The sequence below is a fragment of the Anarhichas minor genome, unplaced genomic scaffold (genome assembly GCF_050575085.1).
Source record: "Anarhichas minor isolate MPS153535 unplaced genomic scaffold, ASM5057508v1 ptg000023l, whole genome shotgun sequence".
Lineage (NCBI taxonomy): Eukaryota > Metazoa > Chordata > Actinopteri > Perciformes > Anarhichadidae > Anarhichas > Anarhichas minor.
In genome coordinates this window covers 5880435-5952523 of record NW_027466469.1, presented here as the reverse complement: position 1 = coordinate 5952523, position 72089 = coordinate 5880435, and the positions used below count along the sequence as shown (strand labels likewise).

General features: G+C 42.6%; 2 protein-coding genes and 1 long non-coding RNA gene across 3 annotated transcripts; all 3 read left to right on the top strand.

The window, feature by feature from the left end:
* The first annotated feature begins 34418 nt into the window (after window positions 1-34418).
* On the top strand, window positions 34419-54653 carry aldh1l1 (aldehyde dehydrogenase 1 family, member L1). The gene is made up of 22 exons (XM_076097034.1): window positions 34419-34558; window positions 36240-36474; window positions 36550-36715; window positions 37470-37571; window positions 38215-38304; window positions 38868-39005; window positions 40543-40668; window positions 40742-40833; window positions 41067-41214; window positions 41305-41424; window positions 41732-41859; window positions 42619-42769; window positions 42916-42986; window positions 43369-43474; window positions 43797-43884; window positions 45444-45537; window positions 45625-45724; window positions 45809-45907; window positions 46293-46458; window positions 46611-46716; window positions 47384-47583; window positions 54192-54653. Exons 1-22 carry the CDS (start codon window positions 34432-34434, stop codon window positions 54245-54247), a joined length of 2709 nt encoding a protein of 902 aa, XP_075953149.1. The 5' UTR covers window positions 34419-34431; the 3' UTR covers window positions 54248-54653.
* An 8471-nt stretch (window positions 54654-63124) lies between these two features.
* Window positions 63125-67076, top strand: pdrg1 (p53 and DNA-damage regulated 1). The gene is made up of 5 exons (XM_076096968.1): window positions 63125-63240; window positions 64060-64135; window positions 64389-64463; window positions 64601-64681; window positions 65779-67076. Exons 1-5 carry the CDS (start codon window positions 63157-63159, stop codon window positions 65859-65861), a joined length of 399 nt encoding a protein of 132 aa, XP_075953083.1. The 5' UTR covers window positions 63125-63156; the 3' UTR covers window positions 65862-67076.
* A 1248-nt stretch (window positions 67077-68324) lies between these two features.
* LOC142955381 (uncharacterized) lies at window positions 68325-71348 on the top strand. The gene is made up of 2 exons (XR_012955845.1): window positions 68325-68568; window positions 70315-71348. It is a non-coding gene; the product is annotated as an uncharacterized LOC142955381 (long non-coding RNA).
* Window positions 71349-72089: the final 741 nt, after the last annotated feature.

The following is a 72089-nucleotide window of genomic DNA, read 5'->3' as shown; positions in this document are numbered from 1 at the left end:
ACACAGTTAGGTTTAGGCAACAAAACTACTTAGTTAGGTTTAGGTAACAAAACTACTTAGTTAGGTTTAGGCAACAAAACTACTTAGTTAGGTTTAGGCAACAAAACTATTTAGTTAGGTTTAGACAACAAAACTACTTAGTTTGGTTTAGACAACAAAACTACTTAGTTAGGTTTAGGCAACAAAATTATTTAGTTAGGTTTAGGCAACAAAACTACTTAGTTAGGTTTAGGCAACACAACTACTTAGTTAGGTTTAGGCAACAAAACTACTTAGTTGGGTTTAGACAACAAAACTACTTAGTTAGGTTTAGGCAACAAAACTATTTAGTTAGGTTTAGGCAACAAAACTACTTAGTTAGGTTTAGGCAACAAAACTACTTAGTTAGGTTTAGGCAACACAACTACTTAGTTAGGTTTAGACAACAAAACTACTTAGTTAGGTTTAGACAACAAAACTACTTAGTTAGGTTTAGGCAACAAAACTACTTAGTTAGGTTTAGACAACAAAACTACTTAGTTAGGTTTAGGCAACAAAACTACTTAGTTAGGTTTAGACAACAAAACTACTTAGTTAGGTTTAGGCAACAAAACTATTTAGTTAGGTTTAGGCAACAAAACTACTTAGTTAGGTTTAGGCAACAAAACTACTTAGTTCGGTTTAGACAACAAAACTACTTAGTTAGGTTTAGGCAACACAACTACTTAGTTAGGTTTAGGCAACAAAACTGCTTAGTTAGGTTTAGGCAACAAAACCACTGGGTTAGGTTTAAGCACGGATGTGTCGTTACTGAAGTACACAAGTAACGTGACAGAGACATCAACATTGACTTCTCGTTTCACATGGGAGCAAACATCAGTCTCCAGGCTGAAAGATTGTTGGACCCAAACACCTCCACTTCCGCCTGACCTGTGTGATTTAGCGGTCTTTATACTTCCTCGTTCAAGCTTACGTGGATAACGTACGATTAGGTTACTCAAAGACACCAGGTTATGCAGATTAACAGACACATTTACATGCACTGTAGTAACCTTACTGTAAACTGGTGTGAATGCGTCATTCACATGTGTTTGTTCAGAGGTGAACTCTGTGCTCTGAGTTTCAAGTGTGTGTGTGTGTGTGTGTGTGTGTGTGTGTGTGTGTGTGTGTGGATGACACAGAGAGCAATACCCAACAAGGCAGAACAATATGGGATAGTGTTTGACCTGGAAATACATGCACTCTTTTCTCCCACAGCACACCCTCAGGTAACTTTACCAGTCAGACACACAAAAGCAGCGTGAGGGCATTTGTTATCGTTGGCAAACACTGTAAGTGCTTGCTTGAAGTGGTCTTCACTCCAGCAGCTGGGGATATCAGATGTGGATAGAAAATAAAAGCCATGAAGTGGAAGTATCATGTCCATGGTGATGGACTGTATCAGATGTAAGAGGAATAACAGGAGGATGAATGTGCTCCTTTATTTTTTTTACTTTGAAAGCCAGACCCAACTTGAACTTCTCCGTCCTCCAGGTACGACGACTCGACAGAGTGGAAGGATTTTCAAGCATGGAACTTGACAAAGAACCAACTGACTTTTGCTTTTTTATTGTTTTTTTTCTAAATATGGCTAGTTGCCTGGTGCTATACGTTCATGTTTTACTGCAGATGAAGAACTAATTTTATATCAAATCTCTATTCTTCTGCAAAAGAAAAAAAGAAAAAGATAATAAATCCCATAAAGGATTAGCAGCTGAAAGTTGGCTGTTTTGGGGGTAAGTCTGGCTACAGTGTCAAAGAGAAATCAAGCATTGACTTTATTAATACTGGTTAGGAGCAATATCATTTTGCTGCTGTTGGCAGAGGACAGAGCACGCTTGTAATTTAATACACACCGGTGCCATGAGAGGTAGTTAAGTCCCATTAGCGTTCCAATCTTCTGCAGGCCTGCGGAGGAGCACATGTTTCATTATTATACTAGGTTGTAGACCTCTTTGACTCTCTAGTTTTAGCAGTAAGAGATGCAACTATTCTAGAAGTCTAGAAAGAGCTGTGTTCAAGTCCCTGGTACAGTTTTCCGGTTTACAGACCAATGTGGCGAGTGATGACTAGATCGGCGCCAACATCACATAGACGGCCGAGTGTTGCATCAGATATGCTGAGAAAGCGATCCAACATCGCAGATGGGACTATGGAGATGGTTGCGGCAGTAACATTTACTCTTCTTGATAGAAGAGTGAGTTCCTGTACAAGCTGAGCGAAGCCAAAAGTATTAAGAAATGCCAGAAAGGCTTTACATTTCCAGAGGATGGTCGGCCTTATGCGGGTAAATATTTAAATCACTGATAAGTTAAAGTGACTAAAAAGGTCTGAGATAAATTCTCTAAATTCTTCTAAAAATTGGGGGGGTGGAAAGGGGCCTGCCCTTGTCCTGGACAACTTTATTTGTAGGTGATGGGGATGGTTTTAATACAAGAACCTCAAATGAGTTGATTTGAATATCATGATTGGAGGTTGCATCAAAAACAGATTTGTAGATGAACACAGAGTTTGTGTTTTGTTCATCTCAAGGGTTTATTTTGGCCCCGTGAAGCACAGCAGTGTCCCTTTAGGGCAAAGACGTAAAAATCAAGACAGCTACAATATCGATAAAATGGTACAGCTGGAGCATCTTGGTTTATTACAAATGTTTGATTTAATACTGTTACATTGTGTGCTGAAAAAAAATGTTTGTATGGACTCGTGTGTTATACAACATGAGGAACTACACTTACACTACCATGATACTATTCTACATTTCTACAGAGAAATAAGAGTGAAAATAAAATACTTGAAATTACGCTTGTGTTAGATTTGTGTGCATTGCTCTGCTGGAACTGAGGCCGTAACAGACTACATAACATGCCCCTTCACAGCAAAAGGACTGTCTCCCACTGAATAAATCTCCCGGCCTCATAAGATCACGGTTCTTTTTGGAGTTGTGCTCTTAATATGCTTTTAGTGTAACACTTTTCGACTCACACTGAGTTTGCCTTGCTGCCTCTGTACATTAATATCTCTTAACTTCTTATGACTTATACCATATCTCACAAAAGCTAGTCACTAGACAGACTTATCGTGAGCATGGCTACCATGTAACTGAGCACAGGCCAACACTGTTGACATTTTAAAGATTTTACTGGCTGTAACTCTCTGTGATGAGGGGAATGGGAACATTATGGTGTGCGTTTAGTGAGGGGGTACATCCTTAAATTGACCTTTTTAAAACAATCGAAACCAGACAAGGTTTGATTTTTAATGAAAGACTAAATCTGTATTTTATAAAGAGTTTCATTACATAAACTAACAGGCTTTGCAATGAATTAAAGGAGAAATGTTTCTAATTTGGATGGTGAGTCAGGGACTTTCTACACTGCGGCTCCCTATTGTTTAAGCTTTGTTCATACTCGCAGTGAAGCCGGCGAGAGCGCCAGAAAATGATGTAAACAAGGCCGGCGTGTGGCCCTGCAATTGGTCGTGGTGCTTGGTCGTGCACCTCTGAAATTTTTGTAACTTGGGCCGCGCGATCACAACACTGTCACAAATAGTTCACTGATAAAAACACTATTTACATGTCTGGATTATACAAAGAAGGCCAATTCCTTTTGAGATGCTTTAGAAATAGGAGGTCTCAAAAATCTTCATTTGAGTAAATATCTTACAGTAGTCCATGAATATGAGGCATGAGTTTACAGATAATTATAATGAACCCTCCTCTGCATTGTGGAGGTTAGTTTATGGCTTTTTGGGCATGTCTCTGGGTTACACTTATTGTTCTTGTTGTTATATATAGTATAAACACCTTCGTTCATGCTCGGCGCCTGCGCACCGTCTGCGGAGGCTACAGCACCAAACGGCAGTATAAGCAAAGCTTCACTGCTGGCTTATTTGGCTCTATTTGGCTCCATCGATAGCAAAAAGTCAGATGTTAGCATTTAGGTCAAAGCAGCGCTGTGTACATAGTGTTCTTTCTCTTGCAATGAAAGTAGCTAGCGCTAGCATCAATAGCTTTAAAAAGTCGTCATATGTTTATTTGCATATTGGTGACATCATCGGCAATTTATTAGCTTAAAGCAATTTGCATAATATATATATTTCTCACTTTTTCCCTGATCTGGTCTGAATAAGGCACAAAATTTGTCGCTAGTCTCTTTATGGAAATAAAGTCACAAAGATCTAGATCCAGCGTGAAAGCCATGTTTGCATCACTGTAGACACAACCTCACAGAGCTGCTACTGTCACTGGATTCTGCAGGTGTGTCCAAACAGAAAGCTATTTTTAAAATCGACTTTGTGTGCAAATTTGGTTCCCCCTCTAAAATACGCTGAACAAAGAAAGACGTTTTTTATATGATGGATACATTTCAAAGCCGATACATGTATCTCCTTTCACTTCAGTGAAGTAAAAAGTGTCATTCTTTCTGTTTTGAAAATTACTAAACAAACAAATAAAGTATTCCCTGGTTGTGGAGCCACTTTTCTTCCATTTAACCAACCCAAACCTTGATACTGCCCAGCCGTTTGACTGTTTAGCACGTACAGATTGGAACAAAAGTCCTTTGTAAATATCCCTAACAGAGATTAAGAACAATGCAAACTGGCTAGGTTTAAAAAAAAAAAAGTTACTTACTGGTTTAAGTAACACTCCTTCATTTGAAATTGGACATTAATAAATATAGAGCAATAATCCTTAATCCCATCCTCTCCTTTCCTTTGAGATGGGTGGGTGCTGTGGCTGGAGCTCTATAACATCCCATAAATATATTGTCTCCAAACACACAGTCTGGAGGCCGATTATCTGTCCACAGTCATGCAGGATCTGTAAAAATGCTGCGGAAAGCACACGCCCACTTACACAATATGCCAGAAGCTACACGTCAACACTAAGCCTGCGGTTTAAGACAGTAAAGGTGCTCTGCGTGCAAATCCAGTCAAGGTCGAGGTTTAGTGGAGTTTTCAGTTGGTCATGTTTGAATTGATTTAGAGAATCAGAGTAACCTTTGATTACAGGAAGAGACAGACAGAAACTCTGACAGTGTCAAACACAACACCCAGGCTGCTGATGTACGGAGTCAGTGTAAACAACGTGCTTCAAGTCATTCATGACTAACGATAATGGTCCTTGTGTCCTCAAAAGCTATTTAGAAACATTCCTCACATAACTCCCAGCCCTCAATGACACACAGGCTCTTCCATGTCAGTTTTTTGACTTAAAAAAGTATTTTTCCTAAACAATGAAAACACAACATATAGTAAGTATCAAACAGCAGCATTGTTGTCCAAAAACTATATTAAATACACATCAATGAGCCACACTGTTACACTGGGTGACATGTTCCTTCAATACCATGTCGTTTTTTTTTTTCACTCAATCCCAAATACGCCGTCCTACTCACTAGAGCACCAAATGTTGATTAATCCACCGCTGAAAATAGTCCCCAACAAATGCACTATTCACTCTTGTTTGATTAAAATTTACATAAAACTACAGTACCCAATAAATGATTCAGCCTTTAAAAAAAGAGTTGTTTTCTTCAGTAGGAACACTTGGGCTTTGGGCTGAGTGCCACAGACAGAGTAGGGAAGTGTTGGTTTAGGTATGTTTGGTGGGATTTGTCAACGATGAGAAAAAATTGTGATAAGCATTGGAGTGAAATATCCCAGCGACTATTGCAGGGGTATTCAATTCAAATTCAACGAGGTCCATTTAGAGAGAATTTCCTCATGCAAAGGTCTGGAACATCACAATAATCTGTAACTTGTGCTATGATTTATTCCCATATATATTGAAGTAGCTAACAGTTATTATTAACATCTGTATATATTCAACAACTGACTGTGAAATCAAATAAAGAAAGTTCAATTGAATAATATCTCAACAATATTTATCGTCAGTTTTCAAATTTAACTGGATGAAATATAAATAATACATAATCTATTATACGCTATTGGTTGTAGGTCCAGGGTCCTGATACAATGGCGTCTGGGTCCGAATCTGGACCGCGGTCTTCCTATTAGTGATCCCTGGACTATTGGATGCATTGCCATGACACTTTGTCAGTTCTAAGCTGAACATCTTATTTTGTGCTAATTAGCAAACCTTAAATATGCTAAGATTGTGAACGTGATATACCTGCTAAACATAAACATGGTAGCATTGCCATTGAACTCTTTATTAGTCAAAGGTCTGACCAGTGAGACTAAGATGTGACCTTAAATGCTCAACTTTGAAGACAATAACGTATAAACACTGATTTCTAACCCTCACCAGAGACAAATACAATCTCTTTATAACCCTAACTCTGAGCTTAAACCAGTGTTTGCAGTGAGCAGGTTCCTTGAATGTTTTAACTTTGGTCGGTTACCTAATACATTTACCTCAGTTTGGACAGTTTGTCCTCATAGGTTTTGAAGGAACAGGAACGTACAAACCTGCATTTAAGAGCGACGATATCGGTGTATCCACATCGGTTCTAACTAAAACACTGTAGTCATAGTGAACATTCACAGCAGTGCAGCACAAAAACAAGGACACTGAGAGTTGTGGAAATAACAAGGTTATGTAACACACAGAAAAAGAGGTGCATGCTGACGGAGCATTGGGGGGAGGAGGGATGCCCTGAGACGAGAACAAGGTTATAACACTTACCCGACAGGGGCTGAGGGTTGTTAAGTTCGGAGTCAGGGTCGGAGGTTGACAGCTGCTCTACTGAGGCCTTGGAGTATAAATAGTCTCCCTGGTCACAACTCACGCTGCAACCTCTCAGCCACTTCTGTCTTATTTGTGTTCCATTAAATCAGTCATATATACATACATATACAGCACCGCCCAAGTTCTATCAGTGGACATGTTGCTACAGTGGCTAACAATGGCTAACAATGGATAATAATGGCTAACTATGGATAATAATGGATAGTAATGGCTAACAATGGATAATAATGGCTAACTATGGCTAATAATGGATAGTAATGGCTAACAATGGATAATAATGGCTAACTATGGATAATAATGGATAGTAATGGCTAACAATGGCCAACAAAGGCTAACCTGGCTGCGAACCACGTTACGTTTTCCGACTTGTTGTCCTGGAACGCAGTCAATTCGAGTGTGACGTCATTACCCGCTCTGACCTTCGATTGCCGAGGTACCGAGCAATAGCTGCCAAGTATTTCAGCCACACTGCCCTTTTCATACCGAAAGAGGTTCTTGAGGGAATTGCACGTCTGAACTTTGCACTGAAACTAAATAAACATACGTAAAAGTAATTTAGTCCACCTAGACAGGTGTCTTCACTTGGTGCTTAATTAGACCTCTCCTCACAACTGTGTGGGTGTGTACAGACCACGCGTAATTGGCACACAGTAATCATTGTTAACAGTATATAGAGTTTGGGGAATTCTCGTGACTGAAAGCACCTGTGTAGGTCTTTAAAGTAGCTTCAGTCTATGGCTGATACCCTTGTTTTAAGCCCTTAACGGGCTCTTAAAGCACAAACTCATGCACAAACTCATGCCACAATCGCAATATTATCAAAAAAATGTATCTAATTGAGCTTTGACATTTGTTGTTTATGACCAATGTTTGTTTACCTTATAAGATACTGCAGGGTTAAGCTCCCCCACCCCTTACACTATTTATTCTAATCATCGACTAATCATCAAAGAGGGGAGACTGTTGTCAAACATTGCTTGACAAACCTTTCTCGAACTTCTTTTTCAGTTAAACAAAAGTGGAATGATATCCCTACCGATATTAGAGAGTATTAGTTTAAGTCAGATTAAAACTAAAAAAGGATAATTTTGTCTCAGCAACTATCTCTCTGCCCCATCAGAGGCTGCTCTTTCCCTCGTCTCTTCAATCTCTTCCCTCGACCATAATCCAAGATGGCTTTTCTTTTATACAGTTCTATGGGTCAGATGCATACTGGAGATTTAAAACCACAAACGTAAGCAAACGGTGACCATGCAGTAACATTGATTTATGAAAAAAATTCAATAAAATAAAATTACGACAATATGATAGAAAAACGGAACCAAAGTTCTTTTAAAAAGCCCAACTGTGCTCCACCACAAACAAGCCAAAGAAAAAAATGATGAATGAAGAAATTATGAACTAAAGAACACTAGTTCTTAAGTAGATCTAATACAACTGTCATATTCTAATGCTGCAGACTATGCCAATCTAGAAAGATACAGACAGCATATAAGGTTGCAACAACCCTTTAAAATTCTTGTAGAACTGCAAAATATAATATAAGATACTGTGTGTTATATCACAGCTGTTTATATCCATACACAATACTGGTATGCAGACATGTACTGTAGAACCTGCTTGTGCATAAGTCCCAGTGTTGGACAGTATGTTTTATGTAAATAGGCGCCGTAGCCAGTGAACTGCAGTGTGCGTGACAGATTATTTGGGTCAAAGGTATCATCTCTGAGACATGTAAGATAATACAGCAATATGATGATTTTGTGCAAAATTAAACGTGACCTTTCACTCACTTACGAGAATATTTAAATATTTACTCTAAAGTCAAAGATTCATGCTTCATCTGTGTCTGTGGACCTAACTCATGAGCCAAATATGCTAATTCATCCTCACCACATTCTAGAGGTCAACAACTTCTTCCCTCGACAGCACTCAGAGAGCGCATACCACAGTGAAGGCCACACAACTCTTTGATTTTGATCATAGAAAAATGGAAAGTATTTTAATCCGTATCAAAAATGAGAGATGTTTTCAGGCCGACACTCAAACTATCTATTAGGCTAAAAAATAGCTATTGGACTGGAAACAGAACCTCTTTCGATGTAATGAAATCACCATCGCTCACTGAGCCGTCACCACGTTCCCTCCATCGCGAGGTCCATGAGGACATCAGTATATCCTAAGGTGCAAAGCTTTCCTTTTCCCAGGTTGCCGGGCGCTGCGTCTAAATGTCCCTGCAGATTAATCAGTCACCGAGAAGAAAGGAGCTCTCTTTCCCTCAAAGTTCACTCCAGGACTTGGGACCATCATGTTAATGATGTTTGTGTTTTTCGCTCTCGGCCCCAGCATGGCTCTCTGGAGGAAGCCACAGGTCAAGGGAGGGAGAAATGCACCGGCGAGTGTGCGTGGACAGTCTCTTCATCACACTTCAGCTTTAACGGGAAGCAAATCGCATGGACGGGTGGAATGAGTGGGAAATGCCACACAAGACTGAAATGTGTGGTTTAGGGCCTCATAAGTGGTGCGGCAGGAATGTGACTGATTTGTGAGAGTGATTTCTATTTGTGTGTGTGTGTGTTCTTTCTGCAGAGATGTCCAGTCTTTCTGTGTGTATAAACAAAACAATTTGTAGGATCAGAATCTGGTCCACACATTAATCAACCCCGTCACCACAATAAAATGTTCGGCATTGTACGTTTTGCAAACCTAAGATACGTTTGATGTCCAGACACGTGCCTCTTCAATGCCTTTGCTGTTTTGAAACTGCAATCTCAATTACTTTTAGGTCCAGGCAACAAAACTAGTTGGTTAAGTTGAGCAAACGCTCTAAAAAAAAACACTGGACAGGTGGGAGGAAAGGTGGATGGGTCAAACATACACTGGTCTTTCACCCACAAGATGAGAATTGAACTTTGATCTATTTGTCACATAACGTACTTAAGTATCACCACTTCCATACTTTCATCTTTTCCTAAACCTATAACTAAGTAGTTTTGCTGCCTAACCCTAAATAAGTACGTTGCCTGGTTCCATGGTTGCCCAATGCACGTGTTGTTCTGCATGTTTTCATAAAATGCTTGTTGTCACCATAGACTGGATAAGAAGTGGACATAATTGTCTTAAGGTCACCAATAGGTTTGTGGACTACAGTTTTGAAGACTCAAGTTGGCAGTCGTCAGTTTGCCCATTGCCAGCTTTGCCTTTTTGCAACCAGTGAAGGGAAGTGATCATATTTGGACTGCAGAGGAGTGACGTAGAGATGCCGTATAAGGCTCTGGTAATGCTAGCAACCTGTCAATCACAAGGTAGCCCCGCCTTAAAACATACTTTGGTCTATTTGACTCTAAATGGACCATAATTTACTAAATGAACATCATGCTGTATTGAAAAAGACCTGAAACTAGAGATTGAGACCATAAACTCATGTTTACAATGTTTACTGAGGTAATAAATCAAGAGAGAAGTAGAGTCATTTTCTCATAGACTTCTATACAATCAGACTTGCAACAGAATGCAAGTGCTTGTTATGCCAGTAATGGGTGTGTTGGAAATGTTTGGATATGTTTTGCTGTCTTTTTTAACTTTTGATTTGACTTATTTCAGCCCCTACCCCCCTTCCCTCAAAAGGCTTTGACTTTTGCCATGTCGCCATGTTAAATAACAATTTGTCACTAATGATTTGCCCTGTTTAAAAAAATAATTTACAAAAATGCATCCATCCACTCTGACCTCCTCCATATGCAAACTTTAATTACATATAATTGTGATACATCAAAAACAAATGTAATCCTGTAGAAAATACATCCCCTCAAAATGTAATTGACAATGCAGTTTCGTTGTATGGCAACATACGTTTTAGGAGACCAGGCTTCCTTAATACATGACACGCTACATGCATCTGTAGGAATTGAGAGGAAACCTCCGCTTCGTTCCTCTGTATCTCAGCCACTGTGAGAACGCTCAGGGAAGAATTTACTTTTCCCCAGAGGGAGGTTTTTGCTCAGCTTGTTATTTGTAGCGGGGAATTAAAACTGGGCCTGTGAGGTTTTCTCATCTCCCATTAGACATTAAACGGACACGTGTTGCGGTTTCAAGGCCATAAAAACAGAGGCAGCGAGAGAGAATAACGCAAACATCCAGCATGTTTTATGCAAAGCTTTTTCCTTCCCGTGATTGTCATGATTACCCATTTGTGCTGCTCTCATGGAAAGAAAATGTGACTAAATGTGACTCACATCAACACACACACACACACAAACACACCACAAATGTATATTTCGAAAGGGTAACATGGAAGTATCACAGTAAACAGACACAAGTGTCACAGTTCAGTGAGCAATTCTGTATTTTGTGTGTGTGAGCAGCTATGGGTGTTTCAAGAGCAAACAGGAAGCTGTGTTCACGTCCAAAGTTTGACAAATGAGGTCATAAATTTGGGTGCGATATAAATAAATGAAGTACGGTGTTTCTGCAGCCTAGATTTGTGCATGCTGAGTGGACAGTTCATGTCCTGCATCATTCATAGCCACTCAAATCTGTGAATGATGCAGGTGTATATTATTATTTTAAGATTATTATAACATTGTTGTGTTTTTTCCACAACCCACTGTAAGCTGGCTTTATGTTTCAGTCTTAAAGTGGAATTCTGGTTTATTAGATGTTTCTTTCTAAACGAGGACTTTTTCTTGGTTACATTGTATGATCTTGCACCAGGGGAGAGTGTACAGGGGGATCCCTTGATTGACACTTCAGAGCCACTGAAAGCGTCAATAGCAAAAGTTCAAGGTGGTCTCTAAAATCATAAGAATATTATTTGGCACTTGGAGTGACAATTTTCATCATTTAACCTGCAAAACATTTATTCACAGATATGAATAGTGAGCCAACAGGTTGCGCGAAGAGAACCTGTGCTTGTGTGTGTGTGGACCTAACCCCCACCGTAATGGGGAGACGGCACCCCCTAGATTGCTGTGAAGTCCGGACAATGTCCAGAGAATTTGGGCTGGACATACTCTGTGATTGTAATTCTGCGTTTTTTAAGCGAAGGAATGAGAAAACGGCTTTTATCTTTTCAAGAAAAATCACAGAAAGTCCTCTCTCTCTCCCATTGGTACTTGCTTCACAGCGGAGCGTTCAGGCCAGGCCAAGTGAAGCCAATGCAGAAGTGTCTTAAACCTTCCATTCTCTCTACTGACCAGCAGGGGGCAACTTCTCTGGTTGCAAAAAGAAGTCCAATTGTATAGAAGTCTATGAGAAAATGACTACTTCTCACTTGATTTATTACCTCAGTAAACATTGTAAACATGAGTTTATGGTCTCAATCTCTAGTTTCAAGTCTTCTTCAATACAGCATGATGTTCATTTAGTAAATTATGGTCCATTTAGAGTCAAATAGACCATAAAGCAGAGTATGCTTTAGGGCGGGGCTACTGTGATTGACAGGTCGCTGCTGCTACCAGAGCCGAATATGGCATCTCTACGTCACTCCTCTGCATTCCAGTTATGGTAACTTCCGTTCATTGGTTGTGAAAAAAACAACATGGCGATGGCCGTAATCCAAGACGGCAACATCGGAAACTCAAGGCTTCAAAACGGCCGTCCACAAACCAATGAGTGACGTCACGAAGACTACAACCACTTCTTACAGTCTACGGTTCAGGCCCAGTGAAAACAATATTATGGTCAAAAGAGCTGGAGAACTACATAAGATAGGCTACTGCATTCTGAATGTCTGCTTGTGCAGCTTTGACATTCACCTTGACAAACTTTGAAATACACCCATAATACCCTCTCAACATTTTATCTGTCATGTACTGCTGACAGTAGCCGACAGTACACATTGAAAAATCTATACGTCAATATGTAGTGCAATATAAACTAAGCTTTATAGTAAAAGAGCAGCTATATATGTGATGATTTAAGGCTCTACATTGCAGGAAGTAGCACTTTCAGGTGTTAATTAAACAAATACCTCTGTCTGTCACTAATCTGGCACCCCAACTTTTAGCTACAACTGGGCGCCATGACAGGAGATGTGGGTAATATGCCTTGCTGGCAGTGGACTTGGATCAAAGGATGAAGCCGCATGTGTTTGCATCAAATTTCCATCTTGTGATGGATGAGGTGAGTCAGCCCCGCTCTGCGCAACAGAAAAACTTTGTTCTTCAAAAAAATGCCTGCCTTACTCAAATGAAAGGCTGACTGTATAAAGAAAACCATAATATCCACTCGCATAGAGAGAGTATTAGTCTCGCTTCTCTCTTATGTAATGTTGGCTGGACTTGGGATGTAATAAGTGATGTATTGTGAGATCACCGTCCTGTTTTTAGAGTCCATAGTGTGCGATGGAAATTCATACTCAGGTCAAATCTGCAGGAAAGAGACAAAACAATGATTTAAACATTGATAAAGAGACGAGGTTAAAGATCAGCTCGCTGGATTAGTCCGGACAGTTTCGACTGCAGAGTCCTGACCGAAGTAAGCCAAGAGAACTTGAAAACAAGAAGCCAGACCTTTGGCTTAATGATAGTTCTGGTTAGTTCTCTCTTTTATGCCTCATTGATAATTGCAAGGCTGCCTCGCCAGCAGATTAACCACAGATGAAAATCAAGTCTTATTTTTCCTTTTCTGTGGGTTTGGTTGGAAGAAACGCAGGAATCGGATTAAAGATAAATCTCAGCTTGATACAGAGCAAAACATTTGCTTGACTGTTTTTAAAGGTTTCTGCTTTGCTGAATGGGTTACAGGGACTGACATGCATAACATTTCCCATTCCTGGAGTTGTTTTGTACGTATAATGAACGGTACTTACTTCAGCCAGTGGCAGCACATCAGCTTGGCTCTAAAGTGTTAACTCCAGACAGAAAGTTCAATCATTAAAGAACTGCAGTACACTGCTGATGAAAGATAAAACAGACAACCACACTGGATTACTTTTTCACAGGTAAGTGTACTATTTTACCAGCGACGCTGGTATTGCTTTCACTGTGTGAATCTGTGTGTGTGTGTGTGTGTGTGTGTGTGTGTGTGTGTGTGTGTGTGTGTCATCGCTGGCAAAATGTGGTCCCGGAGACATTTACTGAAGCAAAACTACCACAGAAGAGATTTGGAGTCTTTCTGTCTGTGGACAGATTTTGTCAACGCAAAAGCATCACAACTTTGCAAGATGCAGTCATAAAACTTTAGTGTAGTTGAGATCAAAATGAAGGCTGGGTTCAAAGAAAGCGAGCGGGGCAGAAGTAGGGGGGTAGGCAGTGGGGAAGGGGCCATTGGTCCCCCCCAACTTCACGCCACCGGCCCGATTTTGAGTCTAGGCCTGTGTTATTCCTTCCCAAGATGGTCTCTAGTTCCAACTGTTTCTAATGGGTTCATTTGGTAATGTTCCCTGGCTGGGCACCTCACTTTTTATCCACTTGTTTGCCTGATGTTTCATGTAAAGCAAAGTGAACACTCCAAGTTGAAAAATGATCCACTCTGAGTGCAAAATGCTGTTGTAAATGAAGAAGTTTCTGCTGTCTTCCAACCTATTTGACTATGTTTTTTTTCTACTTTAACAGCATTAGATTTGATTGGATTAGAAAATATAAAATAGATAAGAAAATTCACAACAGCACAGAGGAGCTGGTGCATACATTACAAATAACACCACACACATTTCATTAAAAACACACAAATATACAATATGCAATAGTACAAATGGGCAGGTAGCAGCAAATAAGTTATATAAATAATACAAGAGAGCAAATCTCATTAAATAACGAGTGGTCCCTGATGCAGTCAGTGTGTGTTCAATGCCTGTATGGAATCAGGTAGGGGTTCCCAAACTTGTTCAGCTCGAGACAGAAAAAAATTAATTAGTTGTCTCCTTGGGACCCAAACGTACAAAGCACCAATCATGAATTGCCATACAATCTACATTTATAAACTACTGATAAAGCACACAGCAAATATCAGCTCAAACTGAGTGTAGTGGATGTGGGGTACCTGCAATTATATGTTAGGCCTTTCGGTGTACAATACTGACAAATATTGTGAAGCTGTTTTTTGTGACTCTCCAGTCACCTTCCCTACAATGGTAACAATCTTGCGGGGCTTGTTTTTGCTCTTTGCACTGGAGTTGCCTTCAGGCTGGTTATTGAGTAATGACGGGCTGGATGTGCCTGTTTACACTAGGTTCTAAGTTCTTTTGTTTTGGCCAGTTTACTTGCCTGTCCTGAAGTACAGTGACCTGGTTAAAGTAATCCTCATGTACGGTATTGTCTTTTAGGAAAAGACCACAACTCCGATGTAAACCCATATGCATCTTTATTAGACGTCAGAGCAACTGATGAGAGAGTGCACTTACGGAGGAAATCAGGATGGATGGGAAGGTCAAACAAAGAGGACTTTCACCCAGGGGACCGCTGTTTGTGTCCCGTGTGATAAAACATTGACTTATCTTTAGGTACCAAATATTTGCGAAACAAACAAAGTTCTTCAAACCCAAAATCAAAATCATTTCCTAAGCTTAGCCAAGTAGTTTTGTTGTAAAGTAAACCTAAAAACTAATTAAACCTAGGTTAAAGGTAAAGTATATTTTATATGCACGTAATGAGCGGAAACTGTACGTTTCCTGTGAACACAGAAGTTTATTTTGAGAAGAGACAATACCAGGTGGATTAACCAAGTAGTTTTGTTGCCTAACCCCAACCAAGTAAACCTAAAAACTAAATAAAACCTACGTTAGAAGTTTATTTTGAAAAGACACTATGTGTGTAACAAGCGGAAACTGTACATTTCCTGTCAACATGGAAATTTATTTTGAAAAGAGACAATGCCAGGTGGATTAACAAAGTAGTTTTTTACCTAACCCTAACCAAGTAAACCTAATAACCTACGTTGGTAGTTTATTTAAAAAGAACACTATGCGTGTAATAAGCGGAAACTGTACATTCTCCTATGAATAGAGAGGTTTATTTTGAAAAGGCACTATGCCAGGTAGCCTAACCGAGTAGTTTTGTTGCCTGAACCTAGTCAAGTAAACCTGAAAACCTGCGTCGAAAATTTATTTTGATAAGACACTATGCATGTAATGAGTGGAAACTGTACATTTTACTGTGAACACAAAAAAGACACGATGCCATATAGCCTCACCAAGTAAACCTAAAAACTAAGTAAACCTACGTTGGAAGTTTATTTTGAAAAGACATGTATTGAGCTGTTATTTGACACTTCACCCCTGACCCCTGATTTAAGTTTGTACAACAAACTCAGTTAATCCTTTTATGGCTTTTGTCAGAGCTTTAAAAAATATGTTCCCATTGATTTCCATAGTTTGTGTGATGGCTAAGATGGGGCTACATGTAGGTATACATCCAGCCACAGAAAGTCATTTTGGGATAAGCAAAGCCAATAATGTACACTGGTCAAACCTTTCTCAAAGTAGATGTACAATACACATAGATGTGCATATAGACAGACCTGTGGCTTTCCCCAGCACATAACATACTGTTACATATTTGGTTTAAATGCACAGATACCTTTTTAGGAAACAGATGGAGGCTTGTTATGCAACTCCAAGATCAACCCAATGTTTATTTGAGCCTGAGCGGTGGTATCGTCCCCAGCTACCGCTGATATCAAAACCCTGCAGGGCTGTCTTCCACCAGACTGGGCTCTCTGTCCCAGCAGAGAACCACTCTCCTGTTCGCCCTTTATTCATCCAGTCAGCCCTGCAACTGGGGAGCGCTCACCCCAACGTGCCCCGTGGCCACGATGAATCGCCGCTTTAAAAACTACAACTAAATTGGGTTTATGTTGGTCCGTGGTGACGTTGCGCGGGAGACAGGCCGGCTTGTCAGAGACTGTCTGGTAGAACACAGTGTGTGTACTGTACTGTGTGCTATGGGATAGTTTGTATGTTTCACCATGGAAACCTTAGGCGTGAGGTCATGTCTGAGTGAAAGGCCGGTTTCACTGTGGGATTGACAGGATCAGATAAGTTTGTAATAGATGGTAAACATATATGCACTTGTAAGCATTCATTCACACAAACGTGTCAGTAGACGGATTAAAAAAAAATAAAAAATAGATTTTGGACCATGTAAAAGTAAGAACTGTGTGTCTTGTTCCAAGGCTGGAACAAAAAGTTGAAGGGTAAAAGCTGTATTTTTGTTTATTTCTTCAGTTAATGTCATTGGTGTTCAACTTTCCATCCCATCCTCTCCATCCGTGTGTCTGTACGACCTTGGTGGAGGTATAAGGTCTGGTTTCCTCCCTTCAGAAGAACTATTTGCATTCATTCCTAAATAACTTCCACAGATAATTCACTGCTGGACATTCGTTCGGTGCTCTTGTATGACACTCTTATGTGTTTCCTGTCCTCTGAAGTCAAAACCATGCAGCCTCATAAACTTCACTGTTACGACTTCTTATTCCAGGTGTTTTAGCCAGAACAGTTTTCTTTGCTTAATTGCAAACAATGAGCATCTCCACAGTCCTGATTGTGCTTTTAGTTTAGCATTTAAGTAACCCCCCCCCCCCTGAAAACCCAGATTTTAGTAATCATTACTGGACAATTACAGTTTATTACAACTTGGGTCTTATTTACATATGTTTCTGATACACTGTTATTAGCTATACCTATTAAAAGTAATGCACCACACTTTGTATATAACCTTCGTAATCAATTTGTATGTATTCCATGTAATAGTGAGCCAGAACAGGTGACGTGGTATAAAGAGGGACAAAGTCCACAAAGAGTGGAGTTCGGGGTGGACGGGTGGGTCTAACAATACTGGACTCTCACCTAGAAGACCACTGTTTGTGTCCAGTTTGAAACCACAATTAAACATTGACTTGTTGTCACGTAACTTATGGATTGTGGTGTATTTTCTCTTTTGTTTAAATCAATGAGCAGGGTGTGGAGCCCGTTCTCTTTACCAGGTCAAACATCCCTGCTTTGTTACGCAACTCGGCGAACCGAGCCTCACAGACCTCACATAGACAGGCACAGAGAGAGAGGACAGGCCACAGCTGGTTGAAGTGTGCCTTGGGCCGCATTCATTCAGAATCCGGCACCTTCTCACACGTTTGTGTGGCGGTGTGGTTGTGTTTACTCGTTTACCGCCGTGAAATAATGAGGAAATAACATTTTATTCTTCTCATTCACGGCTTTGTTCTCACAAAGCCTCTCTTCATTCACTTCCTAGCTCGCTCGGCCACCGCACAGTAGACAAGCAAGCTGATGAATGAATGGTCTGTGCGTGTGAAGGCAACTTGAAACCAGACCTGGAATAAAAACTACAATAGAGAGGTGATTACAAAATAGCAATACACTGAATTGCAAGAAGTTTTGACCATAGATGGTATCAAAGATGGAATTATAACTTTAAACTGTATTCTGTTGTGAGTGACTAAACTTTGCTGCATAATCGACAACTGTGGAGTACTTTTTTAGTTTTGTGACATACATTTTTTTTATCCGTAAGAGATGAAATGAATGTCGGAATATTGTTTTTACCCTTTAAAATTGGTGGACTTAGTGAGACTGTGATTAACCTGTAAAGCCACAATTGGGACTGGAATCAGTCAAAATGTCCGACAGTGGGCACAGAAGCCAGGAGCAGGGAAAGCGCAGAGGCTTTAAGTGCAAACATATGTGTAACAACGCATGCTGATACACCACAGATGTGTTTGCGTGCATCTTGAATGAGCCTTAGTAAGAAAGAACTCGAAGGACAAAACATCATTGATGAAGTGCAGTATCTTGGATCCTGGTGAACTTCTTACCGGCCAGAAAGTAATTTTGGATTTCATTGTGCGGCGCTGCTGCTTTGTGAGTGATTACGGGTCTGATTGAAATGAACACGGGCCCCTGGCTCCGTCTCAGCTTGAGGTCCGCTGACATCTAAGAGCTGGCCATTTTAAACATGCACATAAAGCTTCCAATGTAGCAAGAATGCACAAGTCATTATCTTAAATGCAGCAAACACATTAAACATACGCTCAAGGCAGCAGATACAGCAGATCTGTGGCGCTGACACACACGAGTGTGGTCTGCACACAGGCCTGCAAAGTCAGGTTATGCCATCCAGAGAGATTTCCAAAGTTATACGATTCAAACCACTGTGTGGATTAATGAGAGCCCCAGAGTTTCGACACGAATGAAGTGAAGAGCAGAACATTTTGTTTTCTGATTCGTAACTGATCCTTTGATTGCAACACATTTTCTCACTGCCTGCCACATCCTGTGTGTTTCATCTTCAATGTGTGCTGGAATGATATGCTTTGGGAGGAGATGTAGCGATAGATGACTTAACAGGCACTGAAACCCCAACAGTTAAAAAAATGGCCCATTTGTCCGACAGCCTGTTATCCCAAAAATAAATGCCCATTGCTCCAGAAATACACACTCTCCCTACAACAAAGATTACATGGCTAACTGTTTTATCACTTGTCTACTTATGTAGGGTTTTGAAGACAACAGGCTTCACACACACTGGGTTTTGCCACCGTCCTCTTCTGGTCTCATGCTCTCAAGAGAAGTGATGATTAATGTCTGTTTGAAACACCAACTGACACAATTCACCAGCTGACACATGCCAACACATTTTCAATGTCTGAAGGTTAAAAAACAAATGTGCTCAACCATCGCCTTTTCCACAATGGGATTGGCCATAGTAGATATCTGTATCCCAACATAACCCAGCAAGCTGTTCATGTTGTACGATATACAGCTGGCTCAAGAGTTATGTCATCAATATGTGGTCTCGTGTCAGGACATGTGTGTTTACAAAAAGGGGGGTTCACCATAAACTGTGTAAACCGTCACCCAAATATCTTCTTTTATTTCTGCTGACTATGTTTCTTTAAAGCATTTTTCACAATTTCAATATAAACCATGATATAACCTGCTTAGTTTGCCTGCAACCACCTTTGATGCCATCTTTAAATGAATTCTTTAAATGAGATGGTTGTTTGGTTGGTCAACAAACAGACGTTCACACAGGAGACCGCTGTTTGCGTTTGTGTCATGTTAAACCAAGTCCACGTCGACTTATTTTACCTCACTTTAGTTACTTTTTATGTAACTTATGTACGTGGCATTAATTAAGTACATACGTTAGGTTTAAGCCTACTTATTTTACATACTTAATTTAACATACTTAATTTAACCCAAGAAAACCTAGAACGACGTACACCTACGTTGGAAGTTTACTTTGAAAAGACACGTGTAACAAGCATGTAACAAGCATGTAACAAGCAGAAACGGACACTAGAGGGAACCTATAGCATCATACTTTGAAGCTTAGGGCCACTCGGTATTTGACAAGTTGGGAAAGAGAATGTGTCGGATTCACAGACTTTTACTGAAACACAGACCAGCACGGAATGAGTCCCCCAGATGACACATCAGACCGGGTGAGCCAGGTATCTCAGAGCAAAGCCAGACTCAATGCACAGCTCAGATATGTGAAATAGGAAGCCGTGGTGGTGCAAGCCTGCTCAGTATATACACGTCCACATGATGCAGCATACCTCCAGCACATGGCGGCCTGTGCTGAGGTGCCATAAATCCACCAGGCTGCTTTCATCTGAGAGCAGAGCTAAATTGACAACAAATGTTGTCCTTCTTTTCCTCTGCCTCCTCAAGGTTCTGACAAAGTGCTTCCAGAGGAAGGCGTCATGTCCTGAGGGCTCATATTTATGTGTAGAGATGTTAAATAAACCCGCGCCTGCTGGACTCTGCAGGCCGAGCGGTTGAGGGTTTGAATCCCTGCCAACCCATCCCAACTAATGTTTTGGTGTTGATTTACAATATAGCGCTGCAAACGTTCCTCAAGCAAACACCCAGTCAGGCCACAGCTTGCAGAATGTTCCCACTTCAAACTACATTCTCCATCGTCAGAGGCCCATTTTAGACCCGCAAACAGAGTCGTGATACATTCCATCTCGATAATAAACACGTGCTAAGAGTGTGGTAGAGGACTGGGTCAGAAAACAAGCCCCAGGTGAGTTGGAGAAACATCTCCGGAGAGTGAGCTCGGTTTCACGGGCTCTGCCAAGCAAACAAACAGTGGGAACACATCACAGCGGCAAGGCTCAATTCAGTGCATTTTTTTTAGACCGGTTTCCAGTCCAAAAACTGCTCTAAGCAAAGCCTGCGTCCGCAGATATGTGGACTGAAATCACCCAGCAGCTGACCACGGTCATAACTGTGTTATTTAAGGCTCTGTAAACTCACAGCTTCCAACCAGGCGTGTGGCACATCGTTTATTAAGCTGTTTTCTAACTGCGTGTCAATACCAACACAGAACGGGCCTTTATGATAACTTGATGGATGACACCACATTCAAATCGCATTAAACAACATACCAGAACATCATGTGCTGTAAGAATAGTTAGGAAACAGACACAGGGCCCTTATTTATAGAGATACAGAGGTAGGAATAAATAGAACAGTTGAGCATTTTGAGACTTGAGCATAACAAGACCAGGTCCAAATGTAAAATATATGCGTGCACTAAATTGCTAAATTGTGTCCAAATTGTTAAAGGAATAGTCAGCTGTGTCTATAATGAGAATTCCTGGACATTTTCTGCTGCTGTTCCAGTAATATTCATTCTTAAAGTGTACTGAAGTAGCATATTAAATGACATGGTTAAGATACGTTTTATTGACAAAATTCAACAATATAATCTGTTAATCTGTTGATATGTAATCTATTCTCAACAATTTGTTGTTCTGTACTTATTTTAAGGGTTATAGTCCCATTTCAACGGTTTGCCGGTGGCAGCCAACCTTCGCAGCCCGGCTGCGTATCAGCTGCATCAAGAGATTCGAGATTCAAAATGAAAACATTCTGGTCATTGAAAGGCAAACTATGTAGGAAGAAGGGTTGGCCGCAGCAGCAGCTGTAACGCTGTCTGTGTGGACTCATGAGAGACGCAGCAATTATTTGTAAATAGGTAACGAAATGGTGAATAAAGTGTTTATTTCTTTAGACAAAAGATGATGAGGATTTACTTCCTCTTAACCCTATAAAAACCAAGAAACATCGAAAAATGCAATGGCTTTTTTACATTATTGACTAATCCTGTTTGGATTGCACACAGTGCTGAACATGTTTGCTCGCTCTCACACCATGGCGTAAATAGAAACAAATCATTTGTACAACTAATTTAGCTCTATCGGCCGACCTCGTGGTTTGAGCAGCCTTGATCTCTGATTCCTGACACGAACCCTGTTGATGGGACACAAAGAAAGCTCACTTCAGAGGGAGCTTCTCTTTTCATCAAAAGCAAGTTTTATTGCAACATGCACAGAGGAAAAAGTAGTTTTATCCGTGTCCCTAAGCAGGGCAAAGGCCGTGGGTTTCATCAGCAGCTATCATGCAAGCCAGGAATGCTCTGCGGATGTGTCTTCAGCAGGCCTCCTCCCCACAGTCTCAGCAGAAAGGAGGGAAGAGAGAGGATACACTGAAGAGACATGAATACAACTGAAAGGATTTCAGATTCAAACAATCTAAAGCGCATGGTGATGTGCCTTTAAGGGAGTGTCCAATTCCACTTTTGGTGATTAAACAACGCATAATCTGACGCAAAGAAAGGCGCAAGAGGTAAAGTGGTGGTATTTAGTCTCTTAATTAATCATAGGTGTGTTTTGCGAGTAACGTGAATCAAACCAATCAGACTGTAATCTGCCGTTCCCTTTAAAGCCACCTGCACCTGGACCAATGCTATTTAAATGGTGCATTCAGCAAATTGGGGGAGCGAGCGGTTTTCTGCTGTGAAAATGTTTTTGAAAGGCTAAATGCCAACAAATATGGATTTAATATTTTCGTTGGATAAAAACTTTGGAAATGATGACATCTATCTTGTTTCAATACACGTCCCATTACACTCCCAACTGAACTGCTTTCTAAACTACGCTTCGTGGGGAGCGTGTTTTTTCAAGGGTCACGGCTGTAGTTTTAAAAATTTGTTTAATGTTGTAAACTGAAACAAAAACACAAAAGAACAACGTGGATATGCGAAGGCAACAAAACGTCTTGGTCAGGTTTAATTAAAAGATAATAGTTTGGCATTAAATTGAATGAAATTGGTATGTTTGTGATGTTATTTAAGTTACAGATGTGAATTGACGTTGACTTTTGGTTTGGAGCCACCCATCCCTGCTGACATCCCTACATGGATTTAGTCTGTACAACACATATATATTGTTTGTGATATGTCAAAAATGAATGTAATCTTGGAAAAAATATATTTCCCTTGATTCATAATTGACAAGGTGCCATGCCACTGTTCCGACGGCCCGTTATTCCGAAACCCTAATAGTCCAAAGAATGTCCCTTTGTACCGAAAGCCCATTTGTCTGACAGCCCGTTATCCAGAAAGACTAAATGCCAACAAATATGGATAAAAGCAGAATATTTTCGTTGGATAAAAATATGTTGTGAATTTCGTTAATGATTACATCTATTTTGTTTCATTACATTTTGACTTTTGGACTACAACGTTATTGGAAATGTTTGGATCTCACGAGTTGGAAACAGTCCTACGCAGCCACCACTGGAATATAATTCTACAAATAGATTAATACTAATAATATTAGTGTCGCCTGATCTTTATCTGCAACTGATCCGAAATACTAGGTTTGAACATAATGAATACATAAAGAAAAATATAAGCGTCACAGCATTCAAATGTTGATTTATAAGTGTCAACGTTATGAATGGAGCCTTGAAGCTTCCACCTATTCGGTACAGCCTTAGAATTGTCTTATATTAATATTGTGTTTACTGATTAGGAGGGAACTCGGTTTACTATTTGTCGCTATCCATTTATGGGGGTCCTGAATCTGGAGGCTGCATGACTTGCACTACCAGAGAGGCGATGTGCAATGCATGTAGACATCAGCCTCAAAACGCCGCTGTTAATTATAGCTTTTTTGGCGTGAACCCATGTTGCAGAGAAATATGAACCTTTTAGCATTTTGCTTTTTTGTGCAGGACAGCAGCTGCAGTCAGCTTAGATTCACAGAGACAACAAACGGCTGCATCTTCTCTACAGTTTAGGCGCCTTCAATTTCAGACGAAGCTCCTTCAGCCAGGAGAACGCTGATTGTGTCCCCTGTGTAACGTCGCATCCGTAGTTCTTTTTACCCAAATCGCAATATTTTTTCCGAAAACCTAACTAAGTAGTTTTGTTGTCTAAATCTAACTAGGTTGTTTCCTGTGAAGACGGAAGTTTACTTTGAAAAGACTGCATGCATATATAACTAGCAGAAACTGAAATGTGTTGCTAGACTTTAGTCGGAAAACGATGAGGAGAGGTTGGATGATGATGATGTCTGTTCCTGATGTTCATTCATTCTCTTGTCCAGGGTCATTTCCTCAATTTATTGTTGATGGAATCTTTTTGTATGTTTTTATTTGGATCATTTTTAGCCCATTGGCTAATCTTCCTAGAGTCCACATTAAAAAGCATTTAAAAATACAATAATTCATAAACAATTCAGCACATAGCTGCATACATCTTATACATACTTGTAATAATACACTCATGCAACCTACATCCGCACATATATACGTAAATATCATCTACATGTAAGATGTATGTTGATTTAGGAGCATTCAAATTGAAATGTTGATGATACTGCTTCCTTTTGCAGCACGTTTCAAATTGTCCGACCAAACCATAAATACTTCATTGTCATATTGATAGCCTGTCATGGCTTTTGTTGAATTTCCTTGAAAAGCCACAACAAACGAAATCCGACTCAGTAGATGGTTTGGTTTCACACAACCACCAGAATGTTGGAGAAAAGCTCATTTCCTCATGCTTGTTCCCATCAGACAGTCATCAAGCTGTGTGGAACAAAACCCTGATTGGCTTGAGTGAGGAGATCCAATTGTACAAAGTTGGAATAGCTATGAAAAAGATATCCATATAAAAATATGTATTCATCTTAGTGAGAATGAAGAGCTAGCCTCAGGTCGGATGTATCATTTCGACTTCCACTTAATGAGCTGTTGAAAGGAAAAAATAATAAATCTGTAGCCTCCCATCAGGGAGTTAGAGATGTAATTCAACTGTGCTGAATTAGAAGACATGGTTGTACGAAAATCTCAAATATTAAAACGGATATGGATATTCCAAGGTTCTGTCTTACCAAGTTACTGTCACACTTTCCCGATGCTGTGTCTGGTGTAATGTCTGCCCGCACCACTCACAGTATCTCAAGGATGTTCTGCATGCGGAAGATGTTCCTCCCGCTACATTTGTCCTCATCAGATCCAGGGACTAATGGTTTTCCTTGGCTCAGTCCTCTAGCAGTAAGTGAATTGTCTCGGCCTGTCCCTTCCAACCCCAAAACACAGCCGACGCAATGTGTTTCTGATTTATGCTGCAGTCTAAAACAAGCTCCGCTGCTCCAGAGACTTTGCTTTCACTTTGCTTTCTCCGGCCGCTGTTTTTCACCTGGTGAGTATGCAGGTGAAACAGCTGAACATAGCACATGTGTAACCCATTTCTGTGCAACTAACCACCTGTGTGTTCTGGCAGAGGGGATTTATAGCGTGGAAAAGACTAATGGGACCAAACAAGTTGTGAAAGGCTTTTTTCTCTGTGACACAGCGGGAGCCCTGGGAAGGGAAACACCTGCTCAGTCATTTGAAACCCAGGCTGCCAAAAAAGTTGGCTGGCTCACATGTATGAAACGTTCAAATGTCTCGACCTCGGTAATCAGTTGAGGCGACTTGTAGGAATGAGCGAGTGTAAGTTGTGTTTAACTTCAGTGATTTATTGCAACATAACCATTGGAGGGCTTGGTTTAACGCCATAACAGCACGAGATCATTACAGAGAAGAAGAGTTCTGCAAATTCTGAGAGAAACTAATGTTTCTCATCGAAGCATCGCCAGCAGTACACTGTACTGTGTTTTGTTTAAATCAACCTTGTTTCACTAATTTGCATTAGAACACTGGCTACATTCAGTGCCACTACGGTAAGCAGTGTTGCACTGTGACGCGTAGAGGAGATCGAGGTCCTGTCTTTAACATTAGTGACCCTATTTTTCTTCCCGTGGTTCATTTTGACAAACCTACAGAAAGATTGTCACCACCTCTGCAGTTCCTCTTTAGCTCTATGGAACTTTTTTCTGCCTAAAACTTTGCTGTTTGGTTGTTTCCAGTTAACCCAATAATGCACCATTTGACCAAAACCAAATGGTGTACCCTGTCTCCTTCAAAATAAAGTTCCCACACAACTAAACTGCATTCTAAATTATGTTCACGTTTGCCTGCCCTGATATTCTTACCCTACACATAACAGAACTCACCCCTCATTCCTCAACAACCCAAATTATTTGGGCCTATACAAGTATTTATTGATTTCCAATGACACCCTTTGGTATTGCTGATCAATGCTTTAGCCATACCTTAATCATGTAATGTTTTGAGTTAAAATATCTACATTTTAGGGCTTATCCAACCAAATGTTGATGTATGTGATTGTAATACAAGCGGCATGGAAAGTAGGAATGATCAGTGTTCTAAAGTCAGCAAGTTGTGTTTTAATACTTATAAATGTTATCTGTTTCCCCCTGCTTCCAGTATGTATGCTAAGCTAAGCTAAATGCCAGCTGGATATACATTTAGTTTACAGACACAAGAATTGGTATCAATCTTGCTCCTGAGTCATAGGCGGTATAGGTGAATGCTCGATGTGCCATCCATCACATAGAGGCATGCCAAATGAGGGGAGGGGGAAAAAAATCTATAACCTGTACTATTTGTTAATAACACTATTTTGATAGTATTATTTCATAATAGTTTAAAAAAGCCCACAACAACATAAAAATGTAGCCTATAAATAGGCCCTATTTTCTGGGTTGCCCGCAGCGTCATACTAATAATATTAAGTTTAGTTAGTGCCACCTTAAATCATTCGGGAGAGGTGGAAAGACTATTCTAGTGTTTGGGGAATACAACATCATTTTGATAGTTTTTCATTTTTAAATTGATCTACATAGCTTAATCTCAAATACATAAAGCCATAAGCAGTTTCTGTGTCTATGACCACAGTGATTGTTGCTGGAAGTAGCTGAGATATAAGAGCACCGGCTAAAATCACCAAAATGGTCAGAGCCGGCTCTGCACTCTGAGCAAGAAAAGGAAAGCATAATTCCCAAAATGTGGAACTCTGCCTTTAAGTTTTGTGAATATACGAACAGTATAATACATTTTGACCAAACAGGGATGAAACGAGGCTAAATTTCTACATATTAAGACCTACTGCAGCTTCATTCATTCATTCACGTCCAGGTAACACATACCCATTGTTTCAACAGCAATACTGTTTGGACCTCCATCATGTCATCACTGGTGAACTAGTCTTGATGTGTCAAATTGGTAGAGTGCTCCTTTAACTCACAAAGAACTCACAAAGAGCTTTGCTCAACAGTTTTACGTCAGGAATTTCTCACTGCCTCATCTCATTTCAGTTAAGGTTGAATCAGGCTTTGCTCTTTTCAAAGTCCTTGTTGCCTCCCCCCCACCCAACCCTGTCTCCATTACTTACTCCAGGATTATTTGAGTCGTTCGTCTGGCAGCGTCCTTTTTTTTTTTTAACCGAGCTGTATATTATTTTTATACCTTGAGGTGCTGCAAAGTGACCTCCAACGCTGCGAATCCCGGCGCCTGGTGCCAAGGTGAACATGGACCAGGCTGTAGGCAGAAAGTCACGGGATGCCAGCACATCACACTCACACTTGACAGTAGAGTACCAAAGTGAAGGGTTTTTAGAGAGAACTTCATCTTTTGCTGATTTCAACTGAAAAATGATTTATGTTTGTTGACCTATGATTGTTATTACATTCAACACTGTGCGCGAGTGTGAGTTGGTTGGTTGGGGCTGGTGGTGGTGTGTGGGGGGGGGGGGGCAGGTGTTTTACTTTATTCCAGGAAAGCCAACGGAGCACACTATGTATTTATAGCCAGTGGATCTCCAGCTGTGGAGCCTGAGTTCAGTGTGAAAATACACTCAGACGCCTGGATACACAAAAGCGACCCCGCAGGAGCGTTCTCAGCCAATCAGGACGGACACACACACACACACACACACAAGCTATAATTATAATCTCCATGATGGATATGCGGAGCTCCTGGGCACACTGCAGAGTATAGAGCAGCCTCCTCACACGCTGAACACACGGCAAACACATTGAAATAGATGGGAGGGGAAACACAAACAATAGACCAGGTCTTGGAAACCAAGGCATGTTTTTACAGTTTAAGTTTTACATTTGTTCAAGTTGTGAAAACCCAAAGAAATTACTTATTTTTCCTCCAAGATCCTCTGAATATTTGTAGACATCTTTTTATGTAGTTAAATATTTAATGTGAAGCACACATGAAAGGAATCAGAATGACAAATGTTTGCTTTGTACCCAAATCTTGATAAGTGGAAGACATTTAAAGGAAGTCTGGCAGTGATTTTCCACCTGAAGGTGGACTCCAGTAATTTAGTATTGCTCTTCCATAAAGTTGGAGGACTCACAAGAAACTATATTTTTTGTGTTCTGTGTAGGATATCCTGATTAATGGCAAAAGTTGAGAAAACAATTGATCCTGAATTTCCCTGAATGATACATGTGTATCAGTGCTGCCTGTGATACAGAAGCTGGAGCCTGAGTGGCGGCTGTTTTATGGCGGGGTACTGCCCCCTTGTGTATGAAAAAAGGAAAGACAATAGAATGGTGGCAACACAACACACGTCCTTCTTTACTTATTAAAATGACCAGATTACATTCAATAAAACCTATTCCCTCAAAAGAATGTAAAACTAAAATTTAAAACATATACCTTTATTGGCTTTATTTGGCACTAAGTATAGAAAGCGAAGACATGTGCATGCGCACACACACTAAAACTATCCAACCACAGTGCCTCTGGTGCTGGTCTGATGGTCAGGTTACTGTATGCTGAGTGGATCATTAACATGAGTGATAACTGAGGACCAGAACCAACCAGTTCAGATTAAACGAAGGTTGACACAACCTTAGGGAGGACCTTCATTTGCATAAAACATTCCTTGTTGCCCCTTATTCTAACCTACACCATCACAACTAGATTCCTTACCCCAACCCTTACCCTAAGCCTGATTCTGGCCTGAACCTTAAAACCAAGTCTGAAGCCTCTAACAGGCCACCTGAGGTCTGGCCAAAGTGTCCTCACTGTCCAAAAATATCCTCAATCTGAAACTCAGATTGGTCCTCACAAAGATACGCACACACACAACACATGTTTGTGGTAATAATGAGAGAAGCACAGATATAGATCAGTTGACTGTCCAGAGGTTTCATTCTTTGAGTTGCGTTGTTTCGCTGCGCTTTTTTCGACACACTGACTTTGACCTTCCTGCCCTTTGACCTTTCTGAACAGGAGTAACAACAGCAGCAACCTTATCAGCTCCAAGGTCTTTAGCTTGATCTGTGAGTGTCCGCATGACCGTGGCAGTAATGTAAGAAAAGCCGTAGGACAGATTCCCCCGTTGCACGTGTGTGATTAGTAGTGTATTGGACAGACGGTCAAACAGGTTGTGCAACGACCGCCATGGATGCTGACGTTTGTTTGGAGCTTTGCATAACGGCCAACCTGTTTGGAGTGTATGGCCGTTTAATGACCTACAGTGACAGTCTCCTTATCTCTGCTTCATTGTGAAATCTACCTACCAGGAGTAGAAGATGCCACAGTCACTTTGTTTAATTTACTTTTTAAACACTTGGAGGGAAATGGATCTCATGTTAGACTTCTATTTGTTGATTTCTCCTCTGCTTTTTAACACAATTCAACTCCATATTTGAACCAGTAGGCTTTTAGAACAATATGACTTAAGTCACAATCTTGTGGGCTGGATTCTTGACTTTTTAACTAATAGGACACAAAGAGTAAGGGTAAATGGAACTCTGTCTGACCAAGTTTGCTCCTCCACTGGCTCCCCACAAGGATGTGTGCTTTCGCCCCTATTATTCATCCTCTACACAAATATGTGTCAGAGCAGGTATGAAAATAGGACCATCTTAAAGTATGCAGATAACTCTGTTATTGTTAGTCGGCTCCAGGACAATGAGACCAGCCACGGCCCGGTCATCGACGACTTTGTGAAGTGGTGTGAGGAGTATCTTCAATTAAACATATCTAAAACCAAAGACATGATCATTGATTTTAGAAGACATGCCCACACACATGAAGTCATATCCATTAAGGGTCAGACAGTGGAATGTGTACAATCTTTCAAATATCTTGGCACAATTATTGACTCAAACCTGTCACAGCTTAACCCAGAGTCCCTGTACACCAGACAGTTACAACGGATAACCGGCTCCATTTTAAAGGACGGCTCACACCCTTTGCACAGGGAATTTCAGCTTCTTCCTTCTAGACGGAGGTATATAGTCCCACGGTGTAGAACAAAGTGGTATAAAACAGCTTTGTTCCAGCAGCCATCACTCAGGTGAACAAATTATAGCAACAGTGCACAGATGCTATAGAAGCAACGTTTGTGTACTTATTTATTTTATTTAGTGATTTACTGATTTGTAGCCTTGTGTACTTTTATCATGTTTGTCTTGTTGTCTGTGTTGATTGTAATGTGTGTCGAGATGGATGCCTCGCCTTCTATTGCAAACCAAGTCTACCTACGAGTACAAATAAAAGTAGCCTGAACCTGAACCTTGATGTGGAGAAACAGCTCTGAGGAGCTCTACTGTAAGAGTTTCTTGGATGACGAGCTCAACAAACCCACTTCTATTATCATGCTTTGTGTCTTTTGAATATCTCATTAATTAGCCTTTATTTGTTTTTTTGTATTGCATACAAGTCCCTGTTTCCTAATAATTTCCTAGAAAGTGCTCCAGGATTATGTAAGTCGTTTTTTAACAGAGAGAAAAAAAAAAACACTGTTGATTGCTAAAAGCTAGCATAGCCTCTTTCAGTCTGCACACAGCAGGTCAGTTGAGCTTGTAAAACTGTGCAATTTGTCCATAAGCAGCATAAAATTCAATGTAATGAAGGAAACAGTTAGGCGACAATATAATTGCAAATGCTAAAATGTAGATTAACAGTAGCACAAGTAAAATAAGAGTGCTTAAGTCAGTTCCAGTAGCGGCTAACAATTAAATAAAGTTTGCTAACATTAGCTAGCATTAGCCACTGTACAGGGTAATTGACCATGCCGGCCCAAAAATGACTGGAGCTGCATTTCATTGTTTCTTAATCCAACTTTTAGTTTGTGAGAGGAATAATATGTAATATAGTTTTTTTTAAAGTTACAGAGTCTAAATTTGGTTATTTTATGGAAATTCACCTGGAAATAACAAAAACCTGCTTTTCAACTCAACATAGCTAAACTAAATGTAAAAATACAAGTTTAAGAGCATCAGTTTCTTATATTAAAACCTGCTACTTGTAGCACTGGTGCAGTGTGTAATATTAATAGCCTCTGCCTCACTGTGACTTAGCACAAACCTATGGACTATCTCTCACTAAACCAAACCACACCCACAGGGTTCACATACATTGACAGACCTGGTCTTCAGGGCCGGGGTAGGTGGTGTTTCCAGGAAGGACATTAAAACAACCACTATTTCTATTCCTGTCGCTCATTTTTTCCAACACCTCTTTCGAAACCCCTCTTCTCTCTCTGACCTCTCTGATTTTCCCAACTTACCTTCTCCTCCTGGGTGATTTTTAATATCTATATTGATGACACTGACTGATAACCTTCCATTGGTGGCGTTCATGAAACCGCAACAAGGCTTCAACTTCACACAAAATATTAATTTCCCCACCCACGGCCGTGGTCATGTTGGATTTGGTCTGCTGCACTGGTCTTATAATGCATACTCTCCAGCCTCAACCTCAACCTCTGTGAACAACTGGCAATCACTGTGGACACTGACATCCCTGCCTTCATCGCATCCAGAACTGACTACAGCAACAGCCTTCTTTATGGCACATCATCAGAAGATCCTGAATAAACTCCAGTACATCCAGACCTCTGCTGCTCATCCACTGGCTCCCCGTCCCACATCAGATCTATTTCTGTTTTTTCCAAGTCCTCCATAAATAAAACGCTCTATAAATAAAATGTATTCATATTATTTGTATCACTATGTACTGCTGTATGGTTTCCTTCTGCTTGTGTGATTTGCTGTCCTTGCTATTGGCTGTCGTCATGTGTTACTATGTCTGTGATTATTTTAACCACATATGTGTTTATTACGCAATCAATCCATCAATCAATCAATCAATCACAGGTTTTCCGTAAGTCACCTATTTAAGTATTTTCTCTACACTTATACATTTCTTACTTTGTTTCTTAACTTTTTTAAGGATTTAAAAGGTTATTTATCATATTCAGAAAACTATTAAGGATTTAAGGTTAATTTATTGTCATTATGCAACACAGCGATGCGACGAAATGCAGTTGTAGCCCATTTGTAACACAACAAACACATGACAAACAAAACATGAACAGTAGTACATTCCTGTAGTGCATTCTTTTGAATTTGCATCATAAGGAATGTAAACAGCAGAAAAAAACTTGATTCTCTGGGCAGATAATATGGCCAATATTTTTACATCAAAAATGAAACATGAGGAAAACATTGTCCATCAACTTTGACTGTGTTTGAGCACCAAACATCGTGATGTAATCACATAGTCCAACTCCTCTCATCCCACCAGAGTCCTGTTCTCTGTCAGGTCTGGCTGGGTGGTCGGCCATGGGCGGGGATCGTCTCAAAGTCCGCTGCACTTAATACAATCCCCACAATTTATAGCTGTAAACAACTATTGTCTATGGAAAGATATAGTATCTGAGCAGAGGATGGTGTCTCTCTCCCTCTGTGTGTGTTGTTATCACAGATTCTCTGTTTGTTAGTGCATTTGAGTCTGTCTGTTGTTCCGCACTGGCAAGCTCACGGCCTACGCTAGCTGAGGCCTCTAGTTCAGCCTCAGGTAAACACTGTTAGCTCTGTCAGCACTGTTGCCGTTGTTTGCACTGTTAGCGCCGTCAGCTGTCACCATGTTGAGGACCTCAAAGCCACATTTCTTTTTTTATCTTTATTGACTAATTGGTTGAAAAAATGTATTCAAATTTCACAGAAACTATTGTGGGAACACAGAAGACAAAATACATGAAACATTTGAGTATAATTCTGGACTTTATTGTGACCTTTGGGAACAGTATGTGTGACAAAAAACATAATTATTGTATCTCAGTACAGACAACTATGTTATGTATTGTCACATAGACATTTCTCCCTGTGAGAATATTTTTTGCACTGTTAAAAAAAAACCACATCGGTCCATATTGTAATATTCTCGTATGATTTATCAAAGTTGACATTTCCCAGCGTTACTGGGCTGTCTCAAACACATTAGAAGCCGATAGGCTGCCCCCTGCAGCCTCACGGCCCGCCCCGTCCAATCACTCTGCTTCATTTGCATGTTATGCAAATAGCCCGCCTGCCCGTGTAGTCGGGGGGAGGAAATTAAAACCAAAGCCCTCCGTCCGATCGCGCTTTCCAGTCAAGCAGAGGAGCTCTGGGTCTGCAGGGTAAGGGCACTTACTTCACTCGCTTTCCTCTCTTTCATAATTATTTGCACGAGGCTTCTAAATGAGAGTGCAGACTGCCTATTTGGCACAAAAATGATTTGTATTTGTAATATGACACTGTTGGTGATTGCAGCACCTGTTGAGGAAATTAAACTCCACATTATGGCTGCACGTGACTTGATCACGTGTGGTGAAGATAACGCCCGACTATTGATATGAATGAGGGTTTGTTAAACTTCACTGTGGGTCTTGAACTGTCTGTCTGGGGAGGCTGCTGTCCGTTCAATGGACTGTCAAAGCCCTTCAACTCCTCCGTGAATTTGATTAGTCAACACCAGAGACATGAGCCACACTGAGGGATTTGATTGGTTAGCGGGACAGCCGGCCCCGCCCCTCTCTGTTTGGGGTCAACAAACGGGCAAACAGTGATTGCACCACTCAAGACATGATGACTGGGAACTTTTTGATTCTTCTAGATTCTAAATGATAAATACATTAGACGGCATAATACGGTACATTCTAAATTTTGGAAATGGTTGCTTGGTAGTGATCATATATTGATGTTCTTATGCGAAATATATACGGACTTATGCTAAGTATATAAAGTTATTTATATATATATATATATAATATATAAAACAAAATAGTTACTATAATATTTGTTAGATATATATATATATATTGCATGTCCACAGTCTTAGTTTTCAAACAGTTTTTGCATGAAACCACCATAGAGCTGATTAGTTTGCTCTATGGACCCAGTCACACAGGAAAGACTTTGACATGTTTGCATAAAGTGTGAGAGAGAGAGAGTGTGTGTGTGGGGGGGACCACTCACTTGTTTCAAAGCAACCCTGAACCGCAGAGCTTTCTCATGATATAATGCCTGCACATATACAAACCGAACAGAAGCACAGCACAGCACATCATGATATTCAGGATGTGAACCTCAGCCCAAGAAGCCCTCACTTGCAATATGAAATGTATTTTGTTCTCACATAAACCATTTACTTTGATTCCTTGTACTGAATACAAACACATGTTGTGTTTGTCCTGGTGTGTGTTGCCGCCTCTTTTAGAACACAGTGCGGTGTGAGGATGAAGATTGCAGTGATTGGACAGAGTCTGTTTGGCCAGGAGGTTTACAAGGAGCTGAGGAAGGACGGCCACACCATCGTAGGAGTCTTCACCATCCCTGACAAGGATGGCAAGGCTGATCCACTGGGTGAGAACTATACTGACTGACTAAGTGCTTGACTTTAGGACCGGTTAAAGTGAAATAGTAAAGCTTGGGTCGGCAACATCGGAGAAACTATAAGACTGTGGTAGAACTTAAAAACTCAGTGTTGCTAACTTTTTGAAAGTAGCTGGCAGCGTTAGCTCCAAACGCTGACATCACGTCCCTCCGAAGGCATTCACCCAAAATTATCATAATTTATAATTTGTTTATTATCATAAACAACGAACATGGCTATTGTTAGCACTCACAGCTGTCAAGCTAGCAGCTTGTGGAGCTGTGGAGTCAGGATGGGGCCAAATGAAATTTGAACTCTTCACACCACCAATTTTATCTCTTTGCTCCAGTACACTAAAAAAAAGAAAATCCATCTCGCTGTCTTATCAAAGTTGCACAGTCATTTGTATTGGTGTTTAAGTGCAGTGTGTTATCACCTGTGTGCTATCTTTATATCCGGCAATACAGTAGATGAGTATGCCTTTCTGTTTTATTGTTGGTGTGTCATGTTCGACGTCACAAACTTGCCAGGAAACTGAGTTAATGAATACTAGAACGCAGCACGGAGGCTATTAAAAACAAGCCTGGTTACTTTACAGTATATAGATTACTTATTCAGTATCTCTTTCAGAGTCTGGTGGCTTTGAGGTGCACATACTGTATATCGGCTGTTTCTATTCACATCTAACTCTCTGAATTAAGGGTTTAGAGTCGGTGATTGTTGGAACAGTAGAAAGCCTAACAAGACAGTTTCCGTCGAGTTTGAAGGAAATGTGTTTCGATTATCAGCGAGTTAAAATGACTGTTGTCCAACTGGAGTCTGGTGGCTTTGAGCAGACCATAGTAATTGTTAGTTTTGGACATGATTAGATTTACTTTTCTTTTTTTTACGAGATTTATTTATGATATATTCACTTCAACACACGTCTCACAACATCGTGAGCATCGGCGACTATGTTTCCATCACTGCCAATTGGAGCCGGGGCCAATTAAGACTTCTCGTTTGTCCCGGCAATAATAGCTGATTGTAACCTTTCCCCCTGAAGACAAAAGCCAGATGTCAGTGGGTGTTCGTGGGTTTTTTGTCCAGTGGGAGAGGTCCAATATGTAAGCCTGTGATTGACTGGTGACGTGTCCGGGTTGTACCCCGCCTCTCGCCCAACGTCAGCTGGGATCGGCTCCAGTTTCTCGCAACCCTGTAAAGTTTCATGGATGGATGGATGAACTGTGATTGGTCAGCATCAGTTGCTTATGTTTTCAGATGGAGGTAGAGATTGTTGAGCGGACACGAAGCAAATCGATAAAGGGCTCATTGTCTCAAATGTGAATCCTACCAGAACACTCATTTGTATGAGCGTCCAACCTTTTTCTATGCTCCCCTTTGAGGGACAAAATCATTTTTACATTTTTACTCACAGTTTGTGGATCTGACAATAAAAATGTAGTAAAATGTATTTCATCTCATTTATATCACATTTTTATTTTCATTATTTCAATCACTTTGGGATTTTGGACTGCTTGAATTGAGGTCTGATGGACTATTCCACTATTCTGACAATGAATTAATTAATCTAACAAAAATATTCAGGGATGAATAAAAAAAAAAGAAGAAACTCATGTATTAATCTTGTACTAACAATTTTAAGAGTTCGATTGTTCTTTTCTACCACAGCAACTCAGGCGGAGAAGGATGGTGTCGCCGTCTTCAAGTTCCCCCGCTGGCGTGTGAAGGGCCAGGCCATCCCGGAGGTGGTGGCTCAGTACGAGGCCACTGGCGCCGAGCTCAACGTCCTGCCCTTCTGCTCCCAGTTCATCCCCATGGAGGTCATCGACCGGCCCAAGCACGGCTCCGTCATCTACCACCCCTCCCTGCTGCCTCGCCACAGGGGAGCCTCAGCGATCAACTGGTGAGTCACGTGACGTTCATTAGGTTGGGGCCGTTGTGGGCGACGGGCCTTTTACCTGGCGTCTCTGACACACAGGACGCTGATCCATGGTGACAAAAAGGGCGGGTTCACAGTGTTCTGGGCCGATGACGGACTGGACACCGGACCAATCCTGCTGCAGAGGGAGTGTGATGTTGAACGCGATGACACCGTCAACACAATCTACAATAGATTTCTCTTCCCAGAGGGGGTCAAAGGCACAGTAAGTGTGGTGATGGGACAAGGCATCGTGGGTGGAGAAAACACAGGCTGAGTAAGGTGTTGTGGGCTGAGTTGGTATGAGAAAAAAACATGTTTATTATAAAGACATTCCATATACTCATTAATACAGATGCTTAGGATTGTGACATGAATGGAATAGCATTCCAATCTCTTGTGTGAAAGATGATACCTTTGCTCTTACCTGCCGTAGTTAAACTTCAACATGTCTCAGAGGTTAAAGATGGTCATTGGCACACACTGTGGTGTAACACATTTTTATAGCAAGTGCTCTGTCTGTTTAAAGGGTACATTATTTAACATCAGAATTTGGAAAGTGTAGGAATGACAAAACAATACAGATCTATAGTAATTTAGGGTGGAGTTTTGGCCTCTGGGAAAGCACTTCACAATAAGCTGTAAGTCACAAATATGGTTATATTATTATGGCCTTATGAAGTTGATATAGATGAATGGTATACTTTATAATATCTCCACAGTTGGTTGATTGAGTTTATTGATTTTGTGGGACCACCGCAGCCTCTCTACAGTAGCCCAGTAGCCTTTTTGCCAGGCAATGGCCCGCGACCCACTGAAAACGGGTCCGTGACCCACTTTTGGGTCACGACCCACCAGTTGAGAATCACTGGTGTTGTGGACCCTTCTGCTCCCCTCCCCACTTCCCCAACATAACAAACAGCAGGATGGCAAAGTCCATAAAGACAGCAGTGACTTGAACTGCATTGTTCTGGTTCCAGGTGGATGCAGTGAGGCTGATCGCAGAAGGGAAGGCCCCGAGGATCACCCAGCCACAAGAGGGGGCCACATATGAGTGCATTCAGAAGAAAGACAACGCTAAGGTAATATACAATGACATCCAGACAGATCAGTTCTCTCCAGGCGGCAATCTCCGGTTCTAAAAAGTGAAGCCAATGTGGAAGAGCCTTAAACTCCTCTGGTTGTCTAGAAGTCTATGAGGAAATGACTCTACTTCTCTCTTGATTTATTACCTCAGTAAACATTGTAAACATGAGTTTATGGTCCCAATCTCTAGTTTCAAGTCTTCTTCAATACAGCATGATGTTCATTTAGTAAATTATGGTCCATTTAGAGTCAAACAGACCATAAAGCAGAGTATGCTTTAGGGCGGGGCTACTGTGATTGACAGGTCTGTATCACAGCATTGTCCGGTCTGGGAGTTGTCCATGTTTTCGTCTTTGGACTTGAACCCTTTCACAGTTTGTTTTCACTTTATGAAAGTTAATTGTAACATTTTGGTCGCCTAAAAATGTTCAACGTTGTACAAATTGAACATTAGTCCTGCTGAGAATAACCAATTAAGCCTGAAATAGAATCAAAACTTTCAATGACCTCCTGGAAAGAGCGGAATTCAAACTACATACATTCTGATGAATGGTTTTCAAGTAAAACATTTTAGTGCTTTAATTTGGGTTGTATGTTACATGTTAAGACATAATGACGGATTCTTCTGTTTGTTGGCAGATTGACTGGAACCAGTCTGCTGAAGCTCTCCACAACTGGATCCGAGGAAACGACAAAGTGCCCGGTGCCTGGGCAGAGGTTGATGGACAGGTAACGCAGCATCTGGACCGTGTTTTTCAATGCTCAGTTAGAACAAAAACTATCTATTCTGGCATTTTCACAATTATGAATTTTGGAATCTAAACACAAAATGTTTTTCTTCCTTTTTCTTTTCTTTTTTGGTCACATGACAGCCGAGTCAATCATAGGTTCCCAGTTGCATTGAGAAGTGCAGAATTTATTGTTATTTACAGGATTTGGTTAAAGTGAACACTTTATTTTAAGGGAAATAGAATATAACATATACATATATAATAATAGAATAAAGGGGTTTAAGCTTCGATTTGGTTATTTTTCTTGACTGACGCATTCCCCACACATGATTCGTTCAAGGACCATTGGAAATCCGGCAATAATTTAGTTTTTTACAGTTTCTGGGTTTGATAAACGGTGTTTTGTTTTTTAAGAAATACGTACCTAGAAGCTAAGAAAATAAATAGTTAGGTTGGGATTTTGGCTTCTGTCAAACAACACCCACAAGCATTTCTAATGCCAGTAGCATGTGTTGAGTTTTATAAGACATTGTCCTCACCAGAGTGTCTCTCTTTCTGTAGAAAGTGACTTTCTACAGCTCCACTCTGGTGGATAATGGCACCGCGGCTAACGGTCAGCCGCTGGAGATCCCCGGAGCCAGCCGCCCCGGCATCGTCACCAAGACAGGCCTGGTGCTGTTTGGCAATGACGGCAAGGCGGTAAGTCAACGACGGTGTTCGTCTTCTTCTTCTATGAAGTTTATGGCAGCTTTTATCCGTAGTGTTGTGTTACTACCATCTTCTCGAGTTAGTAGAATATGACGCCAGCGGCACCTTTTTCTTATTTTTTAGAGTAGTGACATAATTTCATGAAGTAAATCCTGACCATTAATGGACGAACCTGGCGTGAGACTGACTCACTGTTTGGTTTGGTTTGTTCAATCCAAACACAATGTGTTTGCCTATCTCAGCTCTGTGACTAGGCCCTGACACTGCAGAACCTGTATCATCTGTTACAGGAAAAACCTGCACATAGGGCTGAACCATATTGGAAATAAATGACTTTTTTTTTCCTGCGATAAACATCGCGATGTGAAAGAAATGCAGGAATGTTCACAAGATGATGAGATGACGACTGACGTTGCGTTTTTTCCTTTCCTGTGTTTTTCTCTTGTTCCAAGCTTATTTTCAGGATGTGGTAGACCCACTAGTGGGGCTGCTTTAGTTCTTTGGTAAATCCATCAAGAAGGATTGTGATTGGTAGTCCGCTGTGCAACTAACGGTGTATCCAGGAACCCTGACATGGGAGTAAATGATGCTTATCAGACAGACTTCTCTTTTAGATTAGTCCTAGAAAACAGGGCTGCAGACTAACTTTTCCAAATTTCTCAGTTGGTCGTGCCATCACATGATTTGTGTTACAGCATGGTATTAATCAGTGGTGGTAAGTAACTAAGTACATTTAGCCCAAGTACTGTGCATAGGTACAATTGTGATGCTACTTTGATGCTACTAATTTATTGATAATGAGTGAATGAAAAACAATGCATTGTTATACAGTAAAATAAAGTATGAATATATATATAACAGTATGAAAAATGAATACAATGATCTCACTTTTAGCAAGCAGAAATGCATTTTAGTGTATGATAGTACATCAATAATCTAATATTATAATGTAACAACTAAAGAGCGCAAGACACTGAATTAGAAACTCTGCTCTTTAGTTTATTTAAAATGTAAAATGTTTTCCAGTTTTTATTCATCTGTTGGCATTTTTTAAATTACAATTAAAATGTAAGTGCAAAATGCTTTCTTCCTACCACTCTTATTTATTTGATCTGTAAAAGATTTTCTGTTTTTATTTATTTTTAAATGTACAGCACTTTGAGCAACATAGTCCGTATGAAATGTGCTATATATATAAATAATAAATAAAGATTATTATTATTATTTAGGTTGTCAGACATTCATAACTTACATTTAAGGTACAAATCAATTTATCAGATCAGGACAGATGAACGGGCCGATATGTATTTCCTGCAGGTTCTTAAAAGGGGATTAAAATGACCTTAAACAAATGTCAGCGCACTGAAAGGGGTTCAATAATTTCCATTAACTCTAAAATATAACCTCTGCTAACGACAGTACTCTGCTAACGAGTAAGTAAGGTTTCTATCCATCTATTGTAAAGCTTATCTCTAGATGACACCGGTGTCGTCATCATGGTCGTGTCATGCTCTCTGTCTCTCTGCAGCTGCTGGTGAAGAATCTTCAGTTTGAGGACGGGAAGATGATCGCTGCGGCGCAGTTCTTCAGCTCGGGGAGCAGCGCCGCCGTGGAGCTCACGGAGGAGGAGAAGACCTTCGCTGAGCAGATGAGGGTGGGGCAGATGAACAAAATATCTGTGTAAAAAAAAAAAGTCCTATTTGACTCTTGACAATGTTTCCTCACAGGCGGTGTGGCAGAGCATTCTGTCTAATGTCAGTCACATTGAAGACTCCACTGATTTCTTCAAGTCCGGCGCTGCTTCCATGGATGTGGTCAGGTAATGAAGGGGAAGATGGATTTATATCCGTAAAAAGGATTCATCTAACTAGCGCGGTGGCTGTCGAAAATGTATTTTCCTAAACACTAGCAATATTGATCAGTTCACTCGCGTGTTCACTTTACCGACATCCCACTTCGATAGATACTTGAAGCTCTGCGACTTAATTCGTAATCGCTAAATGTCACCTAGGACCGAGAAATCCCGATGGATACGTTTTCTTTCTCCTCCAGGCTCGTGGAGGAGGTGAAGCTGCGGGCCAGTAGCTGCCAGCTGCAGAACGAGGACGTCTACATGAACTGCAACTTCCGGGATTTCATCCAGATGTGCGTGAGGAAGCTGCGAGGGGAGGACGACGAGGAGGAACTGATCGTGGACTATGTGAGTGGCTGGTACCGGATGGTGCTTGTTCCCAATTGGCCCTCGAGAAGACCACGTGTTTACTTTCTTGATCACTGTTTGACCCCTCAGGTGGAGAAGAACACCAACAACATGACCATAAAGATGCCTCACCAGCTGTTCATTAATGGAGAGTTTGTCGACGCAGAGGGAGGGAAGACGTACAAGACCATCAACCCCAGTGACGGCTCGGTACGAGACGGACAAAATGAACGCGGTTATAAACTATTTATTTGTATTTTCAAGGCCAAATTAAAGTTGTTTTTTGTTTTGTTTCTGGTGTTGGTGGCTGCAGCTGTTTATAGGTTGCTAGGTTACTGGTATTAGCGAATGAAATATGATTCGATATTAGCGCTCGTTAGAACAATATTAAGTGCAAATGATTTTGACGTAATGCAGGTTTTACAGATTTTAAAGTCTCCAACAGCAGTTTTCAAATTGTACCGCTGTCCTCCCTGCTGGCTTTGTGATTTGACGTCCCGCGTCCGTTGCCCCGCAGGCCATCTGTGACGTGTCTCTGGCCCAGATAAGTGACGTGGACAAGGCAGTGGCTGCTGCCAAGGAAGCCTTTGAAGAGGGAGAGTGGGGCAAGATGAACCCCAGAGACAGAGGCCGACTGATCTACAAGTCAGTGCTCTTGTTTTGTTTATTACTAAACTTAACTCTTTAAGGCAGGGGTTTTCAATTAATGTAGAGGTCCACTTAGAGAAAGATTCCAAGAAATGTAGCAACCCGCCTTCAACAACAGTGAAGAAGAAGACTGCTAGCTAGCAACAGGCAGAAACCTCCAGTTCTGAAGAGTGAAGCCAATGCTCAAGTGTCTTAAACCTGCATTCTCTCTAATGTCCATCAGGGGGCGACTCCTCTGATTGTATAGAAATCTATGAGAAAATGACTCTACTTCTCTCTTGATTTAAAACATGAGTTTATGATCTAAACAAGCATGATGTTCATTTAGTAAATGATGGTCCATTTACCTTTAGGGTGGGGCTACGTTGTGATTGACAGGTCACTACCAGAGCCGTATACGGCGTCTTTATGTCACGCCTCAGCATTCCAAATATGGTCACTTCCTTCACTGGTTGCAAAAAGTCTAGATGGAGACGGCCAAAACCAATGTGTGACGTCACGACGTCATCCACTTCTTATATACAATCTTTGGCTAGCAACCATGTAAACAATGCAGGTTTCAAAGTATTCCAAAAGAAACTCGCTGTGCAAAATGTATAATGAGGAAGGAAATGCATTTAACGTGTTCGTTAGACCTCAGTGATTTAATAATCAAATGTAAACATTTTATTATTTTCTTTGCATATATATATTCAGTAAAAAGAAAAACATTTCTGAAAATGCTGGTGACCTTACCCCCCCCGCCCCCGCCCACAGGCTGGCTGACCTGATGGAGGAGCACCAGGAGGAGCTGGCCACCATCGAAGCCATCGACTCCGGGGCTGTCTACACTCTGGCCCTGAAGACTCACGTGGGCATGTCCATCCAGACCTTCCGCTACTTCGCTGGCTGGTGTGACAAGATCCAAGTAAGACCGCCGCTTTTAACGTCACTCGTGAAATGAGATCAAACTCACCTTGAACTTGTAAAGCCACCAAATGATCGTCGTGTATGGCCAGTCAGCAATATGATATTGATAAATACATTGAAATAAATGATGTCCTCTTGTCACAGGGCAGCACCATTCCCATCAACCAGGCCAGGCCCAATCGTAACCTCACCTTCACCAAGAAGGAGCCAATAGGGTGAGAGAGTGGATTCTGCATATCTGCATCATCAAAGACACACACACACACACACACACACAAATGTTGAGCAGGGAGAAGATGATTAACATTCAGGGGTTAAAGTGGGCAGTAGTGATGCGGCACCTTCAATTAAAAAGTTTCACCACTACTCCAGATCTTACTGGGAAGCTTCTAAAAGCATGTGGCCGTTATCCCACCTTCCACCCATCATTACATTGCATATGTTATTTGAGATTATAGCCCTTAAAATTGTAGAGGCACTACATGAAAAACTTTAGTTTGCTGTAAAACAGTAACTCAGAAGCAAAACGAGTCCATTCAGCACCTTAATTAAAGGTGTTACTTTGAATGCGCACCTCTTCCCTTTCGTTCCTCTCAGGGTGTGTGCCATCGTGATTCCCTGGAACTACCCGCTGATGATGCTGGCGTGGAAGACAGCAGCCTGCCTGACGGCCGGAAACACCGTGGTCCTCAAACCCGCTCAGGTCAGCCTCCACACTGGCAGTCAGGCTGCGACCACACAGGGCTCTACGTAGAATGGATGGTAGAGAGTCTGCAGCCATGCTAGCAGTTCCGCTAGGCTCTAACGTAGGCACAGCAGTGCTTTGAGCTAAATGCTAACATGCTGTGGTTAAACAGGTGTAATGTTTGCCACGTCTTATTTTGGCATGCTAACATTTGATTAGCAGCTAAGGCCGGTGGGAATGTCTTTTTCGTTTTGCAGGTATTTGGTCGTAAACTGCATTTTGACCTGTGGGGGATGTGACTGTCTACTGCTTTAAAACAAAACCAGTCTTTTGTTCCCAGGTGACTCCACTGACGGCGCTGAAGTTCGCTGAGTTGGCGGCGAGGGCGGGACTGCCCAAAGGAGTGATTAACATTCTGCCTGGATCAGGTAGGAACAGACACCGTCAGGGATGATTATTGGGATGAAAAACGGGACAAAACAAAAACAGCAGCGCGTGTTCCTGTAGTGCTTTTTCTTTTATTGAGGACAGTAAACAGCAGCAACACAACTGTTCTCTGGGCAATATGGCCAACATCGTAACATCAAAAACACGAGTCTGAAGTTAAAGTTCGGCCACTAGATGTCGCAGTCTCCCTCCCCCGCTACATCGCATTCACTTCTCAACAAGTGGTTGCCAGTTATGTCAGGATGTGCATAGGAGTGTGCATCTTTACTTGCAGTACGTATTTTGTTGTGTATACAGGGGTTTGACAGCATCAGGTGGAGATTCATGAAGGTAACAGACTTGAAAAGAGTACTAAGGTTGTGTTAGCTCACTCCATCTTGTGCACAGTTACTTAATAAAAGAGATAAAGCGAGAAAATCGGCTCATTACTTGAAGTTCTTAGCACACCCTGCATATTTCTTTGATGGTTTGAGTGAGACTCAGACTGACAGTCGTGTCATGTGATGAATCTTTGTGGTAGAGTAATGAATGCTATAAGCAACATGTAGCTAAACGCTATATATTCAGGTTACTTTGTGCAGTGGTGTTTCGGGATTAATTTAACATATATATTTAATATATTATGGCTAGTTTAAGTTAACGTTTAGCTCGTCAGGATAAGTGCAGGTAACGTTAAACAGCGTTTTGTCTTCCAACTTCTAAATCACCTCTGATGTCCATCTTCAATATACATTGTAAAAATGTTCTAACCGTCTACATAAACATTTTTCCAATATAACTATTAAATTGTAACTTTTTTTGGCTATGTGGACAAGTTTTGAAATTGGTCCAGTATGGAAGGAGAACGCTGCAGACTGCAGCAACTAAAGCAATCGCTCAAGCAACTCCTCACCGTCAATGTACGTCCACTAAAAGTGCTCTGATTGTTATTAGAAAGAAAACATGATGGAAAGAACCCAACAGAGAAATAAAACCTTTTTGTTATCATGTCTCTCTGAGAAGTCTCGTTCTTAAATCCCGCGTCACATCCACATTTTCTAAATCAGCTAAATATTCAGCCATGACATTGAAAATCTTTAAATAACACGAAGCTATTCTTTCTGTTAACAAAACAAACTCTGACAACGCAAACACTCTTCTCTCCAACTCTCACTCACGTTTCCGTCGTTGTCTTCAGGCCACAAGTCGCACAGTAACAAACAGTAAGCGAAAGGTAAAGAAAAAGGTTTCCTTTCCCCGTAGGATTCTTTCTATAATGTTGTCAGACTCTTCTAATGATCAGCCTGTCAGTAACAAAAACAAACACTTTTAGAGGACGTACATTGGCGGTGAGGAGTTGCCCCGAACGAGTACTTTGCAGCTCGTTTAGAGGCTGCTGTCTGCAGCGTTCTCCTTCAATACTGGACTCAATTTGAATTATTGCTGTCCCCATTAGTCACTTAGACAAAAGAAACATGAGGAATGGGGTCCATTTTGAAAAACAACGAAGTTACCCTTTAACTAATGAAGCTAAACTGTTGTTATTAACCTCCTCTTCCAGGTGCTGTGGTGGGTCAACGTCTGTCCGACCACCCTGACGTCCGTAAACTGGGCTTCACTGGCTCCACTGAAATTGGTAAACACATCATGAAGAGGTGAGAGGCAAAGTAGCTTTTTACAAAACCTGTCAAACTAAACGTAACATCACCGCTCATCGCATCTGCGTCCTCCTCCATCTGCAGCTGCGCAGTCAGCAACGTGAAGAAGGTTTCTCTGGAGCTGGGAGGAAAATCCCCTCTCATCATCTTCGCTGACTGTGACATGGACAAGGCCGTTCGCATGGTAAGTTCATTCACGGGACCATGTTGTTTGGCATTTTGCACACGTTTAAATAGTTGCAGAGGTAAAACACTCTGTGTATTTCAGGGCATGAGCTCAGTGTTCTTCAACAAGGGAGAGAACTGCATCGCGGCTGGCAGACTGTTTGTGGAAGAAACCATCCATGACCAGTTTGTGAAAAGAGTGGTACGTGTCCTTTGATCTCACACTGGCTGATGTTTCTCTATTTCTTCTGAACAGTTCGAGGCATTGTGCTTATTTCTGATCTGGATGTCAGAGTATTTGAATATTTAATTTGCAGTTGAATCCGGCTCCTGAGATTGAATTGTCAATCTGCTATTCAGAGTCAGCCCTAGTTTGTATGCTGCCTGTAAATACTGATTAGAGGGGGTAACCTAAGACATATGTGTCATTTTGCGTCCCTTGCCGGTCAAGTCACATTATGAAATCGATTTATTTCGAGGTTATTTCCATTCTCAAGCTTGGAGGACAGGACGCTCAATACTGAAATGAGAGATTGACAGTATATATATATATATATCTCTATTTTCTCGGTTGTCATTTCTCTCAGATTGATGAGATCAAGAAGATGAAGATCGGTGATCCGCTGGACCGCTCCACAGACCACGGCCCTCAGAACCACAAAGCCCACCTGGACAAACTGGTGGAGTACTGTCAGACCGGCATCAAGGAGGGAGCCACTCTGGTCTGTGGTGGCAAACAGGTGCAGCGGCTAGGTGAGGCATTGCTGTCTGCACTGCAGCTCGATGATGTAGTGAGTCTAAGATAACCAGTCCGTGTGGTCCACTTCTGATGCGACGATGGCGATGCAGATTGGCTTATTCCATAATCATTTTCACATCTAGGTCTGTATTGTGCCGTCTTGCAGGTTTTTTCTTCGAGCCCACGCTGTTCATTGATGTGCAGGACCACATGTACATCGCTATCGAGGAGTCGTTCGGCCCCGTCATGATCCTCTCCAAGTTCAAGAGCGGGTGAGGCTAATTGGAGACCACATACTGACTCGTATCCCGATATTGTCACATTTACCACAGCTCAGAAAACGTTCACAATTCAACTCGTCAAATACCAACAATCGATCAGTGGCCCTGGGCGTCTGATACCGAGGCATCCTTTAGTGTTTGTATGAGACGCACTGGGCTTTCAACTAACTCCAATGTAAACCAATCTGCGTCAGCATAGCATAGCAAAGAGAAAGTCAGCATCGAGCGGGTTTGAGGGGTTGGATGGACTTTTTGTCTTGTGGTAAACCAAGTCAAATTTAACCTATTTAACCTTAGATTTGTTACGTAACTTCCAAACTTTAGTAACGCCAGTTATGTAACAAACAAAGTTATTTTTAGGTAGGAAACGCAGTTCTTTAACCCAAACCACAACGTTTTTCTCAGCCTAACAAGGTATTTTTGTTGCCTAAACCTAATCAAGTACTTGTGTTGCGTAAGTAAACCTATGTTGGAAGTTTACTTTGAAAAGACACTATGCAGGAAACTGACACATCATCCCTGACACGTACAAAACTGACGCTAGATTATCTGGCCACTGACCAAGTTGCGGTAATTGGCGAGTTGGGAGTGAGAATGTGTTGCACAGATTCACAAAAAAAGCTTGATCAAATCTTTCCTCTCTGTCTACCTGCCTCAGTGAGGTGGACGATGTCCTGAGAAGGGCCAACGCAACAGAGTACGGCCTGGCGTCGGGTGTTTTCACGCGGGACATCAGCAAAGCTCTGTACGTCAGTGAAAAGCTCAACGCCGGCACGGTTTTTGTCAACACCTACAACAAGACTGATGTGGCCTCACCTTTCGGAGGCTTCAAACAATCTGGCTTTGGCAAAGACCTGGGTAAGAAAAACTCCTGCTGTTACCAAGTAGCTGTAGTTCTTTTATTCATGTACTGTAATTAATATAATTAGCACTGCAGTTAAAGTAAAGGAAATAAAGATACATTTGGGCCAGGGTTGCAGTCCATCCATCCATCCATTTTCCTCCGCTTATCCGGGGTCGGGTCGCGACCAGCAGGCTGACCCAGACTTCCCTCTCACCGGCAACATGTTCCAGCTCATTCTGGGGGATCCCGAGGCGTTCCCAGGCCAGCTGGGAGATGTAATCCCTCCAGCGTGTTCTGGGTCTTCCCCGGGGTCTCTTCCCAGTTGGACGTGCCTGGAAAACCTCCAGTGGGAGGCGTCCAGGAGGCATCCTAATTAGATGCCCGAACCACCTCAGCTGACTCCTTTCGACGCGAAGGAGTAGCGGCTCGACTCCAAGCTCCCTCCTGATGACCGAGCTCCTTACCCTATCTCTAAGGCTGAGCCCGGCCACCCTACGGAGGAAACTCATTTCGGCCGCTTGTAGCCGCGACCTTGTCCTTTCGGTCACGACCCAGAGTTCGTGACCATAGGTGAGGGTAGGAACGTAGACTGAGTGGTAAATTGAGAGCTTTGCCTTCCGGCTCAGCTCCCTCTTCACCAAGACGGTCCGGTGCAGCGCCTGCTTTACTGCTGCAGCCGCACCGATCCGACTGTCGATCTCCCGCTCCATCTTACCCTCACTCGTGAACAAGACCCCGAGATACTTGAACTCCTTCGCTTGAGGTAGGCACTCCGTCCCCACCTGGAGGGAGCAATCCACCGGTTTCCGGCAGAGCACCATGGCCTCAGATTTGGAGGTGCTAACTCGCATCCCCGCCACTTCACACTCGGCTGCAAACCGCCCCAGTGAATGCTGGAGGTCACGATCCGAGGAGGCTAACAGGACCACATCATCTGCAAACAGCAGAGAGGCGATCCCGAGACCCCCGAACCTGACGTTCTCCACCCCCCGGCTGCGCCTAGATATCCTGTCCATGAAAGTCACGAACAGGACCGGAGACAAAGGGCAGCCCTGGCGGAGGCCAACACCCACCGGGAACGTGTCTGACTTATTGCCGAGAATGCGGACACAGCTCCTACTGCAGTCATACAGAGACCGGATCACCCGTTGTAATGGGTCCGGCACCCCATACTCCCGCAGCACCCCCCCACAAGAACCCCCGAGGGACCCGGTCGAAAGCCTTCTCCAAGTCCACAAAGCACATGTAGACTGGTTGGGCAAACTCCCAGAACCCCTCCAGTAGTCTTGCGAGGGTAAAGAGCTGGTCCACTGTTCCACGGCTGGGACGAAATCCGCATTGCTCCTCTTGAATCTGAGGTTTGACAAACGGTCGGAGCCTCCTTTCCAGCATCCTGGCATAAGCCTTCCCCGGGAGGCTGAGTAGTGTGATACCCCGGTAATTCGAGCACACTCTCCGGTCCCCCTTTTTGAAAATGGGAACCACCACCCCGGTCTGCCAGTCCATGGGCACTGATCCCGACCCCCATGCGACATTGAAGAGGCGTGTCAGCCAGGATAGCCCAACTATGTCCAGCGCTTTCAGCATCTCAGGGCAGATCTCATCCACCCCCGGCGCCTTGCCACCGAGGAGCTTTTTGACTACCTCAGCGGCCTCTGCCAGGGATATGGGTGAGCCTCCCCCTAGGTCCTCAGGCGCTGCCTCCTCTGCAGAGGACATGTTGGTCTGGTTTAGGAGTTCCTCAAAGTGCTCTTTCCACCGCCCGACGATGTCCCCTGTCCGGGTTAGCAGTTCCCCACCCCTGCTGAGAACAGCCTGGGGTAAGCCCTGCTTTCCCTTCCTGAGCCGTCGGATGGTTTGCCAGAACCTCCTTGAGGGCAACCGAAAGTCCTTCTCCATGGCCTCCCCGAACTCCTCCCATGCCCGAGTTTTAGCATTCGCGACCACCGCAGCTGCAGCCCTTCTGGCCTGCCGGTACCTGTCAGCTGCTTCGGGAGACCCCTGGGCCAACCAGGCCTTGAAGGTCTCCTTCTTCAGCTTGACGGCTTCCCTCACCTCCGGTGTCCACCACCGGGTTCTCGGGTTGCCGCCACGACAGGCACCGATGACCTTCCGGCCACAGCCCCTAGCGGCCGCGTCCACAATAGAGGCTTTGAACATGGTCCATTCGGATTCCATGTCCCCAACCTCCCTCGGGATGTGTGAGAAGTTCTTCCGGAGGTGGGAGTTAAAGACCTCCCGGACAGGGTCTTCTGCCAGACGTTCCCAGTTCACCCTCACTACACATTTGGGCTTGCCGGGTCTTTCCAACTGGTTCCCCTGCCATCTGATCCAACTCACCACCAGGTGGTGATCAGTTGACAGCTCTGCTCCTCTCTTCACCCGAGTGTCCAAGACATACGGCCGCAAATCAAATTATACGATTACAAAGTCGATCATTGATCTCTGGCCTAAGGTGTTCTGGTACCAGGTACACTTATGAGCCACCTTATGTTCGAACATGGTGTTTGTTATGGCCAAACCATGACACGCACAGAAGTCCAATAACAAAACACCATTCGGGTTCAGATCGGGCAAGCCGTTCCTCCCAATCACCCCCCGCCAGGTTTCACCGTCATTGCCCACGTGAGCGTTGAAGTCCCCCAGGAGAACTATGGAGTCGGTAGGCGGCGCCCTTTCCAGGACCCCTCCCACCGACTCCAAGAAGGCCGGATACTCTGAACTGCTGTTTGGTGCATAAGCACAAACCACAGTCAGAGCCTTGCTCCCCGCAACCCGTAGGTGCATGGAGGCGACCCTCTCGTTCTCCGGGGACAACTCCAACACAGCGGCGCTCAGCCAGGGGCTCGTGAGTATCCTCACTCCCGCCCGGCACCTCTCACCCTGGGCAACTCCGGAAAAGGACAAAGTCCAACCCCTCTCCAGGAGCTTGGTTCCAGAGCCAGCGCTGTGTGTGGAGGTGAGTCCAACTACAGTGGGTACGGAAAGTATTCAGACCCCTTTAAATTATTCACTCTTTGTTTCATTGCAGCCATTTGCTAAAATCAAAAAAGTTCATTTTATTTCTCATTAATGTACACTCAGCACCCCATCTTGACAGAAAAAAACAGAAATGTAGAATTTTTTGCAAATTTATTAAAAAAGAAAAACTGAAATATCACATGGTCATAAGTATTCAGACCCTTTGCTCAGTATTGAGTAGAAGCACCCTTTTGAGCTAGTACAGCCATGAATCTTCTTGGGAATGATGCAACAAGTTTTTCACACTTGGATTTGGGGATCCTCTGCCATTCTTCCTTGCAGATCCTCTCCAGTTCCGTCAGGTTGGATGGTGAACGTTGGTGGACAGCCATTTTCAGGTCTCTCCAGAGATGCTCAATTGGGTTTAGGTCAGGGCTCTGGCTGGGCCAGTCAAGAATGGTCACAGAGTTGTTCCAAAGCCACTCCTTTGTTATTTTAGCTGTGTGCTTAGGGTCATTGTCTTGTTGGAAGGTGAACCTTCGGCCCAGTCTGAGGTCCAGAGCACTCTGGAAGAGGTTTTCTTCCAGGATATCTCTGTACTTGGCCGCATTCATCTTTCCTTCAATTGCAACCAGTCGTCCTGTCCCTGCAGCTGAAAAACATCCCCATAGCATGATGCTGCCACCACCATGTTTCACTGTTGGGATTGTATTGGGCAGGTGATGAGCAGTGCCTGGTTTTCTCCACACATACCGCTTAGAATTAACGCCAAAAAGTTCAATCTTGGTCTCATCAGACCAGAGAATCTTATTTCTCATAGTCTGGGAGTCCTTCATGTGTTTTTTGGCAAACTCTATGCGTGCTTTCATATGTCTTGCACTGAGGAGAGGCTTCCGTCGGGCCACTCTGCCATAAAGCCCCGACTGGTGGAGGGCTGCAGTGATAGTTGACTTTGTGGAACTTTCTCCCATCTCCCTACTGCATCTCTGGAGCTCAGCCACAGTGATCTTTGGGTTCTTCTTTACCTCTCTCATCAAGGCTCTTCTTCCACAATTGCTCAGTTTGGCTGGACGGCCAGGTCTAGGAAGAGTTCTGGTCGTCCCAAACTTCTTCCATTTAAGGATTATGGAGGCCACTGTGCTCTTAGGAACCTTGAGTGCTGCAGAAATTCTTTTGTAACCTTGGCCAGATCTGTGCCTTGCCACAATTCTCTGAGCTCCTTGGGCAGTTCCTTCGACCTCATGATTCTCATTTGCTCTGACATGCACTGTGAGCTGTAAGGTCTTATATAGACAGGTGTGTGCCTTTCCTAATCAAGTCCAATCAGTTTAATTAAACACAGCTGGACTCCAATGAAGGAGTAGAACCATCTCAAGGAGGATCAGAAGAAATGGACAGCATGTGCGTTAAATATGAGTGTCACAGCAAAGGGTCTGAATACTTATGACCATGTGATATTTCAGTTTTTCTTTTATAATAAATTTGCAAAAATTTCTACATTTCTGTTTTTTTCTGTCAAGATGGGGTGCTGAGTGTACATTAATGAGAAATAAAATTAACTTTTTTCATTTTAGCAAATGGCTGCAATGAAACAAAGTGAACGATTTAAAGGGGTCTGAATACTTTCCGTACCCACTGTATATCTAGCTGGTACCGCTCCACCTCCTGCACCAGCTCTGGCTCTTTCCCCGCTAGCGAGGTGACGTTCCACGTCCCTAGAGCTAGTCTATGCTGCCGGCGATCGGCTCGCCCAGGCCTCCCGCCTGACCCGCCGCCCGGTCTGCATTGCACCCGACCCCGATGCTTATCCCTGCGGGTGGTGGGTCCACAGGGTGGCTGCTCCATGCTGTTTATTCGGGCTGAGCCCGACCGGGCCGCATGGGCGAAGGCCCGGCCACCAGACGCTCGCCGACGAGCTCCCCTCCTGGGTGTGGATCCGGGAGGGTGCCCCGGTTTCCCTGGTCCGGGCGAGGTGACTGAAGTCCGTGGGCTGCTTTTCATTGTGGTCGTTTTGAACCGCTCTTAGTCTGGGCTCTCCCCTGAGACCTGTTTGCCTTGGGAGACCCTACCAGGGGCTAATGCCCCGGACAACATAGCTCCCAGGATCACTGAGCCACTCAAACTCCTCCACCATGTTAAGGTGGCGATTCGCGGAGGAGTGCCAGGGTTGCAGTAACACTTGCAATAGTTGACATTTTGGGATAGCCGCTAACATTAGGAGTTTGATACCATCTGCATGCTAAATGTATAGCTGATTATCCTATCTTAGCATAAAGACTGGTGACAGGGAAACATTTAGCCTGGCTTTGTTCCAAGGTAACAAAATCTGTCTACCGGCATCTCTAAAGTTCACTGATAAACACGTTATATGTTGTTTGTTTAATGCTATTTTGCGCATGCGGCTGTCTGCATCAGCTCAGCCGCTAGCAGCTAACTAGCTCTCCTCCTGTTGACATAAAGCGCTCCGTTCAGTTTGTCATTAGCTAAGCGATGGTTTGCCTTACCTACGCATGCAAATTAAGAGAGGAACCATTTATATTGCGTAACGGAGACAGGAGTCCAAATTGAAGCAGTAGTTGATCACATGCGGCCGCTACCGGTCAGTAGTCAGTAACAGTATAGAACAGTCAATTAAATATGTTGTCAATAAAACATGTTTTCCAAAAGTGTTAGTCACTGGAACATGAGCGGTCCTTCAGCATACAGGGATAAATGAGCACGAAAAATATTAGACGATGGGTCCAGTAGTATGCGAGATTAGCTGTGGACAGACAGACGGACACAGAGACGCACACACGCGATCGAATACATAATCTCCTGGCGGACATAATGATATCACGTTTAGGTCTCTTTTAAGTACCTTAGGCCTACATGCGTCTTGATTAACATTCTTAGTTTCATTTTGTATTGTAAATTATAACTTCTCTCAGCTCCTGAATGTCTGTTTTTACCGATTGTAACTGTGATGCCGGTTGATTCTACTTATTTGCTCATTATTTAAATTCAATAATACCAACAAAGCATCTGAGCTCCACTCTATTCTGGGATAGATCACATCCTGTACACCAGATATTTTCCAAGGGACAAGAAATATAAAGCTTTTATTTTACCGGCTATACATTACAATACAACACTACTGTGTTTTGGCTATGTAACTGTATTTTTCTAATTAATATCTACACCAGATCTCAATATTTCCTTTCACCTTGGTGCTGGTGTTCTGAAGCTCAGCAGTTAACAAGGAAACAGGTAGATGTTTAAATGCCTTGAAGAAGATACTAACGGATCTCTTAGCCATTTTTTACAACCCTCTGTGTACTTATTTCTTGGTTTCCTCTACAACTGTCCCCAGTGGAAGCTCCACTGATTGTTGTCTGACAGCTCCCTTTCCCTCACCACCTGGCTCGGCATCATGTTTGTTATGCACACAATTGAGCTGTTGTCTCTTCAAAGAGTGAACTGTGCTTAAAAGGTTCACTGGTTGTGTGCATATATTTACTATTGGTATCTGGATAACACATTCTAACAGTGGAGACATGTATCAGATTACTATATCAGATATTGACCACACGTTGATACATTTTAATGCACACATACATTTTCCTACCACAGTGTTGATTAATATCCATACTTACAGTCGGTGTCTCTGTCTCTCCGACAGGACAAGACGCTCTCAACGAATACCTGAAGACGAAGGCGGTCACCATCGAGTATTAGGTAAAATCACAGGAGGAAGAGGAGGCGAGACAGCAGCTGCATCCTGAGGCATGGACATGTGTGGACACTGACCGAGTAGAGACATGCAGAGGGATGGACAGGGTCATGTGGACAACGGACTAATCAATGAAATCAACTTTTAGTTTCTCATTAGTCACTACTGACCAATAATACATGTTAAATTAGTCTACCACCGAGCCATGTTGTAGAAAGTGTTGTCCGGAACTATGCAAATGAAGAAGTGACCTCTGAGACTGTTTTGTAATCAATGACATTGAGTTACATGTTTCACAGATTGCATTCATTTCTGATATGGCTTACATTAGGTCAGAAAAGTCTGAAGAAATGTAACATTTCTAATAAGAATGTTTTTGGTTATCAATAAAAACTGCTGAGTCCCTCTTTATTCATGTTGCGTTGGTACATCTCTGCTTAACTTCATGATGCAGTTGAATTTAGATAAAACCCACCAGTGTTGTCCAGTAACATAAGCAGCATGTACGTATGCAGGCAACATGTATGTTCATACAAACCCAGGGTTCCCATGTATCCTGGAAAACCTGGAAAAGAGTTGATCAGTTTTCCAGTCATTGAAAACACGTGACATGAAAACGGCCGATTCAGTGTCGGCCCTTACAAGCTTTAATACAGGAACAGACAGAAGTTATGAGGAGCTGCTAAGAAATCTTGTTCATTAACTCCAGAACGGTTCGACAACAAAACATCTGGTTCATGTGGATTGACATGAGAGACGGTAATAGAAAGAGGTTGGCTGACAGTGGCTTCTCTCTCAACTTAGGTTCCAGAAATCACCACCCGAGCCTGAAGTGACCGGTCAAATCACAAATAGTCCGGTAGATCCAGATGGAAAACTTTATTGCTGAGTTTGTCTTGACAGGGTGTACAGAAATACCTTTGTAGTTTGTCTTTGTGAGAAGGTGTGTACGTGGTTTAGTTCAATGGACGCATGCAATAGTCAAATAAAGGCAGTAACACCCATTTTAGCTTCATTTGCCAAACTACTGGAATGACTAGCAAAAGAAAACAGGAAGATATAATATTCATGACAAATAAGCAAAGATTAAAAAAATTTAAAAAATGATGAATATGACAGTTGATGGGTATATGGGAGTTTGTCAGTGTTGGGGAAGTTGTGGATGATTGTTTACAAGTTTTTACTGTTAGTATTGGTAGTAATCATAACAGAGAACACATCAAAAAGAAGAATATGAGTCCTGTGTTACACAGCACATAACTACCATAACTTTATTCAGTTATTCAGACCACAGAGAGAACTGCTCCAACGTGTCAGAACAGATTATTATTTCTACGCTTCTGAAATGGAATAATGTGTTACAAACATCAATAACACGTTATAGCATAACTTTATGAGTTTTAAGTAAAGTGACAGCACTGTATGAGGTTATTAGCTATTATATGAAAGCTAGAACACACTTGTGAGGACTTATGACCAGTATGTGAGGGCTGTGAGTGAAGTGTGAGACCAAAGAAAAATTCACAATGATCAGAGACATGTCAAGTCTTTATTTTCCATGAATTATGATAATAATCCATAAATGAATTAGCTGTGTATAAATTGATTCAACATTCATCTTCCTGGTGCAACCGTGTGAGTGATTATTTTCCTGACATCAACCTGGGCCCGGTCTACCTACACACCTGCTGCTCATCAGCTCCTCATCTCTGCAGTGTTTCCACCCTGGCTCTTCCCCCACTGGTCGCCGGCTCTTCCCCCACTGGTCGCCGGCTCTATTGTCCCAGCTGCTGTGGTAGTTCATGCTTCAGGCCTCAGTAGCGTTTGCTTTTTTTCCTTGCATTGCTTTGGAGAATGACATGAACTGTTCCCCTAGTGCAACCTCACCATCGTCCTGCCAGGTCTGCCATCCAACACGGTCACCATTGGTTCCATAAACAGGCCCAATCCCAGTCTCCACACTCACTGACTTTGAGGCGCGTTCCCCGCAAAGTATTCATAGTATTGTGACGTTAAACACGGGGTTACCAGTGGAAGCTGGAGACGTAAAAACAAAAAAGGTACCCAAAGAGGACGGCACATTGGTGTTCAGCCTGGCATATAACATTTTGGGCCACAAACCTTCTCCTCATTCTGCGTTCACACCAAACGCGTCGCGAATTCATCACGCCGCATATTCGCGTCCATCGCGCCGCCGGCGCGGCTTATCGCCCTGAAAGCCGTTCAACTGCCCGCCATTAACCATGAAAAAAATAACCTATTTCTGCTTAGTACATGTTGTGGAAGTCCCAGATATCCCGGGAAACTAAACGCAGTCATGTCTGGGTTCATAATATTGTCCAGAGGAGCTCCATGGATTTTTTCGAGGTGTATTCACTGTGTCTAGCAAGCCACACGTCGGCTGTTACTTCAGCTGTATGAACACAAAATAAACTGATTTGGCTGTGATTTAACGGCAATAAACCGACAAAAAGGGACTCCGAAATAACTACGTAATGATGCCGATTTGATCGTAGAGCTCTGGGTGAACACAGACGGCTACAGTATTTATTTCCTGATTCAACAACGGCAGGAAGTCAGTGATGACAGGAGAAACATCTCAACGCTGATACGCTATCGCGCCACAGCGTCACGCGAATATTTGGCAGAAGTTGAAATATTTCAACTCGCGCGTTGGGGCGATTTGGCGTTTGACGCGGATTCGCGTCCATCGCGCCGCGCCATCGCAAATTCGCGCCGCACCAGTCTCATCGCGTCTGTGCATAGACTTTGTATGTAATCTACTCGCGCGAATAATTCGCGACGCGTTTGGTGTGAACGCAACATGAGTCTCTGCAGCGTCCAGTCTGTCCTCAGTCCAACATGAGAGGACGAAGACGTAGAGCTGCCCCGAGGGATTGTCAATAATACATCCATGGTTCTCATACGTTTTTGTATTGGATTAATTCCAAAGGTGAAAAAAAACAGAAAACGCCAGGCACTCTTCCAAGTTTCAGCAGTTTGATTAGTAGTTAGTTCAGAGTTTTTGCTTTTTTAACTGATTGCTTTAAATTTAAATTGTATGGAACCAGTAGTGGAGGGGAAATGCAGAGCCTTATTTCGATGGACCAGGTGGCTAGGTATTTTGTGTTGCACCTTTAAGTTTACTGACCTCTTTTCATCTTTCTTTAAATTACCATTATTGTGGCAAAATCACATTTAAGTAATGATCAGCACTGGTATTGTTAGCTGATCGTTCAAAATGTTACAAATAATATCGGTAACATCGCAAATTTAAAAAGTTTAATTAAAAAAAAAAGTTTAATTTAAACGTGCTTTAGTTGTAGAAAACACAGGTTGCAGTATGAAAAGTACATTACGATAAACTTTCTTCTGACTTAAACTCGTCCCACCCTTAGACTGTATGGTCCCATCAGGTAGAGCAGAGGTAGCCAAAAACGGTGCCCGCGGGCACCCTGTCGCCCGCAGGGACCACGTGAGTCGCCCGCAAGACATGTTCTAAAAATAGCACTAGTCATTATGGAGCTCCGTCTAAAATTGTAGTTGCTGTTATTTTTTAATCAAAAACGCTTGCAGAGAGTTAAGAGAGTTGGGTACCCGGAGGCGCACGGCGGACAGCCAGGACGAGGCCGCCGCACCGCACTAGGTTTTCAGGTTCTGAATGGCGGGCGCATCCCGTTGGTGCCAGACGCGAGCCGCGAGCGCACCCCGTCGTCAGGTCCGTAAATCCTCGGAACAGGCCGCGGGGCAACAACTCAGGGGTGGCGGGGGTAGAGGCGAGGCAACGCAATCCGACTGAAAAGGCCCAGACTAGAGGTTTGAACGCGGGCGCCCGAAGACGCTCGCGCGCCTCGGAGGGTTGGATCCCCCGCCAGGCTATAGACGAGACTGGTTACTAGTTTCTTCGTGGAGAAAAAGGTACCATTGGAAAAGCTGGTGTCGGTGGCAACAGACGGGGCTCCCGCGATGACGGACCGGCATGCAGGCTTCATTGCGCAATGCAAAGGTGACCCAGACTTCCCAAAATGTCTACATTACCACTGGATCATTCACCAGCAGGCGCTATGTGCAAAAGTAACCGGCTTTGATCATGTGATGATACAAAAATATCAGAGATGTGATACCTCTGACTTTCAAATGTTGAAACAGATTAACAGAAATAAAAGTTGCATGTTTAATTAAATATGTATGTGTAGCTATACCATCATTGTTGTGGAAATCATTGTTAATAATTATTGTGAGGAATAATTAACTGACATGTGATCAAACAGTCTCTTCACATATATTATTATTATTAAGGTGATCTGTGCAATTTTGTTATTCAGGAAGTTTGTATCAAATAAGTAGCCCTTCGTACTACTCGGTACCCTTGAAGTAGCTCTCAGTCTAAAAAAGGTTGGTGACCCCTGAGGTAGAGCATCACACAGGACGGAGCTGTGCTGCCCTCAGCTGGACGGCAGCTGAATTGTCTATCATGCCGACATGTTTTTCATAAAAAACACGGTGGGTGCTTTTGGCTCTTAGAGCACAGTGAACAGCCCCCACTCGCCCTTTTCATTGGTGCCTTCTGAGAGCTTTGGGATGGGCACAATTCTGGTGGAGCGGGTGCCACAACAATGCCTGGAGAGGCTCTCCGTTAGGGACAGGGAGTGGAAGAAGAAGGTGCCGTGGAGCAGCAACAGGCCTGATGTGGTCAGGTAGCGCGAGCCTCAGATGTTATTTGTTATTATGCAGCGACAGCTGACGGTGACAGAGATGCTCTCGTGCCTCTCTCGAGCTGTCGCCTCCGTGGCGACACGGGGATGCTCGCGTGTTCGCGCTTTGATCTCCAAACGCGGTGCATTAGTCCGTCGTCTGTGTTACAAAAGAGACCCGTCGTGTGTGCACTGCATATAGCTAGATATACGTTTCTATATTTCATTTATGCCGCGTTATTCGGTTAATTGGTTGTGTTTAATGTGAAATGCTTTTTTCTTTTATTTTTTCAAGCACCAAAATGGGCAGGCGGCAGTCACAAAGGAAGTCACTGCAACCAGAGTATACGCCGCCAAGTCAGAAAAATAACAATGAGAAGGTAAGCGCCGAAAGCACGAGTCAATTAGACAGTCACAGAAATTAATCGGCAACCATTTTTCCAACCATTAATCGGTTATTAATTTTTCAAGCAGAAATGCCCAACATTTGCAGATAAGAGCTTCTCGGATGTGTGTGTGTGTTTTTCTCTGCTTTAGCGCTATCACTATAAATTGAATATGTTTTGAACTTTTGGTCGAACAAAGCAAGTAGTTTGAAGACATCACCTCGAGCTCTGGGAAATTGCTGTGTTTTTATAAAATACAATTTTGAAGTATTTAACCGATTCATTTAAAAAAAGGTGTCTGACTAATCGGAGCTAATAGTGAAAAAGTTGCAGCATAACTGTGAAGTAATGGTGTGTTTAAAGGTGCAATGTGTAACTTCTAGCGTAGCCTCTTCATGTTCTGTTGGCAATGCTAGTTCATTATTTGAATGTGTTAAACATAGACTGTGCATCAGAAGTGGACGTAGTCATCGTGACGTCACCCATTGGTATGTGGATTGCTGTTTTGAAGCTTGTGGCTTTGGTCGTCGCCATGTTGGCTTTTTGCAACCAGTGAGCAAAAGTGAATTTATTTCGACTGCAGAGGAGTGACAGTAAGCATACTCTGCTTTATGGTCCATTTACTAAATGAACATCATGCTGTATTGAAGAAGACTTGAAACTAGAGATTGAGACCATAAACTCATGTTTACAATGTTTACTGAGGTAATAAATCAAGAGAGAAGTAGTCATTTTCTCATAGACTTCTATACGACTGGCTAAGTGGAGAGCAGGGCCGTCCTTCAATCAGAGGATCGGCGGTTCGATCCCCGGCTCCGGTTCCGCTAGTCACATGTCGATGTGTCCTTGAGAAAGACACTTAACCCCAAAATTGCTTCCGGTGTGATAGGATCTAAATTGTAAGTCGCTTTGAATAAAAGCATCTGCTAAATTACTGTAATATACAATCTGACTTCTTTTTGCAATCAGAGGAGTCGCCCCCTGCTGGTCAGTAGAGAGAATGCAGTTTTTTAAGACACTTGATCATTGGCTTCACTCTTCAGAACCGGAGGTTGCTGCCTGGTTTTAAACTAAAATTCTGGCCACATGTTACACATGCCTAACCCTAACCCTAGTGATAAGATGAAAATGTGTGCAGGCTTAACGGTGCGTCTCTGTCATCACAGAAGCTGCAGCAGAGAAGAAAGCAGAAACCTAACACCCCCTCGACCAAACGTGTTACTTCTCAACACAGGTGAGATTGCTGTTTTTTGCAAATGTTGTGCCATTCTGTGCTGCCTCGGAGCTAATATTTAATAATTAAAATTTCCCCCTAGTGCTCAGGGAACCTCAGAGCCAAATTCTCGCCCGCTGTGCCTCGCAGAGGACAGGATGGAACCGAAGGTGCGGCCGGCTGCTCAGCACTGCGGCCACAGGGAACACAAGCACACGGGTTTGAGAGGGAGCAGACACACACCGGCCTTTCCCTGCCACCGCCTACCTCCTACGAGTCCTGATCCGCATGAGGACCCTTCCCCAAACCCAAAGGTAGGGAGACCGAGCGGCCATGGAGAGGGGGACAGTGACACCGACTTGTCTGAGTCGGAGAGACTTCCTGCGTCGCCCTGTGGTCGCGTTCCTCCACAGCTCCAGCTGAGGCCGGAGGTCATCGAGGCTGAGGACTGCTCCTCTTGCAGGCCCAGAGGACACAACCACGGTGGTTTGGACTTCCCAGACTTCCTCCCTCCGCCTTTCAACTCCTGGAGCCTCGGTCAGCTGGCCGTCTTCTACAACACGGAGGGCCGGGGGGCCCCTCGGCCCAGGCCCGTGGGCCCTTTGGAAAGGTACATGGAGAGGATGCTGCAGCTGGAGTGGCGCCAGATTCAGACTGTCCAGGAGGAGGGCGGGACGCCGGCGGTGTCAGATGTCGTATCCAGCTGCCACAGGTCGTCCGCCGCCGCCTCGTCGCGCCTCAGCTCTCCAAAGTGCATCCTCCAGTGTCAACGTTCCTTCCCCCTCAACTTCCTGTCCTCTCTGGCCAGTCACTGCGCCCTGCTCTCCGGTTGCGCCTGCACCCTCTGCCGCCTCCGCTACTCCGCCTGCAGCACACCATCGTCGTGCTGCCGCTCCGCCCGCCAGTCCAGACTGAGTCCCACGCCGGAGTGCAGCAAGGGCCCTGCATCGCTCCCCAAAAGGAGCTACAGCGAGAGCCGGGTGTACTCTGCGGACAGGAGCCCCGCATCCCGAGCTCAGAGGTTCGGCAGCCCCGCGAGGACCAACAGCCACCTGAGGAGAATGCAGGCCTCGGGCAACATCCGCAACCCCGTTCACGGTGCTAACGCCAAGCCTCAGTCCACTGCCAGAGACTCAAGTGTCGGAGACCGTTTGGGAGCGTGGGGGGGCGTGTCGGACTACAGGCCCGGGGGATTTCGGAGGAGGAGTGGCTCTGAGCAGAGAAGAGGTGGAGTCGAGAGACAACAAGGTGCATCGGAGAAAAGACGAAGCGGCTCCGAGTGTAGAAGAGGAGGAGCCGAGTGGAGGAGAGAGGCTGAGCTCAGGGAACAAGAAATAAAACCAGATGCCCTCACTGCAATAATGGACAATTTACCTGGGTCCAAGAATTGTCCAATAAACCGACCAAACAGACCGAAACAGGTTGAATTTGTTACATAACAGCAAGTTGAGGGCTGTGAGTGTAATCACAGCTGCAGTCACCTTTATTATTTGATTATGAATGTATATTTTCAATATTTTTTCCTTATTTGAACAGACTGACAGAAAGTGCAGCAAGACTGTAAATGTACTTTTTTTTCTTGGGTGGATGTTTTGCCAGTTTTTTAGCTATTTATTGTTGCATTATTACATTTAATCCAATTGCAGTCAAATAAGCTAATTCGACTGTGGATGTTTACATGCATTATCGATACATACAATAAATCCTTTGAGCATGTGGATATTTATTTTAGTTTTCGATTGAAATCAACCCAGGGAGCCTTCGTCAGCACAATACACAATGTATATATTTGTACGCAGGAGTTTTCAACACACCACTAGTGATTCTGTTTTGGTCCGTCTAAAAAGTAACTGCATAATTAAAGTTTACCAAACAATTGTAATTGAAGTCTGTGATTCTTCAAAGTCATGGGTACACATGTGGAAAAAGCTCTGTGAAGGTAAAGGAGGAAATACTGGCGGAAACCTTGCTGCATCCGGCAAGACAACTTCAAGTCTGAGATTTTCTGAGGTCAACTCAGTGTCTGGACCTCATTCCAATATACCTTTAATGGCTGGACCTGTATATTGCTGTTCACTTACGGTCTCTGTGGCTCTTAACAGAGCCTGAGCAGTTTGGAGAGAAGAATGGGGGGAGATTTTGCAAAGAGGGACAAATAATCCCATTGAATCAATCACAGCCTATTTTGTCAGGTGATAACGTCCCAGAGGAGATCTGAGGGGTGGAGGTGAGTCATTGTAGTAGGCTAATGCAGTTTGAGTGTTGAAAGATAAATGCCCATTGGGATACATACACTTAGAATGAAAGTTTGTTTTCTTAATGTAGCCTTGAAAATACTTTGTGTACACCTTTGTATATTACAGATCGTGTAAATGTAAGCCTCTAAAAAGAAAGAAAGAGAAATAGATGTTCACATCACAAAATGTTTGTGGCAGAGAAACTAAGTTGCTAAAATACAGGGCAAGCAAATCTTATCCTGGTGCTAAATGCTGGTGTATCTTAGATTAATGTTCATATCTATCATCTATAAGGACTGTTTGAGGGGAATTGTCACCAAGCGGACCGTTCTGATTCCAGTCGTTGTTTTAGGCCGGACGTATTTTTGAGGCGACACAGCCACCATGGACGCCGTACCCGTGCGTGTTTTGGAGTACTTGACAGAAGTTGAGGAGGCAGCTGAGGATGTTCTCACCACTAAGCAACAGGTCATTCAATACTTACTGGGCAACAATAAGCTGTTAATGATATGCAGCGCAGGGTCACGTGGGAGGACCGACATATCAGCTGCCACTGAGAATGTTAGCAGCTAGGCTAGAGCTAGCTCGCGCTTCACAGCCAGTTTATCTTAAACTACATTTCCATTTCATAAACGTCAAAATGAACAAACCCAACATGGCTCGGTAGCTCTGTGCTGATATTGGTAGGACAGGAAATAACGAAATACATAGTACAATACAAAGCAACACTGTAACAGTAGATATAAGTTAACATTAGCAAGTACTACTAACTTGAATTAAAACCGTTAACAGACGCTGTTGGGCTTTCTAGTACACATCCTGCTGTCCAGTGATTATTAAATCTAGTATTCTTTGATAAAATGAACCAGTACAGTAGTAGATGCAGAATATGGGCAGAAAGCAACAGTTCTCTCTTTTCATGAAAGAAGCCACCAATGACAAATGACATTACTTTGATGAATACAGAAGCTAGTCTGGAAATGTGACTTGAAACTTTATTGTACTGCATTATTTTGACAGTGTTTCATTTAGTTATTTAATACGTGGATGTATATTGCCATGATATACAATGGTAACACATTTAAATGAATGCCACTTTGCAAAGTCCGTATGCCAATATTGTAACAATTTCCCTCTTTAAACACTCTGACATTACATATTTATACTAAAACTAGTCAATGACTGTTGATATTAATGTATTTTTCCATTTTCTCACATACCATAATGACAAAGCATCTCCTGCTGTGTATACGTGTGGAGAACTCATGCTCTCTGTGGGTGTTTCAGATAGTGGACCTGGACACAAAGAGAAACGGGAACAGAGAGGCCTTGAACGCACTGAAAAATGAAATGTCAGATTCAGGTGAGCGACCGGTGACAGGAGGTTGTCAGAGAAGAGAAATTCAGACAGTGATGTCAGGACACATTGGCTTAGTTTGAGAAAACAGTCATTCACATTACATTACATTACATTACAGTCATTTACATTACATTACAGTCATTCACATTACATTACATTACATTACAGTCATTTACATTACATTGCATTACAGTCATTCACAGTGGAGAGGAGTCGGCTGTACGGTTGTAGTAACGCTCACTGCTGTCATCTGCAGAGAAAGTGAAGGTGTGCTTCGGAAACATGTTCATCAAATTTCCCAAATCGAAGACGAGAGAGATGATCCAGAAAGGTAAAACAAAAATACAATTTTAATTTATTGGTTTGATTTCCATCATAGATCTGAATATAAATAGATTTGTGTTTACATGTTGTAGCCACATGTGAGATCACCCTGAACTCTTTTGATCTTTCTCTCTCACCTGTTAGACCAAGAGCAGCTGGACAAGGAGATAAACGACCTCCGCACAGCACTGAAAGCAAAAGTCAACCGTCTAAATGTGATGCAAGGTACTGAGGAGCGTCTCCGCTGTCCGGTTGGCCCACTGCGCCAGGCTGGTTAGAAGGAGCGGGTCGACATTTAGGGAAATGATACTCTCATGTCTCATGTTAAAGGGATAGTTCAGATGTTTTATGAGGTACTTCTCCATGGTCAGTGTATTACAGTAGATGGAGTTTGTAGAAGCAGACAGGAGTACCATGTTAAACACATGTTAAAAAACAACACTTTGTGGACACATCAGAAGAGCCAGACACGCTGCCTCTCTGGAGCCTTGTTGTCACCGTCAGGCTGTCTGGCAACCAACCTGTACAAAGCGTTTATTAATAAGCGTAATTCCCAAAGCTATAAGGGGACAGCCATTGGGACCATGCACACGGTAAACACTATGGACACCTGTAGAGTCTAGTGCAGCACATGCTCATAAGATAAGATGTGGAACTGGTTCTAATTAAAGCTTTAAATAGGCAGAACTTCCCTTTAAACAGCACATATTCACCAGAATCTCTGATGTTTTTACTTTGTGTCACCTCAGTCATTTCTGAAACTTGGACCATCTTCATGGATGCTGATATGTCCTTAAACTCGGATATCTTCCAATGGTTCAGGGAGGCCTTGCAACTACTGACATCACTGCAAAGCAGAGTCACACTGAGGGACAATTTCACAAAAGATTGCTGCTAAGCTAATAGCATATTGGTGCTCCTGTGCTATTTGCACATACTTCAATAATAATATGCAGACACATGAAAATGAGCCTCATTGCGAAAACAGTCCAATTCACAAAGATCAGAGCTAACAGTCACACGCAGTCACAGTGAAATTATTGTCATCATAGAGTTGGTAACTAAACCGCGTTTATCGTGGTGGATGCTCAAACTCCTTTATTTTAAAAACAAAAAAAAGACCCTCCGTAGAAAAATTCAATTTGCACTCAGCTGCAAAACTTGACGTGCTTGTTTACGCTGTCATATCATAAGCTAATGACTTTGTGAAGCGGAGAATATGACGGATGCAAGTGATGAGCAATTCATCAGCGGCCGCAATCTCATTGTGATTGTCCTCCCAGCAGTGTGAGCATGACGTGTGTCTTTGTCTTTGTTTGCAGGAAAACCTGAGCTGAGAGGCTACAATCTTTCTCCTCTGTCCACCGATGAAGTCCGAGCTATTAACAGCCTTCTGAAGAGATGACATCGGATCTGCTGACTGCGGAGAAGAGAACATGTTGACAAGATGCCGAAGAGCCTCTGATCAGCTCATGCTAGCTACGTTAGCCTACATCTCCATCACCTGCCTTTTTGGATTTTTCTTTTTTAATTGTTGTCAAAACATTGTATTCTTTGTCTCAAATCTACAAAAAAAGACTCAAAATGAATACAGAAAGTGTATTTTAGCCACTCCCTCGTTCCTCTCACATGTTGAAGTTCAACTCCAACATTGTTCAGCCATCTAGATGAGACGCCTCGCCAGATGACCTGTATTTTGTAAAAAGAGATGTTCCGATACCATTTGTTCCTTCTTGATACTGATGCCTGAACTTGCGTATCGGTCGATGCGGATACCGATCTGACACCAGTGCGTTCAAAACCAAAAAAGTTAAACCGGTCATAAAATCATACAAGATGAAAACATCTCCTTCACACAACTGAATTTATTCAAGTTTTATTACAAAAAAACTACATTTTACAAGATTGCATTTGGACACATCATGATAGTAATTTACCTTTGCCCGATACTCTTTTTACTGAATAGAGCCTGAACACACCACGACATAACTTAATGCAACCTCCGTTAGCTGTTAGCACACACAGGTGCTTAGACGATCACACAGGTCGTAACCAAACTAGCACTTTATTTGGTGGTAAAAATGGAATGTCGGTTGACTGCTCCTGTTCCTTGTACCATTGGACCCGTTTTTAGGTCCAATAAAACTCAACTTTGGTGAGTACAGCATCCCCACCAATGTAACCGAGGAAGATAAGATCTAATAAACAATAGTTTTCCTTTAAATTCGGTCTTTTCAAGGTCTGGGGCTGTGGGCCTCCCCTCTGACTAAGCGCAGCCCCCCCCTTTACTTTACTGGACTAGTCCCGCTGTAGTCCTGGAGGCCTACAGCATCAGGATCCCATAGACACTCAGCAATTCAACCCAACATTTCTGTTTGACATAATTTGAGACTATGACCACGTGGTGGCGGTGTACAGCAGAAAGACAGAGCTTCTAACACGTGGTGTTGATGAAGTGCTGCTTTATGTAACCTGCACCACAATCTGTTCTTGGTTTAAACTTGTGTTTTCCTGTGCAAATGTTTGTTTTCTCATCTCTCAACTATTTTTTGCAGGTTTCTGTCCTTTAACTTTATTTACTACCTCGTCTTATACATAAATAAATGAAATATGTCCATGAGTTGGTGTTTTTTTGCCAGTGAGAGTTGCTCTCACTCAGTATGAGTTTTTTTTTTTTGTTTTTTTTCTGTCTCTGACTCAGACATACCGTACATCCTTAATTACAATGTGACAACCGGCTTGGGAATAAACTGTAAGTAGGTGTGTTGTGTGTAATTCTATTGTGCATGAGTAGACACGGGCCGCCCCGGGCTGCAGCCATTGATACAGGAGGTGTGAGTGTGTGTGTTGCGGGGGTGGTGGAGGTGGTTTTGTTTTCACGCTCTCCTCAGACTTTGGTTGCGTGCCACCGCTCTCAGACCTGCAAACCGGCTCTGAGTGATGACTTTATGAGTCAAAGGATGGGAACCCGCTGATCATCTCGAAACGTTGCGCAATCGCGCCCGGAGAGGCACGCAAAGGCGCTATGTTAAGAAAAATGAGGCGCTGCGTTCTATTCTACCTCCACCTGCGGGACTGCAAACCGATGATCGACTGTTCAATGTTCCCCTCCCCCACTAAACTACTAGAGCTAATTATTCACACCAACAGCAATACAACACAAAGCTGTACATTGTGTAATTATAGTGAGTGGAGACTTGGCTGTACAGTGATACTAAGGATTTTATTTCCGCATGGATTTGTTTTGGCCAACAGATGGCAGCAGTTATCTATGGCTGGGACTTATGAGCCGGAAAACACAGTCCTACGACAGGATGGGGTCATGACACCTGGTAGAAGTTAGAATTTGATAACAATACAACAGAAAATTAATATTTTACAGTGGTTTACTAAGAGTGCAGCCACATAAATATGCATTTGGAGGCTCGCATCACCACATCAAAAGGCATATACTATGTTAAACTACGTGTCTGAAATCCAAACTATAGTTTATTTATGTCAATGTATGGTTAGCTATATCATATTTAACCAGTCAACTTTCACAAATTCTTGAAAATTCTCTTGAACCAGACTTTGCTCTTGATAATCGGTCTCAGGTACCTGAGTCACGGTTTACAATTTCAGTTTTGAAAACTTTCCCAGGATTCAATCTGATAAATTTGCATATTCTTGTCTTCGTAATTTCATTGGCTATATGGAGCCTGAGTTTGAACAGGATCTGTTTCCAATTGGCTCGAGCTTTACCCAAAGAAGAGAGGCGGGCATTGTCTTTCAAAGCGGACTCTCGTTGGCTGTTCCAGAATGTGACCGGGCTATAGAAGCTCCTATTGGGTCAAATGAGGTGTCAATCTAACCGGCGGAATGCAGCCTCCATTTTGTGATGAAAATCTCCGCTCTGTTGACATGAAAAGTGAAATAATCACCGAATTATGATCGCGAGTTATCATATCTGCTGGCTAATTTGAAATGATGCAACAGCCCCCCGTGGGTCTTTATGGACGTACTAATGTGTTTTGGACTAAATCTTTTACTGGATTGGACCGAGTGGACCCTTAGCGATCAAACAAGACCGTTTTTGCTGGACTAGCAAGCACCGTTATGAATCATAATCGGTGAGTCACGGCGATATTTTATCAGCTATTTTTGGAGTTAACCTCATCTCCATATTCGTGACCATAGGTGAGGGTAGGAACGTAGACCGAGTGGTAAATTGAGAGCTTTGCCTTCCGGCTCAGCTCCCTCTTCACCAACACATATCATTTGTTATAATAAACGATTATCTTTCCTTCATTCACTCGGTATCTCCTGATTGAAAAATGTGCCGAGTTGTGCAGTATCGAAAGGTGGCATCTGCTCGGCCAGATTCATTTACTCCTCTTCACATTATCCTGTAATAACTGATTCTTTCTTTTTGGCCACTGGGGGGCAGCAGAAGCAAATTGTGAATATTTACATATAAAAACCTTTTAAATTGATGCGGCAATGTTAGCAAACAGTTGCACAGTTGCACATCCAGCAGACACAGAGCAACATTAGTGTTCACTTGTGTTTCTGGCCAGCTGCTGAATTTAAGTCCAATATTCACTCTCTTCTGGCTGTGCGTTTGGTCTCCACTAACTCCTGAGGGAGTTTTCCGAGATTAAAGTCGTACATTTAAAAGAAAAAAACTTGGATATTCTCTGAGATTGAGTGGAAAATTTACAAGGAAAAACTCCAATCAAACCACAGATGCCACATTTAAACACTGCAGTAATGAGAGCCGCTGGAGGCAAAAGTTGTCTGTCTCTACTTTCCTCTAACTTTTACAATATTGGTATTTATTTATATTCATAAAAGAAAACGTGTATATGTGTCTTTCAGGACCTTCGCCTCGTTCAGACGTCATTCTTACCATAACAACATTTCAATCAGGAGAGACTTGTTTTATAATTTAACAATGATTTATTATACATGCATCAACTATGAAAAGTGCAAAGTCTTTGGCGATTGGACTCCATCCTGAAGTACTATCAGCGAGGGTAGGGATACTGAGGTCCAATAGGCCTACTCCCTCTGGAGTCCAGACAGTGGTGGTGAAAGGAGTTGCTGCAATCTGATGATGAATCAGCAGCATGACTGTGATGCTGACTGGAGGTGACTGGGGCGGAGGAGGGTAATTGCAAGGAGAGGAGAGACAGAGATTATGAGTGAGTGAACTTGCGATTGAGCTACATTACTTTTGGAGCAAAAACAATCACATTTAGTTCTTTATAATCTAAGAGAATATTTGAGGGGCTTTTTTCTCGTACATTTTTTAGCTTTTCTCATAAATTTGGCACTTTAATCTCAGAGAATACGCAATTTCTTTCTCTGAATATTATCCCCCTACCCCGTCTCCGAGGCTGTTGTTTTTTCCAACCTACGATGGCTCTGATACGCCGTGGTATAGCAAACAAACCAGACGTTTATCTCAGGGGTTCGTGGGGACCAAAACAGAGTTAAAAGGAGAGTATTGGACATGGCATTCAGCAAAATGTAGAAAAGGGTTTTGTTGTAAGGTATTGCATTTTAGCACTTGTATCAAAAGTAATTTCAAACAATACACAGCCTTACTTCTCTCCTCAGTACGATGGAGGTGAATTGTGTTTGTGTGGCTCACAGCAATGACCGAAGCATGACCTCATATTTCCTGCCATAGTTTTTTTTACCCAGAGTTCTTAAATACAGCGGGCCTCATCCGGGAACGCGCTGAACTTGATAGCCATAGCCGCTTATGTCTGATGAGCTGATGAACTAGTCCAGTGTCTCTTGTTCTTTCTCTATGTTGTGCCTCCACGTCTCCTCTTTCCTCCTGCTTGTGACCTGGAAATTGATCTCAGCGCTCCATCATGAGGGACGTCGCCATTCCTTAAATGCATGTCGAGGAGGGAGGAAGCTTGCCTGAGGAGCTAGGAGCGAGGATACACGGGAGGAACAAACCATGGAGGGAGCGGGACTCTTGTGTTCATAAGTTGTAGTTAATGAAGATAATCAAACTGTCTTCCCTGCGTGTCACGCCTCTCACGGCTCTGGTTTAACCGCATTCCAGTTTCTCCGTGGTATCATTTCTTACGTTTGTATCGTTGAGTGTGGGCTACATCCAGTTCCAACTGCTGTAATTGTGACATGATACTTACAAGTGCCAACAGCTGCTTGTTATTATGCTATCAACAAGAACATTCTCTTGCACTCATCGTTAATTTGCTGTAAGCTCTCTCATGGGGGCAAACAGTAGTCAGCTGCCCTTTATGTAATCCCCAAATGATATTAAAAAAAGTTTAGTCCTCTGGGGAAAGTTGCAGTTGAAGCTGTACAATAAAGAGCGCTTATATGACCACCTGTTAACAGGCCTGGGAGTGAGTTATGCTATTTGTGTGTTGTGCATGATACTGTAATCCATTACTGTTGTTGCTCTCAACATATGGTGTCAATGTACATCGCAACCTCGAGATGTTTCTACGTCATAAATAATGTTGACATGAGATATTTTTCTGGATTGTGAAGACATTGTTTACCAAACTTCACAACTTAATCATAACTATGTTGATGCATGTTATTGATAACATGTACATGTTAAATACTTAATACATGAGACCAAATAAATGCATGGGTGAATGATGACATGTGATAAAATGCTTTGAGTGGTCAGAGGACTAGAAAAGCGCTATACAAGTACAGTCCATTTACCATTGAAGAGCATGGTAGCTATATGTCATGTATTTAGTTTCATGTCTCTCTTTCTATCTTCCTTTGGTTAATACCGTCTTATTCTTTTGCTAAAAAATGCTGCAGGCATCGTGTAATTTGATGACTGTATCCGAGTGAGGCATTGTTATGTGTGTTTTAATGATCTAATAAATATATCTCCCTCTCCCGTCTGACTCTCTCTCTCTCTCTCTCTCTCTCTCTCTCTCTCTCTCTCTCTCTCTGTGGTTTCACCTCCTGGATCCAAGCCACACACCTGCAAAACATGAACCTGTCAGCCCTGCACTGTGTCTATATATCAGTGTCCTGAGTTCATATACTCTATCTTCTCTGTCCTGAAATGTCCTTGCACATTCTTTTTACCATGAAGAATTCGATAGCGGTGCCATATATTATTTGCTTTAGCAACAAAACTGCCGTGAACTCACCGAGCATACGTCCATTTACAGAAAATCCAGCACTCTGTGTCCACTTTTCTCCTTCTGGACAAAGACATTTTCCCAGGTTTTAATATTGTTCACCTCACACACCCGGCTTCATGCATCGCAGAACACACACATTCTATTGTTTTAACGCTTATATTGTGTTGAAAGAAGTTAGAAACACTTGGCATTGTGAATAGCAAGTGATTTGTAAATTAGTAGAAAATCACAACTTGTTGCCAAAGCCAGAATGTTTCAAACTAACGAAAATAAATAGATTGTGCTATTAAACTATGTGGCAATGGTGATTGGCCTATTGGTCTTTTGGTCAAGTGTTTTTAGTAGTTCGTTTTGTAAAGGGACTTAATAGATTCAGTTATGTGGGAGATCATAGCATGCATACAGAGTTTGGCTGCCTCCGTTGTTAGCTATGGTCTTACAGTATATGCCTAAAGTTAGCCAGGTTGAATTTGATAGTACCAGCCACC

What these genes read in the sequence shown, in the direction of transcription:
- aldh1l1 (XM_076097034.1), top strand. Translation starts at nt 34,432, where the DNA reads ATGAAGATTGCAGTGATTGGACAGAGTCTGTTTGGCCAGGAGGTTTAC. An exon ending in AGAAGAAAGACAACGCTAAG is followed by an intron (nt 37,572 to 38,214) that starts GTAATATACAAT and finishes GTTTGTTGGCAG; the next exon opens with ATTGACTGGAACCAGTCTGC. An exon ending in CAAACAGGTGCAGCGGCTAG is followed by an intron (nt 46,459 to 46,610) that starts GTGAGGCATTGC and finishes GCCGTCTTGCAG; the next exon opens with GTTTTTTCTTCGAGCCCACG.
- pdrg1 (XM_076096968.1), top strand. Translation starts at nt 63,157, where the DNA reads ATGGACGCCGTACCCGTGCGTGTTTTGGAGTACTTGACAGAAGTTGAG. An exon ending in AAATGAAATGTCAGATTCAG is followed by an intron (nt 64,136 to 64,388) that starts GTGAGCGACCGG and finishes TGTCATCTGCAG; the next exon opens with AGAAAGTGAAGGTGTGCTTC. An exon ending in CCGTCTAAATGTGATGCAAG is followed by an intron (nt 64,682 to 65,778) that starts GTACTGAGGAGC and finishes CTTTGTTTGCAG; the next exon opens with GAAAACCTGAGCTGAGAGGC.